The 70,650-nt window shown below is 49.9% G+C and overlaps 2 protein-coding genes across 2 annotated transcripts; one reads left to right on the top strand and one right to left on the bottom strand.

The window, feature by feature from the left end:
* Positions 1 to 21,511: 21,511 nt before the first annotated feature.
* OXTR (oxytocin receptor) lies at positions 21,512 to 38,381 on the top strand. Its single transcript, XM_004442201.3, has 2 exons — positions 21,512 to 22,433; positions 38,002 to 38,381. The coding sequence occupies exons 1-2, from the start codon at positions 21,512 to 21,514 to the stop codon at positions 38,247 to 38,249; spliced, it is 1,170 nt and encodes a 389-aa protein (XP_004442258.1). The 3' UTR covers positions 38,250 to 38,381.
* A 7,140-nt stretch (positions 38,382 to 45,521) lies between these two features.
* On the bottom strand, positions 45,522 to 55,731 carry CAV3 (caveolin 3). The gene is made up of 2 exons (XM_004442202.3): positions 55,618 to 55,731; positions 45,522 to 45,863 (listed from the first exon to the last, which is right to left on the bottom strand). Exons 1-2 carry the CDS (start codon positions 55,729 to 55,731, stop codon positions 45,522 to 45,524), a joined length of 456 nt encoding a protein of 151 aa, XP_004442259.1.
* Positions 55,732 to 70,650: the final 14,919 nt, after the last annotated feature.

Below are 70,650 nucleotides of genomic sequence, written 5' to 3'. Positions count from 1 at the left end.
ATCCGTGCTTCACCTTCCCTGAGGTTATTACGAGGAGCGAATGAAGGGTTGATAGGACACAACTCAACAGTCCTACTTGTTGGAATTTATTATGTGAAGATAAAAGAAGGGGAACCTCCATAAGCTGGTAAATTTGGTTTTCCACGCACTGGGAGCTTTTTCATTTCACTTTCTATCTATTGCTCTCACCTCAAATCTCCCGAACACATCCCCCTCCACCCTGGCCGCTGGCCAGCAGATGACCTCACCCTGTATTTCACTGAGAGAAGAGAGAGAACCAGACAGAAACGGCCCCATTTCCCCCTGCAGATGGACCTGCATCTGCACCTGTTCTCTGCCCTCCCGCCTGCGCCTCTGGAAGGCGTGCCTCTGCTCCCATCAGAGGCCAGCCCTCTCTTGAGTTCTGGATCCTGTCCCTGATTCTTCTCGAGGCCTTCACTATTGCCATCACCCCTCTCTGCCGGAGCATCCCGAGAATATTCAAGCATGCTCTAGGATCTTTCATCCTGGGAGGGAACCCCTAACAAGACCCTCCATCCACCACTCCGTCCTCACTGAAAACGCTCTCCTGCCGCCATCGTGCTGCCACACTCTCTTGGTTTTCTTCCCACCTCGCTGGCTGCTTCTGCGTGCTCCCTTTTTCTCTGCTTACCCTCTCTCCATGCTTTCAGTGTCATCTCTCTGCTCAGGTCCAGACCTTTCCCCTGAGTTCCAAACCACACACCTGACTGGCTGCATGAAATCTCCACTCGGGTGTTTAATAGGCCTCTTAGAAGGGACATGTCGAGAACAGAAACTTGTTTTCCACTCTCCCGCCTTGAGTCAAACCTGCTCTTCCTCATCCCAGTCAGTGGCATCGGGCATCCCCGTGTATGTGGCTACTCTAGCTGGAAACTTGGAAATAATCTCGGATTCTCCCCTCGCCCTCCCCAGCACATTTAACTCCTCAGCAAGTAGTGCTGGTTCAGCTTTGAAGCTGCCTCCAGGCAAGTTCCTGCCACGCCCTCCACCCATCCCATGGTCGCCACCAGCTCTCGTGGAGCCTCCTGGCTGGGCTCCCTGCTCCCAGCCTCGCTCTCTTTACCGCCCATTCTCCGCTCAGCAACCAGAGAGATCCGGTAAAACTGTAAACGGCTCGTGGCTGCCCCGTAAAGCAGCTTGGGTGAGAGCCCTGGGTGATGAGAGGTCATGGTGAGGGGCACCGAGGCCCCCCTGACCACTGACACTGAAACTCCAGACATGTGAGTGAGACCATCTTGGATCCTCACCCCCATCCAGCCTCCCCAGTTGCCCCACGGAGCAGAGATGAGCTGTCCCACTGAGACCTGCTTGAATTCCCAACCCACAGAATCATGAGTAACAAAATGTTGCTGTTTTAAGCCACTGAAAAAATCCTGACACTCCCCTAATTATCCCTCGTGGGTGACTTCCTGTTGCACTTGAAATAAAATCCAAATTTCTTGCCGTGGCTTATAGGCCTTCAGTGTCCAGTCCTGGCCAGCACCATGCTGTGGCCGTATGATTCCTTTCTCTTCCTCAGACTTGTCATGTGCATGCCTGCCTCAGGGTCTTTGCACTTGCTGTTCCCTCGGCCTTTCCTGCAGCTCTTGACATGGCTGGATTCTTTCTATTCCTCAAGACCCAACTCAGAGGCCATCTTTGCAGAGATGCTTTCTCTGACCACCCTCATCCCTCTGAAACATCATCACTTTGTCTATTTTCTTCTTAGCACTTACCACAGTCTGAAACTTTCTTACTCAGGGAATTTATTATCTGTCTCCCAGAACATCAGTTCTGTGAGAGCAGGATTTTGTCTCTTTTGTTCATAGCTGCATCTTTGGGGCTTGGCAGGCTGACATATCGCAGACCTTTAGTAAATGTTTGACAGATGAGTGTTCATTGGAAACAACTTCAATATTTAATAATAGGCAAGTGATTGTGTATATTAGGTCAATGCTTCTTACACGTCAATGTACATACAGGTCATCTGGGGATCTTGTTAAAATACAGATTCTGGGGCTGGCCCACCGGGCCGGCATAGTGGTTAAGTTCTCGGGCTCCGTGTTGGCGGCCTGGGGTTCACGGGTTTGGATCCCGGTCGCAGACCTATGCACCGCTCATCAAGCCACGCTGTGGCGGCATCCCACATACAAAATGGAGGAAGATTGGCAACAGACGTTAGCCCAGGGCCAATCTTCCTCACCAAAAAAAAACAGATTCTGATTCCATAATTCTGGGAATTCTGGGGTGAGGCCTGAGGTTCCGCATTGCTAACAAGCTCCCATTGATGCTGGTGCAGCTGGTCCATGGAACATACCTTGATCAGCAAGGTATTTAGACATTTCTACCTGCTGCCATATTTAACAATCATACAAACATATTTGTTTTGGCAGGAAGCAAAAATGAGCATTCATACTCCCGTCCTTTGTTCAAGTATCTTTCTAGGTACTTGCAATTGATAACTTTATCATGTCCAGGCCTGTCTTTTGTGTCTCTTGCTTTTCAAGTGGGTTGTGTCTCTGTGTTTAAAAGCTAAGGCTGCTTCTCAGAATTCAATGACCTATGCTTTCCGCACCTTCGTAACCACAGTGGTGTTCACCCAGCGGCCGCTGGCTTGCCGTGCCACGGGGAAGGGGCTGTGCCCGCCGGGCATCTGAAGATGTCCTGAGCACCACGTCGGCCTGGCATGGGAGATCCCAATCCCTGGTCGCCTGTAATCACTTTAGCGATTAGCTAATGTCTCTGAGACTTTGAGTCACCAGTTCCTGGTGATTCAGGGTCCATCTGCGTCCACTGAGTTTCCTCAAGCAGCTTTGCTGTCTGGCCTCTGGCCCTTGTGCCAACATTCGCCTGTCTCTTCCCTTGAAGCAAAAGATGTGATGCCCAGTGGACCCGGGGCATCACCCTTCCTTTGCCTCCCGGGTTGAGCACCGTGGCTTTGGCTGTGGTCACTCATCCCTCTCTCTCGCCCCTAGCTTTAGAGTTCAAGCACGCTCGTTGGAACTGGAGGGATCCCCTAAAACGACGCCTCAGAAACAGAGCTCAGGGGAAAGGAGGCAACGAGAAGACAGTCTTTGTTAGGGCATGTTCTAGGGTGTTGTCCCCATGCCCCTCTCTGAGCATTCACTGTCACCCAGGCAGGTGCCCATCTGTTTTTTCCCCAGCTCTTCCCAACAGTGCTGGGAGGAAGGTGTCTGTGACTCAGGAAGAAGCTGCCAAGAGAGGAGCTGGCCCAGGGTCCCATGGAGATGCAGAGAGACAGGCCTGCAGAGCCAGGGAAGATGCTGCTCTTTGGGGGAGGCACAGGATGCAGACGGCTCTGTTGTGGGAGCTGTTTCCTCCCCAGGTCAGCATGGTGGGGAATCAGGCTTCTTGGAGCTCCTGACCCAGAGTGGATTTTCCTGGAGGACTCCGTGGCCAGCTGTGCTGGAGTTTCTCCTGTGGGGCAGCATCATGCAGAGGCTATGCTCACTCTAGGAAACCCTGCTGTTCTGTAGGCGGTGCCCCCAAATCCACCCTGAGTGCTCCTTTCTGTAGGGTAAGCAGTTTCTGCGCCTGTGGGTCTTGCTCACTTTAAATTATGCAGAGATATTAGGTCGGTAGCATCTCCCTGTGAAGGAGTCGATCAGACCATTTCTGAGACGAGAGGCCTTGGTGGCTGTGGAAGGTGGAAGTTGGAGAAGGTGGGGGCTTCTTCCTGAGTTATCAGTTCCCTGAGGGTGAGGCATGTCGGGAAGGTGAGAAGGGCAGTGTTCAGAGAAAGAAGGTAAAGATTGGCACCCGGACAGGGGACCAAGCCATGCTTCAACTGAATGAGGAGCTGATGAAAGCTAACACTTTTTGAGTTCTTACCATGTGCCCAGTGCCACGTTGAGCACTTAGAATTCATTACCTTCCTTCCTTCCACACTTTCATTTAACTAACATGTTTAACCTTAACCTACGTTTACCAGTTTAGACAGTGCTGAAATGTATAAAGCAAACAGCTGTAGCTCCCCCACCTAACACCAACCCAGCTCTCAGAGGTAACCAAGCACGGTTAACAATTTGATATATTTTCTATGATCACATGAATGAATTTAATTCATAAAATATATATATATATATATTTTTTTTTTTTGCAAAAAAGACATAGCACGCTCTCCATGTCATTCTTCAATGTCCTTTTTCCGCCTTACTGCAGAGCATGGATGGTTTCCCTGGGCAGCCATGTTGCTCTCTGAGGGGTGGGTAGACTCAGAAGGGGATGGGCAGAGCTGGATTGTTGGGGGCTCCTGGGAAAAGATAGGAAAGTGTTAAAGAAGCAAGATGGGGGTACAGAGCCTGGTTTCTGTCTGCCTGGGAGAGCGCTGGGCCATCCTGAATTGCAGCGGTCCTGCTTGGTAGGTGCCAGTGGAGTGGGTCACCTTGGGGTCCTCTTCTTGGTTGCCACACCCAATTCTCTTCCTCTCAGGAGTCAGTGCAGCGACACAACCAGGGTACCCTGAGCCTCTCAGGGTGCGCCATTGAGCTAGATGCCAAGTGCTCTGAATGTGGGATGGTGGAGTTGAGGGAGGTGTTGCTTAGCAACTGCATCTGCAGAGGGCCGAGAGTTTCAGTCGATGGTAAGCGGCATGTGAGTCAACATGATGGGAACTTCTGAAGAAGACAGTTTGTTCTCCAGCCACGTGAACGGAAGTATGGCATTTAGGACGAAGGAGAGGACTGTCTCACCAGCCTCTGGGCTGGCAGACATCATCTAGAGTAATGGACTCATCTTTAGTCTATGCTTTGTGAGGAGCAGGGCAGAATGACGTGGCAAGAGAAACATCTTCAAACTCCGTCCTGAGGGTGGATCGAGGACACTGAAGATATGTCTCCTGAATGAGGGAGCTTTGTTGCAGAGTCTATAAAGGCATTGTAGTTAAGTCCGCAGGCTTTGGGGCCAGGTAGAATGCACTGCCACTAACAGTGTGACCTTGGGGAAGTTACGCACCTTCTCTGAGCCACAATTTCCTCAGCTTTACAGGAAAGGACTTTGAAATGTGATTTCTAAGGCCAACCCTTGTTTGAGCCTTGCAGATCTAACTTAAGGTCTGTTCTTTATTATCTCCTAGTGATAGCCCCAGAAGCATGTGAACATGGCCAGGCTGAATGCTCTGGGGGAGGGGAGGGAAATGCCTGGCCTGGGTTTTAGCAAGTTGCAAGACTTGGCTCTCTTCTTGAGTACCTGCGGTCTTCCAATCAGGAAAGAACAATCAGAGAGGAGATAGAAATTCTGTATCTTGCTCTAGAGATAGGAGCAGAGCCTTGCTTTCCTCAAGACATTTAGACCTTGATTTTCCCGAGCAATAAGATTAAGTCTCAGACTGACTTTGTGAAATTGTGCCCAACTTTTCTGGGCAATAACATTGAGTTTTTATTAAATAATAATAGCAATAATATGAAAGACTTATGTAGCACTAACTGTGCCAGTCCCCGCTCTAAGTGCATATTTTGTATATTAACTCAATTAGTCCTCAAAGGAAGTATTATTATTATTATTATTATCATCCCCATTTTACAGATGAAGAAGCTGAGGTAGAGAGAGGTTAAGAACTTGCCTGAGATCATCTGGCTAGATTATCATCTCTTCCTGCAGAATGAATGCTACGGGAAAATCAAACAAAGGAAATCCCCATGAAACAGTATCTAAACTGAATTAATCTAGAAACAGCCCCTCTTCCCCCACCAACTCCAGCCAATCTCCTCCCTCCAAACCCAGCCAAACAGTAGCAGAACAAGAACGAGCATTTCTCTGGGAAGTGTGGTTAGCTCCATCAGAATGATCAAAACACCATCTGTATTGAGCAAAATGATTAAAATCCTTTTCTTTAAGTGGCTTCATCAGTTCAAGGACTAAGTCAAAGAGATAAGCCCTTTCTCTCATTCTTTAACCCTACTTTTAATAGTGTTACTATAACTGGGTCTTTGACTGTAAATCTCCTCAAATCCTTTTAGGAAGCTGACAGAATGTAAGTAATGAACAATTGCAGCATATTTTATGTGCCAGCCTCTGCTCCTGGTGCTTTGGTTCTGACTAGAAGTCTATGAGGTTTGTTAATCATCCTCACTTTAGAGATAATAGCAATAGACTCCATAGATCAAATGCCTACTAGGGCTAAACTTTACATACATTATCTCGTTTAATTGTCATAATAACATCACTTTACAGTTGAGGAAATGAAGTTTTGGAGGGAAGAACTGATTTGCCCAGATCCAACTGCTTTTGGCCTCTCTCTCCACTATTACCCTAGTCTGAGGCCTCATCCTCTCTCTCCAGCTGCTGCAGTAGCTCTCAGCTGGTCACTCTACGCTCATTCTTGACGTGTATGTAGATTGCACTGTTGGCCCCAATTCTTTACCGTTCCCTGTATCCTTGCCCGTTGCACGGATTTTGCAGTTCTTCTCACTAAGGGGGTGGAATATATTTTCTTCTCCCTTGATTTTGAGTTTGATCATGTGACTTGCTTTGATAAATGCAATAAGGCAGATCCTTAAAATATCTGTTTCCACTTGACCTTTTGAGCTTCTCTGTCACCAAGAGAAGGAAATGTCTACGCTAGCCTGCTGGTCCCAGGAGAAGGATCCAGCCAGGCTCAGCTTGGATCAATCTATGCCCAGCTAATTCACAGAGGCATGAGCTAAATAAATGCTTATTATTGCAGTGGTTCTCAGAGAATGGACTACAGACCCCTTTCATGGGGTCTACAAGGTCAAAATTATTTTTATAATGATATGAAGACATTATGTCTTTTTCACATTGTTGACATACGATACACTGATGTCTGAAAAGTAATGGTGGACTGGATATAAAAAGCCAACTATATGCTGTTTACACACTTTAGAGACACACTTAGGTTCAAAGATAAAATGGTTTGAAAGAAAAATGATGTAAAAAATATATCATGCAGACAGCAACCCTAAAAAAGCTGGAGTGACTATATTAGACAAATAGATTTTAAAACAAAAAAAGTTACTAGAGGTAAAGAGGGACATTCTATAATGATGAAGGCGTAAACCCATCAGGAAAATGTAACAATTATAAACATATATATAAACCTAATAACAGAGCCTCCAAACCCATGAAGCAACAACTTATGGAATTGAAGGGAGAAACAGACATTTCAGTAATAATAGTTGGTGACTTCAATACCCTAGTTTCGATAATGGATAGAAAACTAGGCAGATCAACAAGGAAATAGAAGACTTGAACAACATTATAATCAAGCTAGACCTAACAGGTATGTATAGGACATTCTACCCAACAACAGCAGAATACACATTCTTTCCAAGTGCACATGGAATATTATCCACCACAGACCATATGCTAGGCCATAAAACAAGTCTTAATAAATATAAAATGATGAAAATAATATAAAGTGTGTTCTCTGTGCACAATAGAGTAAATGGGAAATCAATAACAGAAGGGATTTTGGAAAATTCACAAATATGTGGAAATTAAACACCACACTCTCAAATGGCCAGTGAGTCAAAGAAGAAATCACAAGAACTAACAGAAAATACTTTGAAATGAATTAAAATGAAGATGCAACACACCAAAAGTTAGAGGATGCAGATAAAGCAGTACTTAGAGGGAAATTTATAACTGTAAGTGCCTATATTAAAAAAGAAGAAAGATCTTGAATCAATAACATGACTTCCACCTTAAGAATCTGGAAAAAGAAGGGCAAATTAAACCCAAGGCAAACAGAATGAAGGGAATAATGAAGATTAGAGTAGGAATTAATGAAATACAGGATAGAAAAACAATAGAGAAAATTAACAGAATCAAAAGTTAGTTACTTGAAAAGATCAATAAAATTGATAAGACTTTAGTTAGATCGACCAACTGAAAAACAGAGAAGACTCCAATTACTAGAATCAGGAATGAAAGATCTTACAGACCTTCTGACCTTACAGTAGCTAAAAGGATTATGAAAGAATATGATGAACAGCTATATGAGAACAAATTAGATAACTTAGATGAACTGGACAAATTCCTAGAAAGACAAAATTTACTGAAACTGACTGACTGAAAAAGAATCAGAATATCTGAATGTACCTATAACAAGTAAAGAGATTGAATTAGTGATTAAAAATAAACAAACAAAACTACCCACAAAGAGACAAGACCCAAAAGTCTTCATTTATGAATTCTGCCAAATATTTAAAGAATAATTAATGCCAGTTCTTCACAAATTTTCCAAAAATAGAAGAAGTGAGAACACTTCCAAACTCATTCTATGGGGCCATCATTACTCTGATACCAAAACCAGACAAAGATATCACCCTCTCTTGATACCCTGGGCAGCTGTTGGTGGGGACCTTTTTTTCTTGTGGTATATAGAAATAATTTTATTTTTGTATTGCAGCACAGTAGACATACAATCAATATTATTTCCTAGAGTGTGCAATATAGAAATTATTCACATTAAAAAATTAGGAACAGAAAGCCTCATATGCAGGAAACACAATGCCCAGCTGCCTCCAGGCCAGACAGGACCCCCAGGCGCTGCCAGCCCCGCCTGGAGGGCAAACCAAAGGGCAGACTGGATGGGAAAATCAGCAGCGGCCCTCACACTCCTCCTGTTCCTGATGGGTGGCCTGGCAGGGAGTGACGGCCCCCTTCTGTTTGAGAGGACCAGGCCACTTAATAATCTTTTCATGGAGTCAGAACTTCAGGAAGCTTTTCAGGAGCAAGAAAGCTGGGGCAAGCCTGCGGCAGCTCTGTGCATGTGGGTAGAGTGGGCGTCCACCCTGCTTTTCTGGATACTGAGAGTTAGTTACTTCAGATTAGAATTAGGGTTTAGGCTAAACCAAATTTAGGCTAGAGTGAATTAATTTAGGTAAAACATTCTCCCCCGAAGGCGACCTACTGTAGAAGAGCGTGACCTGGATGTGGAACTAGCCCCAGGTGGTCTGAACCACCCCCTGCGCCACCACATACTCTGCCCGGCTGAGGAGGGTAGTTTGCAGCCCAAGTTAGAAGCAGAAGTCCCTCTTTAAATGCATGTCCCTCAGGAAGGGGGAATGTATTACATCTCTAATCCATCATGGAAATAAGCGAATCTAGGAGTTTCTTTCTCGAATCGCAGATGCCCGGGGGGAAGGGATGTGAAAGAGAGGAGGGCTTACCCCCGGCCTTACAGCATCCCTCCACAAACGTTTAATAGACATTGAACATCTCTCTTGTGCCAGGTGCTTTGTATACACAGTCTCATCCTTCCATCATCCGTTCTAGGAAGATATCCGTGTACCTTCAACTCTTGGTACAGTTGAGGAGACTTCCCTGTTTCCCCTTAAGGCCAGCCTGGAACATTGGCAGTCCCAGGATTTCTGTGTATGAGGTTCATTGGTTCAAAAGTCGACTCATTCATCACACGACTTGTGCACATGCATTGCACTAGGCACGGGGATACCATGGTGAAAGCAACCCGACCTAGCTTCTGCTCTTGGGAGCAGGCATTCGCCAAAAACCCGCCCAGACATCTGTGGAATCACCCCTGTGGAAAGTGCTAGGAAGGACAGGTCTGTGAGGTCCTGACAGAGCTAGCAGGATGTGGTGGGCTTGCTGGGATCTGAGGCACGAGCAGGAGGTAACTTGGCCGGGGATGTGGGGCAGTGACTGAATCTCAGAGAACTGGGAAGAGGGTGTGCGAGACAAGGTGGCCCGGACTGCAGGGACTGGACCACTCGGGCACCTCGGGCCATGTTAAAGCATTTGGTCTTCACCCTGGGGCAGGGAGAAGACATTGAACTGTTTGCAACAGAGGGTGACATCATCACAAGTGTCATTTTAAAAGACAATTCTGGGGGCCGGCCTGGTTGTGTAGTGGTTAAGTTTGTGTGCTCCGCTTCAGCGGCCTGGGGTTCGTGGGTTTGGATCCTGGGCGCAGACCTACGCACCGCTTATCAAGCCATGCTGTGGCAGGAGTCCCACATATAAAGTAGAGGAAGATGGGCATGGATGTTAGCCCAGGGCCAATCTTCCTCAGCAAAAAGGGGAGGATTGGCAACGGATATTAAGTCAGGGCTAATCTTCCTCACCAAAAATAAAAAAAGGTAATTCTGGCTGTTGTATGGAGAGCAAGTGGGAGGAGACAGAGGGGTCATAGCTGTCCAGGGAGTGTGTGTGGGCGGCAGGTTGGAGTGGAGCAGTGGCCTGGACCTGGGGGAGGGGGAGACATCTTCAGGAGACATTCAGGAGGCAAAGCAGGCAGTTCTTGGGGCGGAGTAGACAGTGTGAACAAAGCTCCAGTCAGGCTGGCTCCATGGGAGTGCACCTGTGCATTAGCACAGGGCCCCACGCTCAGAGGCCCCGCACCTGGTCTGACACTCTTCTGTCACTGTCTTGAAATTCTTTTGTTTTGGTGAGGAGATCAGCCCTGTGCTAACATCTGCCAATCCTCCTCTTTTTTCGCTTAGGAAGACTGGCCCTGGGCTAACATCTGTGCCCATCTTCCTCCACTTTATATGGGACACCACCACAGCATGGCTTGCCAAGCAGTGCGTCGGTGCATGCCCCGGATCCGAACCGGCGAACTCTGGGCCACCACAGCGGAGCGCACGCACTTAACCGCTTGTGCCACCGGGCCAGCCCCTTGAAATTCTTAATAACGTTTGAATGAGGGACTCTGCATTTTCACTTTGCACTTGGCCCTGCAAATTAGGTAGCTGGACCCACCACGTTGTGCAGCAGCCTAGGACCCCATGCACAGGCGTTCTGACCCACAGCCCCAGCTAAGGGCCCAGCTAGAATCGACTGCTGTCTATGTGAGCCATCGAGCCTTCACCACCCATGAGATTATTCCAACCCCAGCCTTCATGTTGCTCCACTGATGTTGAATGGAGCAGAGATGAGCTGTCCCTGCCAAGCCCTGCCCAAATCATCATTTCGTGAGCAAAACAAATGTTGTTGTTTTAAAACACCACCTTTTGGGGCAATTTGTTATGCAGCCATAGTAACTGAAGCATGGGGGTGTTATCACCATCCTCGCTCGTTAGTTGAGTTAACTGAGGCACAGAGAGGCTGGCGATGTCTCTCAGGGTAACACCGTTAGTATGTGGCAGCATTAAGATTTAAATCCAGGCTTGCCTGGCTCCTCCGTGCAACGCTGACTCCAGGGGCTGTGCGTCTACCGAAGACGAGCCTGCATGAGCCAATTCATGGAATCCTCCTCTGCCGTCTTGAACTTTAAGGGGTCCCCAAAGGTAGGAATAAGGACACCTCAGGAGAGCTAGGGCTTCAGAATCATCCATTTTGGAAGGAACAAAGGGGATGTCCACTCTCCAGCACCCTAGTCCAAAGTTCCAGAAGGCACAGTTCTCAGAAAAATGGCAACAGACGCTGAAGGAGTCGGAGATCTGGTCTGATGCCAATCAGCAAGGCAATCTTGAGGCAAATCACTCCATGATGTGAGCCTCAGTTTCTCCATCTGTGAAGTGGGCAAGGTATGGGATTTGATAGCTAGAGGGGCGAGCAGGGAGGGCACTCCCAGTGGGGAGTGGGCTGAGCAGGGGCGTGGAGGTGGGATGCACAGGGGTGTTGGGAGCCCTGCCTGGGAGGCACGCCTGGTGCAGGGAGCAGAGCAGCATAGGTGGAGAGGAGGCAGACCGGAGGGGCCAGGGGCTGGGAGGGGCTTCGGGTGGAATTAAGAAGAGTCTGCTAAGGACTTGGGAGTTTGGTGTTTGTGCCATATTGGAGGGACGGGTCGGCCAGTGGGGAGCTTAGTTAGCACTCTGAGCCCAGTGTCCTGGTCTCAGGTCAGCCTCGGTCTCACTGGGTGACATCGAACAAGCCTTTCCTCCTTTCCACACCTCGGATTCGATTCATCCTGTGAAATGAACATAGACGTGTGTCTGTGTTCCTCCTCATCCTAATGCTCTAGAATCCTGGGGTCAGGTCTCCTGGGTCAGCTCTGGGGTGTTGCTCGTTCAGGCAAGAGCTCCTGCACGTGGACTGCCCCAAAACACAGGCGGCGGGGACCATGCCGTCCCGCCCTGGTTTGCTGCATCTTTCTTCTGAGGACGTGTTGCTGGAGCGTGGCTCTTTAGGACACTGTTGATGAAGTGTCACAAACACCTTACAAGTGGGGAGAAGGTGCTGAGTGCTTAACAACCCCTGGAAGAGCTGGGGGGGTAAGAAAGCAGCTCTTCTGTTCTCTTGGTGGTCTTCTGAGGGGGGTCCTGCTCCAGGACCAGGACCTCTGAAGAGCTACGCCTCCCAACAGGCTGCCCGGCCCCCCTCAAGCCGTTGCTGGCTGAGGACGCTCAAGAATACTTGCAGGGGGCCGGCTCCGTGGCTTAGCGGTTAAGAGCTCGAGCTCCGCTACTGGCGGCCCGGGTTCGGATCCGGGCGCCCACCGACGCACCGCTTCTCTGGCCATGCTGAGGCCGCGTCCCACATACAGCAACTAGAAGGATGTACAACTATGACATAGAACTATCTACTGGGGCTTTGGGGGGGGGGGAAGGTGGAGGATTGGTAATAGATGTTAGCTGAGAGCCGGTCTTCCTCAGCAAAAAGAGGAGGATTAGCACGGATGTTAGCTCAGGGCTGATCTTCCTCTCAAAAAAAACCAAACCAAAACAAAGAATACTTGCAGGAATGCTCTGACTTCCCAGTGTGCTGGGGAGAACACTTCCCACGGTGAAGGCAGAGAGCAACAGAAGGCTGGAGGTGCTCATGCTGGTCTGTGATGAGGCTTTTAGGAAATAGATTCTCTCTTTTCACATGGCAAAAATAATCACATGCACTATGAAACACCAGAAGATACGGATAATAAAGATACTTAAACTGCCCATAACCTTACCACCCCGAGATAACTGCTGTTAATTTGTTTGCAATATCCTTCATGGATAATTCTCCTCCTCCCATCCCCCTTCCTCCTCCTCCTCCTCTGCCGCCTTCCCCCCCTCCTCTGCCGCCTCCTCCTCCCCCTCCTCCTCCTCCTCTCTCCCTCTCTTTCACACACACACACAACCATTCCATGTCAATTAACACAGATCCACCCTGTCATTTTTAACCTCTATGTAGTTTTTCACCAGATGTACATAACAATAGTCTGAGTCCTTTTTCGCTGTCATCAACAATGCTTGATGAACATATGTATACATCTCTCTTTGCCTTTTTCCCCAATTGTTTCCTTAAGTCAAGTCACTAGAAGGGTTAATTGCTGTGTCAAAAGGTATCCACGTTTGTAAGGCTTTTGATATGTATTGTCCAATTTCCTTCTAAGGAGGCCCTTCCAGAATACACTCCCCTCAGCAATGTTGGAGAGCCTCAGATCCCCTGAAGGTATTTTTCTTTTAGGTTTTTACCAGCCTGATGGGTGGAAAATGGGATTTCAGTTGTTGAAGCCTTACTCTCCTGGCAGAGCGCTTCAGCCTTCCCACACAGTCCCTACTCAGACTTTCTGCTAGTGTTAATATACTGAGTACCTACTGTGTGCCTGACGCCGTTGTTTGTACTGAGGATGCTTGATGGTCTGTTGTGTGGTGGCTGCTTAGCTGTGTGTGTTTTGCTGCCCAGTCTTAGAGAATGACAGACAGTGAGAGCTGTAACGGACCTTAGAGAGTATCTAATACCCTCATTTTAAGGAGAGGAAACTGAGGCCAGGGAGGCATGGCGCCTTGCCCATGGTCATGCAGGGCGGTGTGTTCCTGGTGGACCCGTTACTGAATACAGCAGGGATTCCAGTTCCTCTGCGTGTCTTGGTTTTCTCACCTGCCCAGGAGCGCTGGTTGGCCAAGTTCAACTCTGGACTCACAGCACTGCCTCTGGGTGCTGCGATTCAGGGTCCCCTCAATGGGCACATAGCAGGTGTTTAGAGAATATTTACTGAGTGAGGGTTGTGCATAAGAGAGCACAGAAAATGGTCCATTCTGTCAAGATGTGCTCAACATCCCAGGAAGAACGGCAGACTTCTGTTGGGGGCCCCTCTGCGAAGAAATGCCTTTTTTTTTTTTACGTAAAAAAGAAAAATGAGTGGGCTGTTGGAATTGGCGGAGGAGGAGGGACAGGGCTGCCTGGGGCTTGGGACAATGTTTGTGTCTGGAGCTCTCGGGTCATTGGAATTTCCCTTAGGTTCCTTTGTCCTTCCAGAGATGGCCTGATAGAAATGGGCGGGGGTGGCAGACGGGGGAAGAGAGCTTTGTTTTGCGCGCGTGTCCGGTGTGAGTCCAGACTGACCTCTCGGATGAGGCCAGGGGACTGTCTAAGCCGTCTCTCTTGTCGCCTTTCCCTCTCCTTCACCAGAAAGTCTTTCCAGTTCCTATCTCCAGAACCTCTTCAATGCTGCTCGGGCCTTTCATGACCAGGACGTGGCTGGGTCCGAGGAAAGACTGGAGTTTTGGTCTGGCTTCATTTGTGATGGCATTGGGACCTTGGGCAAGTGCCTTGCTCTTGCCGTGTTGACCTGGACACCACCGTACTCAGGCTAACTTCACTCACAACAGCCTCTTATCCAATTTGCCTGCTGCCACTTGCCCCCTTCAATCCTTGCCACCCGCTGATGCAGATGGGTTGTCACTTATCACATCTCTCCTTCAGTTAACCCCTCAAAGCTTCCCGGCCCTCTGAGAGAGCAAAGTCCCTGATCTTGGCTACCAGGCTGGGGGCTCTGCTTCCGGTGACCTCTCTGGGTTTGTCTCGTGCTTCACTCCAGCCACGCTGGCCCTCTTTAACCAGCTGCGTGGCCTTGGGCAAGCCCCTTCGCCTCTCGGAACCTCAGTTTTCTCCTCTGTAAAACAGGCATCATGAGAATCCCAATCATTCTGCTTGTTACGAGTGAGGATAACAACCACTTTTACGTGACTCTCTACTCCTGTAGGCCCTGCTTCTCCAAAAGAAGGCACAAATTCCAAAGATTCTGATTCTCAATAAACCTTTTCTTCTGCAAAAGAACACTTTTTTTTAATTCTAAGCTCTGTTATTCCCAGAGAACGCTTTTTCTCTCTAGTTACGTCTTAACCTAGGCCAACAGTGTCTGCAAACAGAGAAGGCATTTATTTAAGCCAATTCCTTAATAGGGGTTGTGTTGTTATGTCCTTTGTCAATGGACATGTCTGTGGAATTAGAAGCAGCGTGCTTTGTCTCTGCCATCGCTTCCTCTGGGGAAGAATGGCACACATGTATGCAGAACATGATTTCTCACAAAGAGGCCTCCTTCAGCCTGACTTCCACAGAAATACTGTTCTGGGAAGAAAGGGTCTGGCCCTGGTGATTAATTTGCTGAGTGATGTTCTTGAGTAACCCATCAACCGTTTTCTCAACACATCTTTATTTTTTATTTATTTTTTTTGTGAGGGAGATCAGCCCTGAGCTAACATCCGTGCTAATCCTCCTCCTTTTGCTGAGGAAGACCGGCCCTGAGCTAACATCCATTGCCAATCCTCCTCCTTTTTTTTTCCCCAAAGCCCCAGGAGATAGTTGTATGTCATAGTTGCACATCCTTCTAGTTGCTGTATGTGGGACGCGGCCTCAGCATGGCTGGAGAAGCAGTGCATCGGTGCATACCTGGGATCCGAACCTGGGCCGCCAGCAGCGGAGTGCGTGCACCTAACTGCTAAGCCACGGGGCTGGTCCCCAACACATCTTTATTGACAGCTATGCATGATAGGGAGGATGATGGGCAACTATATAAAGGACTGTGCTCTACAAGACTCATTCGGGGCGCTCACAGCTGAACTGGGGAGACGGAGCACGTCCACCCTAGAAGCGAGGTCTGAGGTCACGCAGCAGAGCTTCAGAAAATGCGGAATTCTCCATGGCCAGGAGGGTCAGAGAAGGCTTCCCTGAAGAGGCAAAGATTTAGAGCTCTCATCATGCCAGTTGGGGTTCCAAGGAGATACTTTCCTTGCCTGGCACAGTGACACACACACACACACACACACACACACACACGGTTTGTCTATCTGAATTGAGAAGACACGTGAGCTTGACCTGGAAAGATTAACAAGATGGAGGTTGAGTGGATGAGAAAATATTTTCACAGGATGGTCCTGGGGCGAGGATTGCCAACACGAGAAAACAGATGCAGGTGGACAGTACTTAACTGTTTGCAAAGCATCCCTCCTGTGAATTGTCTTACTCACACAGCCCCATGAGGTCAGCACCTGGGGAAACTGAGTCTCAGAGAGACACACAGGCCACACAGGTCGTAAGTAGTAAAACCCAGACGCTAGCTCTAACTGCTTTCCAATAGGAGAACTTGTTTTTTTCTCTCCCTCCACCCTCCGTGGAACACAGGCATGAATGAAGCATAGGCCGAGAAGAGGCCCCAAATGATGCAGGCTAGAAGAAGTACGCGAGAGCTAAACGCTTCGTCCTGACACAACAGCCTGCTACAGCCTCGTGAACTTCCCAGGTCGTCCCATGTGCCCTGATGTTCCTACACCTGGACAGCGTTGTTAAGTGTAAGAAAGCCGAGGATCAAGTTTGCCGGCAGAAAATTGTTGCTAAAATGTGTTCTCAGTCTTCAAGCCTGAGAGTGTCTCTGACGCCTGCCTGAGCTGGAGGCCCAAGGAGAGACTGAGAAATCATTTGGGGTTGGGGGACAGTACTGGGGGGCTGGTGGTGGTAGGGAGGGAGTGGACTGGATGTGTTTATGGCTCGTTTCCATCCTGACTGAAGAGTGAGGTGACCTGGGCTTGGATCCACATCTAGATAAATGCACCAGAGCTGGAAAATTCCCAGGATGCTGAAATTTCGGACCCAGTTCCCAGAGGTGGGAGTGGGTACTGGAGAGGTCGTTCCCTGGGCAGGAAACCTTCCTCGGTGGGCTTGGCCTGCTCTCAAGAGAGAGAAACTACCATGAGGATGTCTATTTCTCACCACCCCCCCCGCTTCTATCCTTCTGTATTTAATAAAAGCCTGTGGAGCGCCTACTGTGCAGTGACCTAGGCCTTCTGAAGTACATGTATATATGATACTGGCCCTTCCTTCAAAACTCTTCCTTGCTTGGGGACACTGGGAAATTTGTAAAACAGTGATTGCCGAAACTCACTCTGTGATGGTTAATTTTTGTGTCAACTTGGGTGGGCCAAGGTGCCTAGGTATGTAGTCAAACATTATTCTAGATGTTTCTGTGAGGGTGTTTTTGGATGAGTAACATTTAAATCAATGGACTTTGGGTAAAGCAGATTGCTCTCTCTAATGTGGGTGGGCCTCATCCAATCAGTTGAAGGTCTGAATCAAAGCAAAAATTGACTTCCCCTGAGGAAGAAGGAATTCTGAAGCAGACAGCCTTCAGATTTAAACTGCAGCATCTGCTCTTCTCTATGTTTCCAGCCTGCAGGCCCACCCTGCAGATTTTGGACTTGCCAGCCTCCATAATCATATGAGCCAATTCCTTAAAATAAATCTATCTCTATACCTATACCTATACCCATACCTATACCTATACCTATATATTTTCTGGGGAACCCTGACTAATACACCCTCGAATCAACCTCCCTACCCCTGTCCATGACTACAGCATCTCTTGCCTGGACATCCCAAGGGTCTGCTAATGCCAGTATCTCCCTTCCCATCTTCCCTGTGGCCACCAGGGGTCTCTCCCTAAAGCACGCGACTGAGTATGTCGTGCTTACAGTCCTTCTGTGTGCCTCACCTTCCCCACCACTGTCTCCTAAACCTTAGGCATCCTCCACCACCTTCGTGACCGTTGGTATGTCAGACTTTCTCCTTGCTGAAATCAAAAGGAAAGAAGGAGAACTGAAAAAGAACTAATTTCCTCACCATATTATTCAGTACCTCTCCACACTAAATCCACATCTTAAGTACCATCAGAGAAAGCATTCCATCCCACATTTTGGGGAACCTGGGTTTCTAGAATAAAATCCATTCTTCTTGGCATGGCTCTGTAGCTACTATCGCAGCTACATGGAATAGTTAGGCACCCCAAATGCCAGGTACACCCTGGAACACCTCTGAGAAGAAGGCCTTTTCTCTTTGCTTCCTGGAGAACTCGTTCTTGGGCCTCAAAATCCAGCTGCCTTCTCTGCGGCAGCTGTCCACCAAGTGCTCCCCCGCGCTTTGCCAGCCCTGCGTTAGCATTTACCATCATCACACTGCAAATACGTGAGTGCTTGTCTCCTCAGAGGTTAGAGGTCAAGGGGGTGGGAGCACGTGTTATTCATTGTGAGGAGTCTTCAAGGGGACCCCCCGGTAAATAGCACCTCTCTCCCCTGCCTGACTTCTGCACATGTTGAGAAATAAAACAAAAGAGAGGAAATGGGGATCAAACTATTCACATTTTTTTGTTTTTTCAGATGAAGGCTAAGTGAGAACTTAGCTTTTGCATGAGACCACATGGTCCTGCTAAGTGAATCCAGAATTCGGCAGTCTGACCCGCCATGCACAGACCACACAGGACTGGGCAGGCCTTCCCACGTGACTGGAAGGGCCCAGCCCCAGAGAATGGCCCAGAAAACCTGCTCCCTGAAGGCAGCTCTGTTCCAGTAGCGAGACGGGCAGGCTAGGCTCTGCAGGCCAGGGTTTTCCTTCCCAAATTTACCCATCAGGGGTGCTCAGGGAAAACCCCTCCTCATCCCCCCATGGAGTGGGGCAGATGTGTTTTACCGCCTAGAATTAAGCTCTCGGATGGCATAGACCATCAAATTCCAGAAAACCAGAGGAATGAGATCTCAGAAATTAGCTATCCTGACCAGCCCTCTCATTTTACATAGGGGGAAACTGAGGCCCAAGGAGAAGGTCAAGGTCACTTAATCCACCTGAGTGGTCTGTCACTTTAATCTGTATTTGGTGTGACAGATACTATTAATTAATATTATTAAAAACAAGGTGACAGGTCCAAAATGGAGTCGCTTATGCTAAGCCCCGCATCACCAAACTGAGGCTTAACTTAATTACAGTTTTGGCTCTCTCAGAAATGGAATGTTAAACCAGTCAATCAGTTATCGCCTGATCAGCACTAGTTAGGTAATTTGCCTGACAGACCCCTGCCCTCCCCTAAAGGGAAGTAACCGAGCAATAACCAACCTGCTTTTTTGCCTAGTATGACTTCCTTCTTCCTGCTCCCTTCTGCCTATAAAAGTCTTTCATTTTGTACAGCTCCTTGGAGCTCCTTTCTTTCTGCTAGATTGGATGGTGCCCGATTCATGAGTTGTTGAATAAAGCCAATGAGGTCTTCAAAATTTATTCAGTTGAATTTTGTTTTTTAACAATATTATGCCACAACTCCCAAAGGCAAGAAGAAGACAACTCTTGCCTCTCACCCTTTCCTGGTGTTGCCGGAATTCCCAGGCCCATCCTGGAATGCTCACTCAACGAGAACCTGGGGACCAGGGCGGAGGCAATGGTCTGCTTCTGGGATGCCCTGGCACAGGGCTGTAATTGTGGATCCAGGAAACCTGGTCCTTGGCTAAACTCAATTCTCTCCACATAATTAAAAGAGGGAGAAGTGAAATGGCAGCAGGAAATGGGCACTTAATAAAATCTAAAGAGCCCTGTTCATTTTTGAATCCTCACTGTTTTTTCTGCCTTAATTCTTGGCCACTGTAAATTACTTCAAATACACGATTTTAGAACAGAGAAGGAGCTAGGAGTCCAAGAAGCTATCTTTATCATTTCATCTTCCTTTGGTATCATTTAGGATTTTAATTTTCAAACACGGCAAAGAGGCAGAAATGGCTTCCGGCCAGAGACGAGCAGCATCACTTTAAAATGAAGATAGAATATTTTTTTTCTTGAGATGTGCCCCTAAAACTGCCTAAAGAATGAAGACCTCTCCCAGTGCTGATTAGAAAAGGGGGCATTTCTAATTCCTCATGAATGGAAATAGGAACAAAAGTATTCCAAAGCAAGGACTTACTGATTCACCGCTAAATCCACTGCTTCAAGCTCCTGGGAGAAAAAAACAAGCGCTGAAATTAACCTGATCTTTGGGAAATATCAGTTAAATGCTTTTGTAACTTCATCACCATCTACTCAGGGGAAAATGCTGCTCTTCAAGCCTGCCTTTCGCCTGAGAGTCAGGAGCTTCTAAACCAAGAAAGGAAGAAACCAAGCCGGTTATTTATGAGCTCCTTCCCCCTGCAGTTTTAAGCCACTGTGAAATAAGCCTGTTTGTTACCGCTCTGGGGGAAACGCCGCGAGGGCGAGGTAACCCGGCTCTGCGGGGGGCGCGCGGCCGGCCTTCTGCGCCTCCTAGCGGACGCGTGTGCTGGAGCCCCGGCCACCCGCGGCAGAAAAGCGGGCCACCAGCAGACAGCGCCGCATCCCGAGGCTGCCCGCGCGCACAGACTCGGCGGCACCCCTTGTTCGCCTTCTGTCCCTATCCAGCGACCAGTCGGGCTGTGGGCGGGCGAGGGGATTCCAGCCGCCGAGGCTCCAGAGTTCGAGACCTCAGCATAGTATCAGACTGGGTGCCGCCTGTGGTCACCCCAAACCGGGCCGGGAGCGCACGCGTTTTTGGAGCCGTCCGCGTCGGTGCAACTTCCCAGGGAGCCAACTTTAGGTCAGCCTGCGGATTCGGTGGAGAGAGCTGGCTCCTGCGCACGGGTGGACGTCACGGCTGGGGCTGGTGGAGCCAGTGGGACGCGAGCGGAGGTGATGGGGTGCCTCGCGGTCCTGGTTCCTGAAGGCGCGACTGGTGCTCTGAGAGATTGGAGAGCGGCTGCTCAGGATCAAGATGCAGAGTCCTTGACTGTCGGGGTTCCTGAACCTCCCCACCTGCTGGGCTGGGGAGGATTCCCGCGGGAGGTGTCTAGACCTGGGAGGATCCCCGAGGGAGGGGTACTGGGAACAGCGGTTGGGCGTCCTGGGGATAGGTATTGAGTGAGGCAGGAGTTCCCCCAGGAGGGACCGCTGGACTGGGGTTCCACGACAGCAGCTGTTGTGGAAGTTGCGGGGTTGGGGTAAGGGGAGTCTAAGGGTTTTACAAACAGGAGGTTGGAGAGGGATGGTCCTGAGCTGGGGTTTCCCAGGCAAGTTGCTGTTTGGGGCTCTCCGGAGAACTGGAGTAAGGTTTATTAGAAGACGTGGCTGGTTTGGGGGTCTCCCGGGAGGTGGCTGTGCTGAGGGTCCGGGGTGATAGCTACTTTGGGGATCCCTGGGGGAGGTGACTGGTTTAGGAGTCCCAGTCCCGGAGGAAAGTGGCTGATTATGCCCCTCCCCTCTCCTTCAGTGGAAGCGACTGAATATTCAAGGCACCGGCGGTCCGGGAGATTCCCGCTCATCTCCAGTGGCCCTGAAGGAGGTATCTCAAACGGGAATTTCTGGGGTGGTGGCTGTGCTCCTAGTCCTAAAGGATTTGGGGTTCCTGGGAAGGGGACAACCGAGCCGCACGTGCGTCGGGAGAGAAACGCGAGGTCTTCTCCGGACCCTCGGGGTTTGTTTCAGGGCCCAACCCCGCTGGTCCGTCCGCGGAGTCGCAGGGAGTGTAACCCGAGGCGCGCGTCCGCCCCGCCCCGCCGCACCACGCCTTAAAGGGCTCGAAGGCCAGGGGCGCAGAGCGGCGGCCACGGTCATGGAGGGCTCGCTTGCGGCCAACTGGAGCGCCGAGGCGGTCAACGGGAGTGCGGCGCCGCCGGGGGCTGAGGGCAACCGCACCGCCGGGCCACCGCAGCGCAACGAGGCCCTGGCGCGCGTGGAGGTGGCCGTGCTGTGCCTCATCCTCTTCCTGGCGCTGAGCGGCAACGCGTGTGTGCTGCTGGCGCTGCGCACCACGCGCCACAAGCACTCGCGCCTCTTTTTCTTCATGAAGCACCTGAGCATCGCCGACTTGGTGGTGGCCGTGTTCCAGGTGCTGCCGCAGCTGCTGTGGGACATCACCTTCCGCTTCTACGGGCCCGACCTGCTGTGCCGCCTGGTCAAGTACCTGCAGGTGGTGGGCATGTTCGCCTCCACCTACCTGCTGCTGCTCATGTCCCTCGACCGCTGCCTGGCCATCTGCCAGCCGCTGCGCGTGCTGAGCCGCCGCGCCGACCGCCTGGCGGTGCTCGCCACGTGGCTGGGCTGCCTGCTGGCCAGCGCGCCGCAGGTGCACATCTTCTCGCTGCGCGAGGTGGCTGACGGCGTCTTTGACTGCTGGGCGGTCTTCATCCAGCCCTGGGGGCCCAAGGCCTACGTCACGTGGATCACGCTCGCCGTCTACATCGTGCCGGTCATCGTGCTCGCCGCCTGTTACGGCCTCATCAGCTTCAAGATCTGGCAGAACTTGCGGCTCAAGACGGCGGCGGCGGCGGCGGCCGAGGGACCCGAGGGCGCGTTGGCGGGCAGCGGGGGGCTCGCGGCGCTGGCACGCGTCAGCAGCGTCAAGCTCATTTCCAAGGCCAAGATCCGCACGGTCAAGATGACGTTCGTCGTCGTGCTGGCCTTCATCGTGTGCTGGACGCCATTCTTCTTTGTGCAGATGTGGAGCGTGTGGGACGCCAATGCGCCCAAGGAAGGTAGTGCGGGCGGGAAATCCCGAGGAGGGAGCGCGGCGGCGGGGGCGGGGAGAGGGGCCTCCGCACGTCCAGGGTCTGGGGGCCTTCTGCGGGAGAAGTGGGTTTTGGAATCCTGCAGGGCTGGGTTTGAGTCGTGGCTCCATCATCCACTGGCTAAGTGGTTTGGGGCGTAACCTCCCTGAGCCTCCAATTCCTCTTTTGTAAAGTGGCAATAATGATAAAAGTACCAGTTCTCACCAGGCAGTAGGGGAATGAAATGAGAAAATGCACGGGAACCCTTTAGCGCAGTCCTTGGGCTACAGGGGGTGTGGTTCCTTATTATGGATAAGGAAACTGAAGTTTAAGTGACTTGAGCTTCCCACGTGGTTAGCGAGTAGTGGAGGTAACTTTCGAACCGGGCCCAAGCCCAGCTCCTTCCGCTCTTAAGTTCACTCTACGTTGAACTTTCATTTTAAGTTCAAATCAGCCTGAACCCACGGGTCCCGGTTTGGATAGGGGCAGCGGGAGGTGGCGGATTCCATTCGTCAAAGCAACAGCTGAGGTGCTGGGCGGGGCGCCAAGAGAGTCCCTGAACCCCTCGCCTGGTGGAGGCGATGAGCCGCCGAGGTAGAGCGGTGAGTACCACAGGGGCGGCGGGCAGGCGCGGGGGCTGGGGACACCCAGGACCCGAGACGTCGCTTCTGCTGCGGCGGGTGGTGGGGGCGGGTAACGGAAGGGAGCCGAGACGCAAACTTTCCGATTTGACCCGGGAGGCTGGGTGATTTCTGTAGGCAGGGAACGAGTGCTCCAGACTGGAGGACTGCGGAGGTCAGGATGGCCATTGTCCGAGTCCGGAGACCAGAAGTGGGTAGAATAGGGTGATCTGTGGGGAGGGAGCTTGCGGGAGCAGAGAGCGCCTTGGGCTCTGGGCACGTGGCCAGCTGGGCGCTGGGAGCTCGAAGCTTCGCCTTCATCGCCCACAATTCCAGCAGCTCGTTCGCAAAGAGCACTAGGGATGCTCCGCGGCGGTGAGTGAGTTACACCTCTTGTTTGCCGGCAAGCCCATGCCCACTGGGACGCGGGTAACTCTATGCTTATAAGAAAAGACCGGGGGGGCCGGCCCCGTGGCTTGGCGGTTGAGTGCGTGCGCTCCGCTGCTGGCGGCCCGGGTTCGGATCCCGGGTGCGCGCCGACGCGCCGCTTCTCCGGCCATGCTGAGGCCGCGTCCCACATACAGCAACTAGAAGGATGTGCAACTATGACATACAACTATCTACTGGGGCTTTGGGGGGAAAATAAATAAATAAAATCTAAAAAAAAAAAAAGAAAAGACCGGGGGTTTGTTTTCCCCTTTCTGCCCTGAGACAGCACAAATCTCCCATTTCTGGATAGAATCGCTGCTGCTCCCAACAGCCTCAAATACTACCATCCTGTGGAGGCTGACATCTCCCTTCATTCAGCTGGATAACTTGGCTTTGCTCTCTTCCTGAAACCACAGACTTGTGGCCTTACCCAGCTCTCCCAATTAGCCTAGTGTTTGCCTTAGTGCCCAGGGCAATTATCATTCAACATTTATTGAGCACCTGTGGTGTGCCAGGCCAGGTGGTGGGGTGAGGATCGATTGCTGTGAAGATTCAGCAAAGCCAGCCTGGCTTCATGGTGCAGCCCCTGGTCACACCTTGCAGAGGGGGTTCAGAGAGGGGAAGGCGCTTGCTCCAGGTCACACAGCAAATCAGAGGCTGACTATAGCTAGAATTTCCTGCCCTTCCTACTTTCCCTCACAGCTATTTTTTCCTGCTCCATCAGGCCACACCCGTTTCCTAGGCAGGATCCATACAGATACTAGACCAGGTATTGAGGCTCCAACACCAGCCCTTGAGGAAGTGAGACCCACACCCCCTTAGAGCAGGTATTGGGGAGACCTGGGATGTAGTCCTCCCTCTGGCCCTTACTAGCTGTGGGACTTTGGGTGAGGGGTCCTCTTCTCCCCCTTGACCCTTAGTGTGTTACTTCTAGAACGAGGACATTTCAGTGTTCAGTTCATTCGTTCAGCAGGTATTCTGACTCCTCTCTCTTTGCTGTCCGTACTCTCTCATTGATTTTTTCTCCCTGGTGATTTTTCTCCCTCTTCCTTTCCCCCACGCCTCTTCATGTGACTTTCTGTTGTCCATCCCCTCACCCGCTCTTCTCTTTCTCACTTTCCCCCTAAAGAACGAAGAACGAGAGCGTATGATCAACCCACATGTCATAATCGCTGAGTAAAGTTTTGATCTTTTCCACACTTTAAAAGTACATCAAACATTCAGTTTTCTGTCTTAAAAACAAGACACAGGAAGAGAGAGAGAGAGAGGGAGCTCCCAGCTAAAGTGGGCCAGAGGCCTTTGGGTACATGTGGATTTCCTGGGGTAAGAGGATTTCCCTGGTGAGACTTCATGGAGAGAGGCTCCTGCTCAGGCTCCGGGAGCGGGGAAAGGACCTCAGGTCCTACATTCCCTTTGCTCCTTTGCTTCTTCCCTCTGGACTCAGAGGAAAGGGTGGGTGTGACCTGAAAACCCAGGTCCTCGCAGTCCCCCTGGGCATTCTGTCCTGAGTGCTCTGAGAAGAGGCAAACGCAGACAGCAGGGGATTTGTGACCCCGCTGCTGCCAGCAGCCCCCACCCCAATGTGTTGCCAGGAGCGGGTGCCCGGTCCATGTGAGAGGCCCATCGAGCACAGAGGACTTGGGCTCTGGCTGCCAGCCTGGCCAAGTCATGCCTCGGCCTCAGGGCTGCAGGGGTCTGAGCGGATGTGGGCGCAGCCAGAACGCACAGCCTGTGCCCACTTGGCATGAATTTGGATAATTGCAAGAAGCAGACTGGGCCATCAGAAACGACAGTGTTTACAGTCACTCTGGAGACATGACTCAGTCTGGAGGCTATGGCAAGTGTTAAGGAAGGAATAAAAGAGAGACACGCTCCAGCTGCTGGAGAGATTTTGATCAGCGAAGTGGAATTAATGCATAGCCCTCACTTTCCTCTCCAAGAGGAAGGGAATTTACACGAGATGCAAAATTGCTAGATCAGGCCCCTTGCTCTGCTCATCTCCTGGGGAGTGGAGCCTGGAAGTTCAGGGAGCCCTTTGGGAACAGCGTGACATTCTTCAGGGAAGCCCAGGGGCAGACAGGCTCAGATGGGGACAGGAGTCGGGCAACCGTGGGGTCTGTTCCTGCCAGTAGCTTCCTCATGGAACCTCGGGGAGAACGAGAAGCTCCTTACCCATGGGCTACAGATCAGGGCTAATGGAAAGGATGGAGAAATCATGCTTGCCTTGGCTGCTGGCCTCGTGGCCCCACTGGACTCCGAGTCCCTGCCTCCCTTAGGGTTCCCTCTCGCTGACGTCCTCTCAAAAGCCAGGTGCTCCTTTTCCATCTCTCTCCTTGACTGACTGCTTTCCCCCACACACCTTCCCTCACACCCAGCGCTGCCTTTATGGGCTTAGAGCTCGCCTTGTTCCAAAATAATTTGAGGTGGGGCACAAAGATTCAGGTCCTGCAGCACGATAAAGTAGATGTAAGGAAACTTGGATGAAGGGGAAAAAAGGATAGGAAAATTACAATATTATAATAACAGTAATAATAATAAGAAAGGCTCTGTGTGCAGAGGTGAGCTGCACATGGGGCTTCCTTTTCAAAAGAGCCAAAGCAAAGAGAAGAACTCTCAATTTCAATATTTCCATTGTTGAGAAGGAAAAACAATGAGTGGAGAAAAAAGGAAGAGGCGCATCATGGTAACTTAATGAGCTGCCCCTTCAAAGCGGCCCTGTGCTGTTGGAGCCTGGTTTGGTGGGATGACTGCAGAAGCAGGGCTGAGACCAGACTCCCATGGCAGGTTGTGAGAAGCCCCGTGCGTATCCTTCAGAATCAAGTTCCACAGCCAGAGACTTGGCACCAACCTTCCCCTGGAACTCAGTGGAATTTGCTAACATCCGTGCTAATCCTGCTCTTTTTGCTGAGGAAGACCAGCTCTGAGCTAACATCTATTGCCGATCCTCCTCCTTTTTTTTCCCCAAAGCCCCAGTAGATAGTTGTGTGTCATAGCTGCACATCCTTCTAGTTGCTGTATGTGGGACGCCGCCTCAGCATGGCCGGAGAAGCAGTGCGTCGGTGCGCGCCCAGGATCTGAACCTGGGCTGCCAGTAGCGGAGCGCGCGCACTTAACCGCTAAGCCACAGGGCCGGCCCAAGGAGAAGCTTTTGAATTAAAAAAAAAAAAATCTCACACTTCCTAGATGAGCCATATTCATCTCCAGAATAGTCTCCTTTTCTCTCAAACTTGCTGATTTCCACGGGAGCAAGAAAATGCCCAGAGAACAGGGCCGGGACCCCCGCTGCAGGGGGACTGCAGAAGGACCAAGGGATCTATCTGGTTGGCCAGCACAGCGGGCAGACACTGTAGAGTCCAAGACGGCGTGCGCACGGCAAGAGCCACACGGCTGGCCTTGTTTGGAGTGGTCTCTGCCCTTTTCTCCTGTGTGTCCTTGAGCAAGCTGTTTCCCTCTCTGCGCCTCACCTGCCTCCTGCGTGTAATGAAGATAGCAAAGCCAACTGGTGGAGTTGTTGTGAGGATGACATGGTGTGACCTGTGGCACCTGGGGGCCACATGACTAATGTCACTCTCCTCCTCCCCTCCCCCCATGCTACTTGTTAAAAGTTCTGTTTGCATTCTTGGGACTGACTTTGAGAATGTTGGCAGTTGTTCCTGAGGGAGGAGATGGATGCTTTTCTCTTGAGGGCTGGGTGGCGGGGGAATAGGGTGGGAGCAGAGCCTGCTGGACAATAGGTGGTGTGTCCAGGGAGGTGGGTGTGTGGAGGGAACCTTGTTCAGGCCAGAGAGGTGGACTGTGAGCCTTGTCACAACAGGGACGCCGCCTGTCCCCTTCACTGTGTGCCCAGGGCCAGGCACCCAACAGGAGCTCAACCAATGCTTGTTGAACAAATATGTGGCTCTAGTGAAGAAATGGGCCCCCCATCACTGGAGGCAAACAAACATCTGTAGGGGGGTTGTACCAGGAGGAAGGTTGAAATACACGAGAGGCCTGGTTTTAAGTGTTTCCTCGTCTGAAAATGAGCTTCCCAGCCCCTCTCTGTTTCTGTGGAGCCACGGCCCCTCCAGTATGGTCTGCCCATCTTGCCTTTACAAGGACGCCATGCCCAAGGTTTGGGCAGGCCAGGCAGCTTGGAGGGGCCTGCTCTTCAGATGCCCCATTGATACGGAGAGCAGTGGGGGCGCGTGGGCAGCAGGAGATTGGACAGACCGTTCTTGGCTATGAAAAGCTCTCAGGCTTGGCCCTTCTGGGTATAAATTGCATTTAGACAGTTAACTACCATACTCTTGTCTGATTAAGCAGTTGGGAGTTCTTTTATGTTCTTGGCTCATGCCGATGTTTTCCCTTTGGGTTTCTGCCCCAAAATGACGTCACTTTTTTTTTCCCTTCCAAAGGTTTAATTAATAACAGCATAAAAAATCTGTTGGATGAGGCTTTGCTACATGCTTTTTCCCATCTGATGGATGTCTGAGTGGGGAGGTGGAGCAGGGAGTGTGGGAGGGCCTTGGGTCTGGAGGAGAACAGGTGGTGGAGCAGGCCTGCCCCTGCACATCCTGCTCCCTGGGGAATCTGGGCTGGGCCTGGGGCCAGGGGCTGGCCTGTCTGTCAGCTGCCCAAGGGGCTGGCCCACCTGATGACCCCACCACCTTGTGCTGGTGACTGTCGGAAGCAAGGGAACCCCACAAGGTCTCTCCCAGGGGCTGGGTCTGGGTGGGGCTGAACTGTGCTCTGCCAGGTCCTGATGTCGGGCCCCCTGCCTGCCAGAGCCCCCGGGAGACACACTGGGAAGTGGTGAGAGTCCCCTTCAGAGACCTGGTCTCCTTGCCATTTGTGTGATTTGGGACATGTCTCTGGGTGGTCTCTGGGCCTCTGTCATTCCCATCTGAGCAGTGGGATAGCACCTCCTGATGGAACATGGCACCCTCTCTGGGCCTCAATTTCCACGAGGTGATGGCTTGGATTGGTTGATAACAGTAGCTACTGCTTGTTGAGGTGCCAGCCGTCTCTCATCCTCACCCAGCACAGCCAGCAAAGGGAGCATTCTCTGAGGCTCAGAGAGGCATGACCTGCTCAAGAGCACCATTGAGTGAGTGATGGAGCTGGGATTCGAAGCCAGGTCATCTCCCACCAGAGACTGCCAGACTGCACTTCCCCCTCCCCAGGTAACCTGCCACTCTCAACATCAGGGATCTCCTGGGCGCTTGTTAAAAAGCTGATTCCTGGCCTCGCCCCAGAGCCCTGCACCTTCTCTGTGGCCCAGACATCCCGACTCCCGGGCTCTCTTTCTCGCAACACCCAGCACGCTCCCAGCTACACGTCGGCTAATGGCACTGCGCCTCAGCACTCTGGGGTCCGTGTCCCTTGACTCTCCCCTGCCCCCACTATCCACTGCTCCACCATCTCAGCTGTCCCACACCTCTCATTGTCAGTACTTCCCCTTTTCATTACCCCCTTCCTGGTTTAGAGCAGAGTTTCTCAACTTCGGCACTGTTCACATTTTGGGCCAGGAAATCTTTGTTTTGAGTGTGGTGTGGGGAGGGGCGGCCGTCCTGTGCACTGTATGATGTTTAGCAGCATGCCTGGCCCCTACCCACTAGATGCCACTAGCAACTCCCCCTTAGCTGTGACCACCAAAAATGTCTCCAGACACTGCCAAATGACCTCTACAGGGCAACGTCGCACCTGGTTGAAAAACACTGGTTTAGACCTGTGGTGTAGACCTGGCCCACATACAACATACAACAAATGAGTGCACCCTCGTCACCTCTGCCCCTGGGCTCAGGCCACTCTGCCTGGTGTACCCCGCCCAGGCCTGAGGACTTGCCACTTCCCATGAGGTCCTTTGGCTTTGCAGCCATGCTGATACTGTTCCCACTGCAGGAGTGCCCACCCAGTCTCTTCTGGGGGACCCATCCTTCAAAGGCCAAGTCCAGTGTATGGGCTTCTCTGTGCACAACCCCAGGGGGTGCCATTCACCTTGTGGTCTGTGAGAATGACGCTGCTGGGAGCTGTGCAGGGTGCAACCTGAACAGCTGGACATGGCAGCCCCATCCAGTGCCCACTTGCCTGAAGCCTTCCCTGTCCCCCCAGCTGGGGCCCTCCTTTCTTCTCTGAACACCAATGCATTCATTCTACAAACAGTTATCTAGTGCCTCCAGAGGATCCTGTCCACACAACCTCTGCTTTGATCTATCAGTCCTCCAGTGAGGAGCGTTTGCAAGGAGCCCGCCTAGTCCCTCGCCCACCTGCCCGCCCTCCTGTGGCAGACAGGTGGCATATGCACAAATGTGGGACAGTCAGGCCGAGGTTGGTCACAGAGTTCTGGGTACACCCACAGACCTCAGGGAGGACACCCCCAGTTTCTGCCAGGTTGGTGTCAGCGTCTTATGTCCCAAGGTGTAGCCAGGTGGAGTGGCCTGGGCAGTTGACTAAACCTGTCTGGCGCTCTGTTTTCTGGGGTTAAGAATGGGGTTTAGGTTGGGGGGGGGAGTGGAGTGTGCCAGGGGCACAGTGCCTACTGTAGAGTAAGTGCTCAATAAATGTTGGCTTTAAAAAGAGAGAGAGGAATGTCAAGACGTGCCAGGGTCCTGGGGTAAGTCGGTGCAGCTGAGGGGTGAGAGCTGTTTTGAGCCAAGGAACAGCATTTTAGGAGGGGGCGCAGTTTCAGGTGAGGAGTGGTGGCAAGCCCGGTGATGGTGGGGACAAGAAAGTTAAGAGGTACAGAGGAATTAGGGCCTCGCCTGGAGGAAGCAGTGGGAGTTGAGGTGGGAGGTCCTAGCTCTGGGTTTTGGAAACCCCAAGGGGACCCTTGCAGGAGGGGTGGGCAGGAGCGGGGTGTAACCAGGCGGTCTCCAGTGTCCCAGCCCTGATTCCTGTGATCCTGATTCCTGGCCACTGAGGGGCAGCCTCTGCCAGGTCTCCGTTGGTGCTCTGCCTGGAGCTGACACTTCCTCCGCATTTGCCAGAAGCTCCAGGACCATGGGCCTCTGCCCTCCATGGCCCACGCCTCACACTGTAATGGTCACCCTTGCTCATTCTGTTTCTCTCTCTGTCTCCACCTGACCTTGATATCTGAGTATGATCTTAATTTTCCTAGAGGGAGTTGCATTTGAGTCCAGTCATCTTGTTAGGAGCCCGTCTCCTGTTGTTAAGCAGGGTAATTATCTCTTTGCCTTATCAATGTGCTAGTGGTGATGGCTGATTTATCAGGACTTCCTGTCCGCTAATTTCATTCATTTCAATTCATTCCCTTACTGAACTCTTCCTATTTTCCAGTCGGTGCTATCAGCCAGGGACAGAGCCACAAATGAGACATAGCCCCCAGCCACAGATTGTCAACATAAATAATGACAAAAGGAAGGGATGATGCTGTGAGATATTTATTTAGTAAGTACTGTGAGTGCCCCAGGAGGTGTTAGTTGATTCTGTCTCCCTGGGGAAAAAATCAGGAGTGTTTCAGAGAGGAAGCAACATTTGAAAAGGGTTTTGAAGGAGGAGGAGGAGCTGGCTATGCAAAGAAGCAGATGCACATTCCATGCGGAGATCTTTGGACAGTTACTTTATTATCTTTCCCCCTATTGGAGGGATACTTCTCAGACTTCAGTGTGCACACAAATAATGTGGGAGGATCTTGTTAAAATGCGGATTCTGATTCAGTAGGTCTGGGTGGGGACCCAAGAGTCTGCATTTTCAACAAGGATCCGAGTGATGCCCATGTGGCTGGCCCATTGACTACACGTTGAGTAGTAAGTCTTTAATATCTTATCTCTTTTACCAAAATGTGCAGTTTGCCTTTGCGCGTATGGCCCAGATTGGCTGCAGAGCCCTGCTGTTCCTCACAGCGTGGAGAAGGGCTGGTCGTTTGCAAAAAGGCCCCAGCTCTTATGCTTCCAGAATGTGGTTATTCCATAGGAGCCCCAAATGGCCCCTGGATTTGAGCAGTGACATGATAGAAGCCCGTTTAAAGCTCTGTAGCCCACAAATTTGGCTCTTAATCCTGACCTTATGATATGTGGGTGATCACATGTCTGATTTTTAGAACAATTCCAACGTTGTAGATTGTGGTCTTTTCAAAGGAAGTGCTCTGTAATACATATTAGTATTCAATCTTTATATAAGTGTACATTCAAAACTCATTAAAAAGAAAAGGCCTTCTGTAGACCGTGACTCCCAAATTCCTACACACCCCTTATAGGAATAAGGGACTTAGGCCCAAATTCCTGATCCCCTGGGGGGAGGCCTCATTGGGGAGGGTTGAGGGTGGGGTGGGGGCTTGAATGATGCGATGTTTTCCAGCGTGAGGGCCTTGTATAACAGTTGATTTGGTTCAGATTCGAGACGTCAGAGGGGCCGTGTGTCTTTGAATTGTGTGTGGAACGCGTTAGTTGTCTCAGGAGCAACGCCGCCCAGGGAGGCCGTGGCCAGCTGCCTGTCAGCTGTTCTGGGCTAATTTGGGCCTGGGGTGACGTTGACAGTGATGGGCGGAGGGAGTGCCGGGAAATCCGAACAGGGGAGTTCTTGGGGCTTGAGTAAAGCAGGCTGGTGGGCGGATGGCACTTGGAGCATACCGTCCTCGTCCTGGAGTGGCCCTTGGCCGCCCACCCCTCCATGAATCACCATGCCGAGTGGAATTGCAGAGTTGTTTCTGTCACATGGGGGTAAAATTGCCCAGCGGGGGACGTTTCCTTTTGGCTTGTGGCCATTTCTGCTCAAGACCCTGCTTAGCATGTAGGAGCCCCCACTGGAAGATCACCCCCAGTCCCCAGCCTTGGGCCCAGCAGCCCCTCCCCCAAATGCTGCAACTCCCCGTTTAACAGAGCATCTGTCTTGTACTTCTCTCTCCCATCCGAGTTCGTAAATCCCTTGGGGACAGGTCCCCAGGGCTGGCTCAGTGGCTGGCACCAAGTAGAGGTGGCATGAAAGGATGCATGAACATCTGATCATCATCTCATCCTCCTCCTCCCCTTCCTCCTCCTCCTCTTCCGAGAAGTGCCCTAAGCTCCAGGCAGGCAGATGCGAGGACCAGTCCCTGGACCAGTGCCCCTGCTTGCCCTCCCTCCTTGGCAAGGACCAGAGAGAGCACTCTGCATGCACTCAGGGCTCCGTCCCAGGGGAAAGGTGATATTTTTATGGGAGGCGAGCGGAAGAGACATGACTAGAAGTAGCTCTCCCAGTGGAGACCCTGAAATCCTGCTCTCTCCCAGGGTTGCGGCCACCTTCCCTTTTGGGTTTTTTACATCACTAGCAGGGTAAGTTTTTCCAAAATGGACTATCTAGGGTTCCTTTGGTGTCACGTAATCCAATCCCAGGGCCCTGGGTTTGATTTTGTTTTTTTAATTTTTGAAGTCATGGAAAAAAGGACAAAGGACAATTTCTTTAATCGACCTGGGATCAGGAGTCCCCAGACCTTGGGCTTTAAACAATTATGCAGTTGATCATATCTCATATCCATTAATAATAATAATACTAATCACTTGAATAAGCACTTTCTCATTCACAAAGACCTTTTACACTATTTTTTTTTTCCAATTTTCTCCAAGTCCTTGTGAGTGTCACCTCCGTTTTACAAGAAAGGATATTAAGGCTCAGACAGTAGCTGTGGCTTAGAGAATGATTAGGTGGGAGGGTGACTCAGACTCCAGAGTTTGGGTCTGAATCCTGTGTTTCTGGCTCCTCCCTCGCACCTCTGAGCCAGGGCCCCCCTGGGTCACATCTGTGGGTGGCTCCTTCGCCTGCCCGCCTGGCCCCAGAGGAGGTGCTGGCTGCAGACCGCCCCTTTCTCTGAGGATGCTGACCTCTGGTCCTCCTTTTCTCCGCACAGACTTCATCATCGCTCTGCTTGGTGGAAAGTGTGGCAGGGGGCCAGTCTCACAGGGAGCTTGGGAGCTGGGATGGGCCTTCAGAGAAGCCTGAATTAAGGCAAGTGAGTGGATCTTTGCACGTTAGCATGGAGCAATCATGGGATGGGGGGCTACCCTGGGACAGGGTGTTACTCTCTGGCCAAAGGCAATGCCCTCAGAGGAACGCAGCTGTGAACCTTCGCAGCCAGCTCTCTGGCCGCTGGGGGACAAGAACCTGGGTCCTGGGCCTGGGCGTGGGCCCCACAGCATCCACTGCAAACCTGCTGGACCCAGCTTGAGGCAGCGCCACCCTAATTCACCTTTTCATCCAGTGCCTGATGGGTGGCTACCCAGTGGGTGGCTGTGTTTTGAAAGCAGACCATCGATGGACAGGGTAAGGATTTCAGTGTAGAGAGCACAGGAGGGTGGCATGGCCCTAGAACTTTGAGCCAGAATGCAGGGGAGCAGAGAGGAGAGAGGATGGTTTACAGCGTAGAGACAGCAGCTTCTCCCACGTGGCATGTCCAGGCTCGGGTGTGAGCTAAAATGAGATCTCAGCCCTGAAATCCGCAGGGCAAGATCAGATATCCCCAGCACCCAAGGAAGATGGAATAAGACGAGAACCTTCCTATCCAATGCTAGTTCCTTGTTTCAGCACACCTTGACTTTGTGGAACCCAGGCATCCCCCTTGCCCCAAAGATGGGCCATCCTTTCAGTGTCTTTAAATCCATCAGAAAACGACAAGCTAGCAGAGAAGGCAGCTCAGTTCTGAAGGCTACCCTGGTGGTGGGGCCTTTTGAGCCAGCATGAGAATCTACGTAGAAGCTAGTCCTCTTGGCCATGCAGTCTGGCCCAAGAGCCATACTGGACAGACACCACCATATGGTGGCGCAGCTTCCAGAAGCTCGGCCAGTGGGTCCTGTGTCCTGTGCCCCCACTCTGGGCTGCATCAGATTCCAAGACACAGCCCAGCCCAGGGAGCAGCCTCTCTCCATTGTTTCACACGTGTTGATGCTAACTCTGTTATTGATGAGACGAATAACATTTATTGAGCATGTACACATCATTGTAGTAAAAACAATTCAGCTACGCTTGATTAAACATTTACTGTAATTGAGTGCCGGGAATCGTGGTGAGCACTTGGCGTCAGGAAGTTCCTCTCTGACTCTGTCCCTCGTGGTGTGATTGCCCAGCTGGTCTGTGTCTTTGCTTTGGGACTGAGACGATTCGCTAACTGGAACCAACCTGACACATATGAAGGCTGACCTAGTTTTAAATGGAATCAGACTTTACAACTTTCAGGTAGGAACACAGGGTGACTTGCTGGGTGTCCTTGGGGAAGTCTCTTCCCTTCTCTGATCTTCACTTTCTTCATCTATAAAATGGAGAAGAGGCTGCTTTGAAAACTGTACTGTTCTGTGTAAGCTTGAGTGGTGATTCCTGTGGTCGACATTGCTACATTGTCATGTGCTCCCTTGGAAGCATCTGCTACATTGTCATGTGTTCCCTTGGAAGCATCATCGTGAAATGCAGGGACAATGTTTTCCATGCTTTATTCTGTTCCCGTTCTTCTGCAATCCTACGAAGCTTTTCTAGCCACCAGAAAGGGCGATGTGGTGGCCTGAGCAAGAGCCACTTAGCGCAAGGAGCAGGTGAGCTGCAGTCACTCGTCTGCTCAGAAACCATCAATGGCTCCCCATGGCCTACAGATTAAAGTTAGACTCAGCCTGGATTCAAGCTCCCCCTCAGGCCAGCTCTTTCCAGTCTCTTCTCCCATGAAACTGGCCTCCCGCAACTCTGGAAGGCCCTGGATGCTCTTGTGCATTCTCACTTATGTGCCTCTATTCCTGCTGCTTCTTTCCTTTGAAACGCCCTCCATAGCCCATTTTTTATTCCCAAATAGCTCTCCTCCCTGCTGATGGCTTGAAATTCCACCACCGGGGACTCATGTCTTTGAATGATTAGGATATTTCCTATTTTAAAAACGTCCAAGTCTGCCCTTAGCATTTGGCAACTTGACAGGAGCAGGTTCAGCTTAGAGAGAGTCATCCATCCCCTAGGAGCCAGGATGGTCATTTGTGTCTGCAGCCACCAGGCGGGGTAGGGGTGCTGGCCGAGGTCCAAACTCCTCTCACCCAGGCTGGCCACTTGGAGGTAGAAAAACTCGTGTGGCTGCTCGGGAATTTGTTAATGGTTTACTTTTTGTTGTTGATGTTGTAGGGTTTTTTTTTTGTTTTTTTTAAAAAATAGGATAATAAGTTAAAAGACCCAAGTGTAAAGAGTGAGGCAAGTAGCATAACTGACCAGCTAAGATTATGCCATATAACTCTGTACAGCCGGGTGAAATGTGGTGTCTTTCCGTCTGAGCGTGAACTGCATTCCTGATTCTTCCTTCTTCCCCAGTTCATAGGTTTATACACCTACAGTTTTCCCTTTGTGTCTGCTAGTTTACTTCTCGATGCCTTTTTTTATTTTGACTTTTATATGATTTTGCCTCTTTCATTTTATATGTTTAATTATGATGTTGAAGATGTTCTATTTTTAATCTTTGTATTTCACCCGAGTTTCTAAACTTAAATTCATCTTCTTCTTACCCAGCCAAATCAAAGCAAGTATTTATTTTCATTCTCTTTTATAGAAAGTGAGGAATTCAGTGGCATTGGCTTTTGTTCCCTTCACTTTTCCTCTTTTCTATTCTTCACTATTTTAGTCTAAGAATTAGATTCCCCTCCTTTGCTTTCTAAACATTCTCTTTTGCAAGATTTTTGTTTTTTTGTCTGTTGTAGCGTGCTTCAGTTCCAACAGGTGCACCGAGTAATTAGAGCAGTGGTTTGCAGACTTGGGTGTGCGTCAGAATCCCCTGGAGGGCTTGTTACAACAAATTGCTGAGCCTCACCCCCAGGAGTCTGATTCAGTAGTTCTGGGGTGGGGCCTAAGAACTGGCAAGTTCCCAGGTGTTCCAGGGACCCCACTTTGAGAACCACTGAATCATCTCGCAAACAACCTCTCTCCTCCCTTTGGTGTGTGGAGACTTCGTTGACAAACGTCTCTGTGCTCTGACCTGGTGGCGTCTGGATCTTGCAGCTCCGGTGGCCCCATGAGAAATCCTGTCCTGAATTTAGCTCTTGAGTTCTGGAGTTGTTTTTTGAAAACTTTTCACTGAAAAGACCGAAAACTAGTGGATTTTCCAAGGCTTCTTGCAGTTGCCTTCACTCAGAAGGATATGGCTGGGACCAGAATTCTTGGGTGCAGTGTTTGCCTTGCGGGTATCTCGAGGGGCAGCCTGTCCTGCTCTATGGGTGGGAGATGTGTACGGTTTATCAGATTTAAGTCCATGGAAAGAAACCTAGATTTTCCCTCCCCTCTACTTGGAAGTACTTAGGAATTTTTCTTCCTCCTTGAAGCTTAAATTTGTGACAAGCAATGTCTTAAATTTGATTTCTGATCATTAATTCTGCTTGAAACTCAATGAATCCTCAGTATAATAGCTTCTACACAGTGCTCATATAACTTCGGTGTCACCATTTTTCCTGTAGGTCTTTTTTTTTTTTTTTGAGGAAGATTAGCCCTTAGCTAACATTTGTTGCCAGTCCTCCTCTTTTTTTTTCTTGCTGAGGAATATTGGCCCTGGGCTAACATCCATGCCCATCTTCCTCTACTTTATATGTGGGACGCCTGCCACAGCATGGCTTGATAAGCGGTGTGAGGGTCCTTGCCTGGGATCCAAACCTGTGAACCCTGGGCCACCAAAGCAGAGCGCATGAACTTAACCGCTACGCCACTGGGCCGGCCCCTCCTGTAGGTCTTATTGTTGAGCTGAAGCCATGCTCTCAGGGCATCTTCACACGTTCTCACCTGGGAAGACAGCAGACACTCTCTTGCCACCAAGACTTTGCCTGGGCCATTCCTTCTGCCTGCACATCCTTCTTCCCTCTCTGCCTGGAAAACTCATAAGCATCCTTCAGGTATCAGCTCCAATGCTGGTTTCCATAGGGCTGGCCACGATTTGCTCTCAGAGCTGCGCCCGCCTCGGTGTGCCCACCTGACCCACATCATGCCCACCTCGTTTTATCTTTGTGTCCCAATGCCTCGCCTGGTGCCTGGCACATGGTTGTGACAGCAGCCACCATGTACAGGGCACTTCCTGTGTACCAGGCACTCTTTAGTCCTTGAGGCATTCCGGCGAGGTTTGGGTGCTCTTGTCATCCCCGTTAAAGATTAGGAAACAGCAGTTTCTTGGGGAGTTCAAGTCATTTGTCGCTGGTGGGGTTGGAATACAGACTAGTCTGGCAGCTTTTGGACTCTGCACTCTTCTACACTCTGAGTAGTAGGCACTGGATACTTGCTGGGTGAGTGATGAATGAACAGGTGGCCGTGACGAGTACAGGTCCTGCTGATGGAGGCACGCAGTGGGTGAGCTTGTGATGAGAGAAAGGACAGGGAGCACTCCAGGGCCGGGCTGAGCCTAGGAAGGCTCGGGGGGCAGGCTGAGCACATGGCCAGAGCTAGGCTGTGGAAGGAAGACTGACTTTGTGTCTTTAGTACTACGTCCTGTGGCCCTGTGCCTGGTGCCCAGAGAAGGCTGGTCTCAGGAAGGGCTGGTTAATGCTCCAGTAGTGATGCCGTCTCCGTCTCCTCCTTTCTCCCCGCCCCCGCCCTGCCTTCAGCCTCGCCGTTCATCATAGCCATGCTCCTGGCCAGCCTCAACAGCTGCTGCAACCCCTGGATCTACATGCTCTTCACGGGCCACCTCTTCAACGAACTCATGCAGCGCTTCCTCTGCTGCTCCTCGGGCTACCTGAGGGGCAGCCGGCCGGTGGAGACAAGCGTCAGCAAAAAGAGCAACTCGTCCACGTTTGTCCTGAGCCAGCACGGCTCCAGCCAGAGGAGCTGCTCGCAGCCATCCACCGTGTGACCGGGCTGGGTCAGGACTGCCTCCCTTGGCTTGGATCGTGCTGACATAGAAAGTCCACCCTTGGTGGCCATGTACGTATGTGTGTAAGGTACCTTTGAGTTTGTACCCCTGCACACCTGGGGGTAGCTTGAGTGGGGTGGGGGATTCTGATCTGGGGTGGGGCAGTGGTCTCCATGGTGGGAGATGATAGGATGACTCAGCCATCAGACCACCCCTGGATCTCCCCTGGGCTCCCACAGGCACTTCTGCTACCCTGACCCCACTGCTGCCCCGGGTGGGTGGATGGGTGGTCTTTTTTTTCTTTCCTGGTCTTGTAATTTCACTCCAGTACCTTTTTACTCCTTTACGCTGGGATCTTGTGAAAGGTGGTAAGTGTAGGATTGGTGACCAGTTGGGTGCAGAAGCCTAGTGCATTGAGCTCCGAGTAAGGAGTGGGAATGGGACCTCAGATGCGGAGGGTGGTGCTAATATCCTCCTGACCTCAGAGTGCTTTTGTCTTTGAGTGGACCGACCCTGGGTGACAGCTTGTCAGAAGGTGGTCCAAGGAGCAGAGGACTCCCTATTAGACCCTTTGGCACAAGCAGCCGATTAAAACTTGGGTTAAAAATGTTTAAGAAGCTAATATTTAAGAAGCAACTGGGGGAAAAAATAAAAGGCATCCAAAGTGGAAAAGAAGAAGTAAAACTCTTTGCAAATGACATGATTTTGTATATAGAAAATTCTAGGGAATTCATGCACACACACAAACCCATTAGAACTAATAAATGAATTCAGCAAGGTTGCAGAGTACAAGCTCAATATACAAAAATCAATTATATTTCTTTATACTATCATGAACAATATGAAAATGAAATTAGGAAATAGTTCCATTTAGAATAGTTTCAGAAAGAATAAAATAGGGGGCCGGCCCAGTGGCGCAAGTGGTTAAGTGCACGCTGCAGTGGCCCGGGGTTCGCCGGTTCAGATCCCGGCGCGCACTGACACACTGCTTGTCAGGCCATGCTGTGGCTGCGTCCCATATAAAGTAGAGGAAGGTGGGCATGGATGTTAGCCCAGGGCCAGTCTTCCTCAGCAAAAAAAAAAAGAGGAGCATTGGCAGATGTTAGCTCAGGACCGATCTTCCTCACAAAAAAAAAAGAATAAAATAGGAACAAATTTACTGAAAGAAGTGCAAGACTTACACCCTGAAAACTACAAAATATCATTGAAAGAAATTGAAGAAGACTTAAACAAATGGAAAGACATCCTGTGCTTACGGATCAGAGACTTAAATGTTTTTAAGATGACAGTACTATCCAAATTGGTCTATAGATTCAATGCAATCCTATCAAAATCCTAGCTGGCTTCTTTGCACAAATTGATAAGCTGATCCTAAAATTCATATGGAAATGCCAGGGACCCAGAATAGCCCCATAAACCTTGAAAAAGGAGAACAAAGTTGGTGGATTCACACTTCCCAATTTCGAAACTTACTACAAAGCTACAGTAATCAAGAGTGTGGTACTGGCATAAGGATAGACATACAGACCAATGGAATAGAATAGAGAGTACAGATATACACCCTTACATTTATGGCCAGTTGCTTTTTGACAAGTGTGACAAGATAATTCAGTAGAGGAGAATACTCTTTTCAACTTGTGGTGCTGGGACAACTGAATTTCCACTTGCAAAAGAATGAAGTTGGAGCCCTACCTCACACTATATACAAAAATTAACTCAAAATGCATCAAAGACCTAAACATAAGCACTATAAAACTCTTAGAAGAAAACATAGGCGTAAATCTTCATGACCTTGGATTAGGCAAAGGTTTCTTAGGTATGACACCCAAAAGCATAAGCAAAGGAAAAATAGATAAATTAGACCCCGTCAAAACTGAAAACTTTTGTCCTTCAAAGGATACTATCAAGAGAGTGAAAAGACCAACTCACAGAATGGAAGAAAATATTTGTAAATCATATACTTGTATCCAGAATATATCAAGAACTCTTACAACTTAACAATAAAAAGACAAGCCAATTTTAAAAATGGGCAAAATATTCCTTTGAATATCAAGACAATTTTATGTCTTCTCCAAAGAAGGTATACAAATGGCCAATAAGCCCGTGAAAAGATGCTCAACATTATTATTCATTAGGGAAATGCAAATCAAAACCACAGTGAAATACAACGTCACACCCACTAAGATGGCTATAATCAAAAAGATGGGCAATAACAGGTGTTGGCACAGATGTAGAGAAATTGGAACTCTCATACATTGCTTGTGGGAATATAAAATGGTGCAGCCACTTTGGAAAATAGTTTGGCAGTTCCTCAAAAAGTTAAACATAGAATTACCATATGAGCCAGAAATGCCACTCTTAAGTATTTACACAAGAGACATGAAAGTGTACATACACACAAAAACTCGTACATAAATGTTCATAGCACCGTAATTTACAATAGCCAAAAAATGTAAATAACCCAAATATCTGTCAACTGAGGCCTGAATAAACAAAATGTGGTATATCTATACAGTGGCACGTTATCCAGCTATGAAAAGAATTGAAGAACTGATTCATGCTACAACATGGATGAAACTTGAAAACATCACACTAAGGGAAAGAAGCCCTTGCAAAAAGCCACGTAGTGTGTGATTCTATTCATACAAAATGTCCAGAGTAGGCAGATCTATAGAGACACATTATAGAATAGTGGTTTCCAGGGGCAGGAGGCTGGAGTGAATGTGGAGTGACTGCTAATAGATGCAGTGTTGCTTTTTCTTTGGGGTGATGAAAATTTTTCTGGAATAAGTGATGATGGTGCATGATTTTGAGAATATGCTAAACACCACTGAATTGAACACTTTAAAAAATAAAAAATAAACAAAAAATGTTTACCAGCTGAATTCAGAGGCAGCCAGCTTGAAGGATGAATTCCTCGGAACCTCTTACCTCCCAGAGCTTTGTCTCTCTGTGTGACTCACCATTTTGGAGGAATCCCGTGGTTTTCTTACTCAGTTTTTCTGCAAGAGATGGTGTTTCCAGTTTGGCCAGAAATACCAGCAGTGCTCATACACCCATCCTGCTCTAGTAAAGGTGCAGTGATGCCTTGTGGCTGCAGACTGTTGTGTTTTATTTAGAAGAGCAATTCACCAAGGCTCTCAGAGGTTGTGCTTACCTGGTAAACATGTTCTCAGATGTCCTCTCAACCTGGAGGTAGGATGTGACCATGTCCAAGAAATACCTTTAGTCGTTAAATATGGGACATTATGCATCGGAGGTTTTCTGACTGGGACTGGCCAGCTCATGGGCACTCTGGGGCTCTTTTTTATTTCCACACATATTTTTGAACTCACTGTGATGCAGCAAGAGCACTTCCCAAAAGCCACAGATCCACTGTCTCTATACACACTTTCCTCTTCTCCCTGCATTATACATACACGCACGCGCGCACACACACACACACGCACGCACACACACAGTAGAATGAGCTAGCAGGGTGTAGATGTTCAGGGAGATGAGAGACTGAAATGCCAGTGTTCAAAGTCTGCATTTCGTATGAGACCTTCAGTACTGACTGGAGACTGAGGATGTTGTCACCTTTGGACCCAGAGGCGTTGCAGTGTGCTTGTGACGTGCCTTAGACTGCCAACACTAGCCAGCCCTGCTCTGTGGGAAGTAATGGGATGCTGGTGTGGGGTCCCAGTGCCCACGTACAGGACCCTGGGGCACTCTGGCTGCAAACAGTGATGGTGGGGCTGCTGGCATTTGAGCCTCTCTGCTCACCAGTCAGAGATGCCCCCGTCTCTGCTGTTCCCAGGGAAGCTGCCATCTTAGCAGCCAGCAGAGGCCACTGGGGATCAAGGAGACAGCGACTCTCAGTAGCTTTTTCTGACCAAGGGCACAACCTTCCTAAGAACCTTGGAGTTGCAACGTTCTTGGGCACCAGAACCAACTGGACATTTGATTTCAGTAGCACCTCTGGCTATACGCCCCTCCCCTCCCAGTCTTGTCCTGCAGAATATTTTCACCGTCTCTTAGTCTTTCCCCAACCAAAGCCTGGAAGAATGAGTGAGGGGTCCAGAACGCTACCTCGAGCTCAGTTGTTTCTGTTCTCCTTCCCTTGTCCCCATGCCTGAGGTCTGCAAACCATCTGTTTCCATAGTTTCACACCGGTTTACAAACCTGACACATGTCTGGAGGTTCCAATAAATTGCAATATGCAGATTTTCTTCTGGAATGTTTCATTGTTCTGGTGGTCAAAAGTGAAATATGAGCATTTGAAGACTCAGAGCCTTATTTTTCAGGCCCTGAAAAACATTCTGTCACACAGTTTGGTCTCCTTTTGGGATGGGTCTATGGGCTGTGACTGCAGGAGGCTACCTTTTACAAAGATCCTGGTTTCAGAGTGCTTAACCTTTTGTATTTAATTGCAATGAAATACCACTAAATGCAGAATGTGAATTACTCGATTTTGTTCTGTTGTGACTTCTGTGGTACCCTCGGGTTCTGTGCCATTTGGTGAATGATGTGGCCAATAATGAGATGTCTGCTTCATTAGCTGCTTTATAGAAGGTGCACCTAATAAACATTTTTTTCATACATTGCTTTGCCCTCTTTCTCCTTCTCAAGAACAGTGACCATGTCTGGTGGCTTGCAGACTTGAATTTCCTTGTGGGGCTGTGGAGTTATCTGCCTGATTATGACAGAGGGGCACCTGGGCTGTTGGGGGTGGTGGGGGGAGGAGGGGCCCTGGTCCCATTGTCTTCTGTCACAGGGACTCTCATTTGTCAGAGTTCTGCCAGAAGATGCTCTAAGTCCCAGGAACAAACCTCTTGTGTGATGTAGCCACACCCACTGCGTGCTACAGTCTAACTCTGGAGAAAATAGGATTCTAGATTGTCACCTTGAAGGGGCCCTAACACATATTTCTTCAAGTGGGATACGGGGCCACCTGCAGAATCACAGGTGGGTTTGTCTTCGTTCCTGGGCTCCACTGCTGAATCACAGTCTGCAGCCGGGGCCCCACACCTGCATTTTGAACAAGAGTCCCTGATGATCTGGATGTAGTGTATGAGATCTCCACCTCCCTCCTCTGGCCCATTCTCATTACGCCCCCAGCGTGCTGTCCTGCACGCTGCTGCTCAAGGGGTGTCCTGGGAGGAACGGAACTCCTCAGACACACATGCCTCTAAACGTGGATCCTGTCTCCAGTTCTATGAACTTCACGGTAACTGAGTACCTGCCAAGGTCTGCCCTAGAGAAAGACAGCGAGCTTGAAAAATTGGAATCCTAGTCAAATCAGGGTCTAGCAAATGCCAGGATGGTGAAAAATCTCTGCATAAGCCAAGATTCCAAGTCTGAAACTGATGGCCTAATGATTTCAAGAGACGTTTGAAAGGGCAGGCCCTTCGAGGAGGGTGTAAGTAATATTGGCTTTAAACCTTTTCAGCAGGAGGAGCCTGGGCTCGCTGGGTCCACTTGAGAATGCAGAGCCCCAGGGTAGAGCAAAGAGCAGTGGGCTGGAACCACAGCACGAACCTGGCTAGCTGCGCACCTTTTGGCAAGTCTGCTGACCTCTCTGGGCTGTAACTTCCTCATCTGGAAAAAATTAAGGGATGGATGATGAAGTGTTTAGGAGTAAAAGATACTGATATCTGCAGCTTATTTAAAAATGTTTAAAGAAAGATGAAATTGGTGGACGGATAGAGACGTGACAAAGCAGGAACACTGAAATGTTAATTCTAGAGCCTGGATGGATGGTGGGTATATAGTGCTCACGGCAAACCCTTTCAACTTTCCTTTGTGTTTAAAAATTTCATAATGCTAAAAAAAAAAAAGTGGGTAAAATTTTAGAGCTGAAGTGGGCATTAGAAATCATTTTATGGATGATAAAATTGAGGCCAGATAAGGCAGCTAGGAGGAGAGGCAGCACTAGAACCGAGGCTGCCTGTGCCCTGTCTCCCAGTCCATGTGTGGTCACCCTACCACATTGTCCCCCAAGACCCCTTGGGCTCATGGCCAGGCACCAGTGAAGTGATACTTCTGAAAACCTGAAAAGTGCTGTGGAACCTTAATTTTATGAGACTTAAATGGGTGTTGCATGAAAAAAAAAAAAAAAAGGTCAAATAGGATTGGGAGATACTGGCCTAAACAGGTTTTTTTTACTGCAGGACTTGTCAGAGCCTTTAATGTACTAATATCTATTGAAAATCTCTGAGAGCAATGTATAGCATTTGCCAAACAAATTTAACCACAAGAGCCACCCCCACCTTTTTTATGAAGACTAAGTTCTGGATAACACACTTGGGAAAAGCATCCCTAAAGAATGTGAGATTGCTGGGTTAGTTGTTATTTTTTTGGTGGGGGTAGGTGGGGAGGAGGTGGGACTTTCCCTTTCTATTGCTTCCTATTTCCATAGTGAGTCCACTCATGCACACATTGGACCTTATGCTCCCATCACATCTGTTAGGGCTGAAGGTGTACATGTGCCAAGTGGCAATGCCAGGGGCTTGGGTCTGGTGAGCCCGAGGAGAGGTTCAGAGAGGTGTGAACCCAGGCCCTGCCCTCAGTGGTCCCCAGGCAGGGTCCCCACCCCTTCCAGCCCAAGGGCCATTTTCTTCTGTTGGTGACCACTGGCTGGCCCAGGGGCAACAGAAGTCAGTGAGAAATAATCTCCCAAAGAATATGGGGCAGCAGATACCCAGCAAACAAGAAAAATCTTAAGAGAAACCAAACTCTGTTCTGGTTCTTGGATTTGGCGGGGAGAAGGGTTGACCAACTTGCCTCTTTGTTTCTCAGGGCAGCGAAATATATTTCTGGAGCTGATCAGGACACGCACGCACCTTATGGACACACACAAAACGTAGCATTCCCCAAATGCCGCCGAAATCCTTTATTGGAGCCACCCTCCGAACGCCAACAGTCACTGATGGCTCTCCCGGGCGGCGTGCGTGGACAGGTTGACCCCGGGGGGAACCGAGTGCTGGTCGATGCTGTTACAGTACAGGTGAACGCAAGGACTTGAAGTAGCTGCCTCTTAGCAAACGATCTTCCCTCACGCCCCGGCACGGGGGCATCGTGGGGGGACGGGGCAGAGTGAAGGGCCACTGTGCTTCCGTCTGGGGGCTGTCTTTTCTTTCTGGCTTCCCTAAACTGTGCGCTCCTATCTTGGGGGGGAAATAGCAGTCCCTAAGGAGAAAGAGCTCGCGGAAGCACCCCGTGGAGCAGTACTGTGGGGCCAGCCTGGCCTGACTCCCCCCGTCCGGCCACCCCCCGTCGCCCCACCGGGCGTTACACTTCCTTCCGCAGCATCACCTTGATGCTGCTGCACATCTGGCCCAGGGCGGCGAAGAGCGGGTTGCAGAAGGTGCGGATGCAGAGGGAGTAGATGTGGCTGATGCACTGGATCTCGATCAGGTAGCTCTTAATGCACGGCACCACCGCCCAGATGTGGCAGAAGGAGATGCAGGCGAACAGGAAGCCCCAGAGCAGGGCCAGCGGGACGCCGAGCAGCGTGGACAGCAGGCGGTAGCACCAGTACTTGGAGACGGTGAAGGTGGTGTAGCTCACCTTCCACACGCCGTCGAAGCTGTAGGTGCCCACGGGCTCCGCGATCACGTCTTCGAAATCCACCTGCGGGGGCGGGAGGGGAATCCTCAAGTCACAGATCCACTCGCTTCTCAGGCGTTTGGGAGTGAGCATCAGATCCCCCCTGGAGGGCTTCTTAAACTGATGGCGGGACCCCACGCCGGGGATCCTGACCCGCCACATTGGGGGTGGGGCCTGAGACTCTGCATTTCTGACAAGCTCCCAGGTGATGCTGATGCGGCCCTAGAGCAGTGAGGCACAAGAGCTGGTCCACCCCCCCATCTGTGGGTGGATAAGCAGGCCCCGAGGAGTTGAGTGACTCGCTTAAAGTCAGCAGTAAGTCAGAGGCAGGCCTAGAGGCACGGCTCTCAAATTCTATTATTTTGTGATCCCAGGGAGTTGGACAGTCATAGTCATCCCCAAAAGATGTACCGCGTGCTGCTGATGCAATGGTGAACGGGCACAGGTTCCTGCCCTCCCAGAGCTTATGGCGGGACTTGTACCAATGGGATAAATGTTCGAGAAGGGAAGGACAGGGGGCTGTGTGCATTTCACTCAGCCTGGGGATAAGGGAAGCCTTCCTGGAGGAAGAGACATCTGGCTAAGCTGATACCTGCAGTAGCCAGGTGGAGGGAGGAGTCGTGGGCTGGAAAAGAACGTGTGGGGCAGTAACTGCTGGGGCCTAGTGGGACAGACAGTGTGTGCTCTCAGGGCAATGCAGGTGCTTCTGGAGGGCTGAGTGCAGGCCCGGCGGCCAGAGTGGCTGTAGAGGCGGGACAGACATGGGGTGATGAGCAGCCTCTGAAGGTTTTTGCGCAGGGAGCGGCTCGCCCGGATCTGAGTTGTTTTTTTCTTTCTGAGGTGTAGTTGACATATAGCATTATATTAGTCTCAGGTGTACAGCATAATGATTCGCTATCTGTATAGATTGGGAAATGATCAGCACACTAAGTGAAGTTAACATCCATCACCACACATAGTTACAAATTTGTGTCTGTGGTGAGAACTTTTAAGATTTACTCTCTTAGCAACTTTCAAATATGCAATAGAGTATTATTAACTATAGTCACCATGCTGTCCGTCACATGCCCAGGACTTATTTATTTTATAACTGGTAGTTTGTACTTTTTGACCCCCTTCACCCATTTCGCCCACCCCTCACCTTTGACAACCACCAGTCTGTTCTCTGTGTCTCGATCTGAGTTTTGAGCAGCTCATTCTGGCTGCCGTGGTTGGGGCGCTGGCAAGGATGCATGTGGGGGACAAGTTGGGTGCCGTTGCAGTATTCCAGGCAGGACTTGACGGCGGCCTGGTTTGGGGTGATGGTGGTGAGCTAGAGTGCGCAGGTCTGAGCTATTTTAGGATCCGGCACATGGCAGAGTGAGGGCCTCGCCATCCTGGCTAGCAAAGGGTCTGGTGTCTGTGTGGCCCAGCTGGCCTGAAGCGCCTCGTGGGGTGATGGGAGTCATCTTCCTGGTCCTGCAGCGACCTCAGACTTTCCTCTCCCTGCTGCCCACCCCGTCCCTCCTTTGCGGCTGGAAGGAACATGGGCAATCAGAGAACCCGGTTCCCACATCCCACTGAAATGGGGACTGAGGTCCCATTTGGGAAGTGGGAAAAAATAATCAGTGGACTTAAAAAAAAAAGATTACTTTCAGCCAGGTCACTCACCCAACCTTGCTGGAGTGCCTGCTGTGCATTAAGCACTGTCATGGCTGCTTTCTATAAGTGATGTCATTCAGCGTCACTAAGTCTTGGCTGTCTTCTCTGTAAAATGGGGTCAGTGACCATCTTACAGTGTTCCTGGGCCAGTTTAATAAAAGTTGGTTGAATGAATGCACAAACTAATCAGACTAACGGGAGGGGTCCCCTGTCGGGGCCGGTGGGGCCAGAGCTCACACATCAACCAGCCAGGACGGGCCCCTTTCCCAGTTTTGTTGGGGGGCAGGGAGGTGGTCCTCTCCATGCACAAAGTTATTATTAAAATTGCTTTTCATTATAAAATTACATAGCCACATTGCAGAAAATTAAAGGAACAGCAAGAAGAAAACAAAAGCATCTCCAATTTGTGTTTCTCTAGCACTAAAAATACCATTGCTTGGGTACTTCTCTTTCCAGTGTGAAGTTTTTTGGTGGGGAAGTGGGCATAACTGTGTTGTACGTATACCACCTCTTGGGCAGTGCTTAGCACAATACCTGGCACGTGGTAGGTGCTCAGTGAGAGTAATTATTTGTTCCATTGCTCTGGCGTTCCCATGAAAAGATATCTCAGAAAATCTGTTGAGACCCCAGATCACAAGCTCGTATGATTCCGGCCTACCTCGTCATAAATGCGGGTGTGCTGAGGCCTGCGCTGGTTGGATGGATGGAATCCTCTTTTCGCTCGTTTTCTGCTGATGGTAATAATCCTACCCCCCGGGATGTCTCTGTTGTGTCTTTTAATTATCATTATTTTTGCAGAAGCCATTGGCGCTGACATTCGAATTATTTCCAGTGATTGCCTTCGGGCACTGTGCGTGGTCAACTGCTCCGTTTTCTGTCAGAAAATGTGCTCTCAGAGGACGGGCTGTGCTGGGAGGAGGTGGCTGTCTGCGCCTCGGGTTGACCGTGGAGACAGCTTTGGTCAGAGTGCTGGTTCGGGGAGATATTTATAAGACCCGGCTCACGCAGCTCTAGGCAGTGGTGCCAGTGTATCAGAAGCACACAGTGACTTCATTTCTTAGTTTGTTCCCAGAAGCGGAGGGGAGATGGCTTTTTCTGGGAGGGTGGTGGGGTGGGGGCTGGATCCATCGGTGGAGCCCCAGGGCTCCGTGTGCAGCTGGAGGGAGGGGTTGCGGCGGGAGGGGGAGAAGGTGGCTGGTGGTTCAGCTGGTGCCCCCTCCTCTGGCATATTTATTTTCAGAACAGCAAGAGAGCCAGTTGATGAATCGGAACCAGCCAGCGCAGCCCCCGCCGTCTCCAAAGGGCGGGGAAGGTGCAGGATAGCGGAGGATTCGGGGGAGGCCAGCAGCCACCCCCTGTCAAAAATACCTCCCCAGATTCCTGCGTGACTCAGTCCTTGGGCATCCAGGGCCCTGGACAACTCCAACAGGGTATCTGTGGGTGGGGAAACAGTGCTAGGCAGGGGGATAGACATCTGGTTCCAGCCCCTACTTGGCCATGGAGTTACTGTGTGACTTTGGGCACGGTGCTTTCCCTCTCTGGGCCTCTGGGGTTTTGTTTGTTTGTTTGTTTTTTTGTGTTTTAACTCTCCACCAAGATGATTGGGCCAAGATCCCTGATGAAACAGTTAGTTTTGGAGTCAGATGGTCCAAAGGGGTGGCTTAGCTTGGCTGGGTCTTACTTTGCTCCCCTGTTACCTTGCTGTTTAAAAGGTGGTCCACATTCAGTGCCTCCCTCGCCAACAAGGTAAGTACAGAAGTTGAGAGGAAGCATTTAGAAATATTCACAGAATTTTGACACAGTAATTTTGTGTCCATTGAATCTAATAATAATAAAAACTGGAGCTTATATTGTGGATGCCTGTTTTTCATTTCATTTCTCTAGTAATTCATTTTTATGCTGTAAGTTTTGGTGTACAGCAGATTGGAATCATACTAGTAAAACTGGCCCTTCACCCCGATTGTTGGAGAAGCACTGGCCTATAAAGCAGAAGCAGCTGCAAAACAGCTGAAAAATGGCAGAGCTTCGCTTCTTGTGTTATAATTGGTGATAACAAAAATAGAATCCTATACAATCTGGGATCACCGTAGTAACGCCCACAATTTGGCCCTTGTAGGTGTCAGCTTCGGTGGTGTGTCTTATATCTGGTATTTCACCCGGCCTGTAAGGGACGAGCAGGGGTGGAGCCCACGCTGGCCGGACATCAAAGCCTGCGCCTGAATTTCCTCTGCCGTCTCCCTGACCACAGCACGCAGCAAAGGCCCATGCTGAGGGCGGGAGGAGGGGGCCAGGGGTTAGCTGGAGCTTGGGGTCCAGGGCACCTTATGGGGGGACCTGAGGTACAGGGCTGGGGCTTAAAGGGACTTGGATTCCTGGAAAGGATTTGGAAAGAGACGGAGATAACAGAGGGCTTCAAGGTGAGAGAAAGGACCCTGCCAGAAGAACCCCGTCAGACCTCAGTGATGGGGTCCTTTCCCTCCTGCCCATCTTCCCCTCCTCTCTCCTGCGCTCTCAGTCTCTGCCTTCAGGAAAGCTGGTGCAGGCGGGATGAGAGCAGGAGGAATAGCCCTGGGTTGAGATCCAGGCTTGGCTGTGTACCAGCTTGTGGTGGGTGGTTAGCTAGTCTTCAGAGATGGCCCCCAATTAGTCATGCCTCTCAGTGTCTATGTCCTTGCACAGTCTCATCCCATGTCAAGTCTGGGCTTGCCCTGTGACTCGCTTTAACCACCAGAAGGTGGTGGAAGGGATGCTGTGCCAGTTCCGGTCCTAAGCCTCAAGAAGGCCTGGCTCAAGCTTGAGCTTCTGGGAGCCCTGAGCCCCATGTTGGAAGCCCACTGTTATACCCTGATCTAGAGACCAGTGCAGTTAGAAGTCCGTTGTTAGACCCTGCTCTAGAGACGGGTGGAGAGGCCATGTAAAGGGAGAGGCCCAACAGCACACGAAGATAGAGGCCCAGCCATCTCAGCATCCCAGCTGAGCCCAGCCTTCCATCCATCCCCACCAAGGCACCAGGCATGTGAGTGAGCCATCTTGGATGCTCCAGCTCAGTGGAGGCCCCAGCTGCATGCGAGGCTGCCAGTGGGACAAGCAGAACTGCCCAGCTGAGTCTAGTCAACCCACAGAACTGTGAGAGATCATCGAATGGTTGTTGCTTTAAGCCATCGAGTTTAGGGATGATTTGTTACACAGCAATAGATAACTGATACAGTGTGTCTTTAGGGATAACTGGAGATAAGTCTGGACTCCAGTTTATCTTCTATAGGACAAGGGGAACTTGTTTGCACTTGAAAGTGCAAAACATTCACCAGCCCTGCCCAATAAGAATTTCTGGTGGCAGGGCCCAGAAATCTGCATTTTATCAGGCTCCCCAAGAAAGTGGACCACATTTTGAAAAACTCTAGACTAGTTGATGCCCAGCGGTCCCCATAACACAAGTTACAAATACCTCAGTGAGAGTTAGCCCAAGGTGGCCCCCTTCTTAGAGGTACTTGACAGAGAGCAAGACATTTCCAAAAGGAAGGAATTCCCAGTGTGGAATAATTGGCAGTTTGCATGACCTTCCATAATCCAGCCTCAACCTGACCCTTCTGCCTCCTCTCCCACAAATTCCCTTTCAGATGCTCTGTCTTAGTTCCGTTGTTCTCTGGAACAGAGTAGTAAAGAGGTTTCATCTATGTGCCAGCTCTGCCTCACTGATGGTCCATGGCTTCCTGGAAAAGTGCTGGGATCAATTGGTAATGTCTGCCATGGACATAGGCAGGGGGAATGGCAATACCCATCCCTCATGTTTGCCAGCTCTGCCCAACATTCTTCTCGATGTTGTGGCCCTTGCTTTTTTTGTTCTTTTCTTGGAAAGCCTTATTCCCCCTTTCCACATTTAAACTTTTTCCCATTGTTTTATGCACCTTGGATACCACCTCCCCATGAAGCTGGATCCTGATTTTCCCAGGTGAAAGTAATGTCTTCCTCCCTTAACCTCCCGTGACACTTCGTCTGGTGCTAATTTATGGCATTTAGCACCTTCGCCCGTGGATTCTCATTATTTTAGCCTCATCTTCTCTTTTGGGCTGGATTCTTCTCAAGAGGAAGTACCAGGTCAGTTTCATCTTTCTGCAGCAGGGTGTCCAGATGGGCCCAAACTGGGAGCAGGGTTTGTAGAACTGGTGGGCTACTGGGTCCTCTGGGTGTTGATTAGCCTGAGCCGACAGGCAGAGGGTGTTTGTGTGTTTTACTGAAGGAGGAGGGCGTTTAGTGGCAGATGTGGGTTGGAGGTGGCTGGGAGCCAGTATGGTGGGCTGGGATCATGTCTGTCCCCCCGCCCTGTTTGAAGGGCCGACTTTAAGTGCCTGAGGAGAGAGCGATTGAAGCCAGGAGCTGAAGGAGCTGCATGACACTCTGGGCTCAGGCATCCCTGCTTTAGGGCCCGGTGCCTAAGTGTGTTAGGGAGAGGAAGCCTGTTGATGACACAGCCCTGGGCCCTCTCAGAAATAATGCAGGGGGACTTTGGAGTGGGGCCGGGGTCCTGCCTGGGGAAGAGGGCTGGAGCCTTCACAGCGGGGGTCTGAAGGGAAAGGGGTCCTCACTGGTAAGCTGGAGAGCCCTGGGGACCCTTGGCAAACATTCACACCCCTCCAGAGCCTGGCCTGGGGGCTTACACACAGTGGGTCTCATCACCATCTCCTCTGAGACAGCAAGTGCCTGGCACACAGTAGGCACCCAGCAATGATCTGAGGAATCAATGTCCCCGAATGGTGGTGATGGTGGGGGTGAAGGGACTGGAGTGTGCTCTCCCCAGCTGCTCAGCTCTGATCCCCCATGAGCCTCCCCTCTGCCCTGGGCCCTGCCCTGGACCTTGGAGACCACAGTGTAAGGCTGCTGGGCTGTACAGGGCTCTCCCTCTGCCTTGGGTGCTCATTTTCCAGCCTGGGTTCAAGGGCAGCACCAGGCCTGGCTTGGGGGAAGTCTGGGGAAGTTTTGACTCTGGAAAGTCAAAAGGGAGCGCCTCCCCTCTGCTGGGGGTCAAATCCACGGATGCTGTGGGTCTATCTCTTACTCTTCATCCTTGGCTTTTCTGTGTGAAACCTCAGCAGCTGGTGGCAGAGGGGACGGGTCTCCCTCCTCTCCACCCAGCCTCTGCCTACCAGGGACTTGGGCCCAGAGAGGGAAAGGGATTTGCCTAGAGTCACGCAGCAAGTTAGTGTCAGGGCTAGGACCAGAACTTGGGTCTCTGTAGCCTGGCCTTATTCCAGCATCTTCCTTTGTCACTCATCCTAGCCCATGAGGAGCCTGTTGCCACGTGTGAAGCCAGCCCTGATGGGTGTCTTCCGAGTCATCTCGGCCTCTGCCTTGTTTCTCTGTCTCCCTCACCCCTCACTCCCTTTTCCTTCCCCCACCTTCTGTCTTGTCTTTCCCCTGGTTGATGACAGAAGCCCGGGTGACCTGAAAGCTGACCTTCAGACAGACTGCCCCCCTTTCCCAGCCACGCTGCCTTCTCTCCTTTCCTTATTCTTTCTCAGACCGTTACACCAACCCGAAGTCGACTGGAACCTGTTTGTGGTATTTATCTGACTCTGTTTTATGATCCCCGTTCTAAATTTCAAAACTTTTTCATTTCTCACTCATTAAAAACAAAAGTCAAGTAACTCCCCAAACCAGAGAATGTCCAATAAATAATAATCTCCCCTTGACAAGATTATTTGTCGGCCTTTTGCTTAGCCTTTGAGTGATGTTTCTCTGGGGCTCAGGGCCTCCGGGGGGGACAGCTCTCAGCCTCAGGGGAGGCTGCATAAGCAGCTACGTCTGTGTGGCGACCCCCATCCCTCCCCTGGATTACAATCTGGGCCTGGAGCCGGCCCGAGCCGGCTCACTCCTGGCTCAGCGGGACCCGAGAGCCTCTCTCTACTTGTCACCTATTGTGGGTCTCCCTCAGAAACACATTCTCCCTTGGGGTCCTCTTCTCCATCCATCCCCAGCAGCTGGCTAGGGACCACCCAGGGGAACGTGGGTGTAAAAGCTTGCCCGTATAGTTCTCTTGTCCTGCAGGCTCCTCCAGGCTCACATTTCAGCCCCTAATCAGCTCACACTTGTCACACCCTTGCTGTGTGCCAGAAACTGTATTAGGCACTCTCAAACCCTTATCTCACTTAATCCTCACGTTATATTTCTATGGCACAGCGCTGCTCTGAGATGCATTTACCTGGTGGAGGTAAATGATATTATGCTCACTTTACAGGGGGGAACTGAGGCTTGCAAACCTAGGCGACTTGTCCACTGTCATTGTTTTTAGGTAGAAGAGTCTGGATTTGAAACCAGGTCTGTTAGTGTCAAGTTGGGGACTATTCCCTCTAGACCACGCTGCACAAACCATGACAAACACTATTTTACGTGCTTTTTAGTTTACAAAATTCGCTCCCTAGTTTTCGCCTTTGCAGCACTGTTCACCTGTGCTGTAATTACCCTACGCCACCACTAATGGTATTTATAAATACAATAATAGCACAATATGCGCTGCTATGAGAAATACCCTGAAGTGGGGGCACAGAGAAGGGAGCTACTGACTGCCTGGAGGAGTTGGGGAAGGCTTCCTGGAGGAGGTGGTGTGAGTTGGGTGTTGAAGGCTGAGTGGAGGAGAGGAGGCAGGGGCTCCTGGCAAAGCTACGGAGTGTGTTCTGGTTGGTGTGGCCGACTCCTAGCGCAGGGGCTGGAAGGTGGGAGCAAATGTGGCAGAAGAGGCAGGTTGGGGCTGGATTGTGTTGGGTTTTGAAAGCCATGGGGAGAAGTTAGGCTTTATCCAGCATGGGAGGTGTCCCACTGAACGGTGACAGTGCAGGGGCTGTGCTTCAGAGCAAGCCCTTAGCCACGCCATCTAATTCAGTGGTCGCCAGCTTTGAGTACTTGACCTGTGGCCATCGGACCTGAAGAATTCTAAATCTTGTTTAATTCTCATTAAAATGTAGAAACTCATTTTCAATTCTGTGATTGGAAAATGTTTAAGAATATTTGGAACGATGTGAGTGTGTGAATCGATTTTCAACCGTACATTTTATGAAATCTAAATACAGAACAAGGACTTCTGATGAAAATACGGAGTCTGAACTGAGATGCACCCTTAGTCTAAGACACACACTGGATTTGGAAGATGAAGACAGATTGTACAGTAGTTCATTAGTAAGCGTTTTATATTGATTACATGATGAAATGATACTGTTTTGGAGATATTGGGTTAAAGATCATGAAAATTAATTTCACCTGTTTGTTTTTCCTTTTTAAAATTGTGGCTGCTAGAAAATGTACAGTTCCATAGGGTGGTTGTGTAACGGGTCTCACTGTATTTTTATCGGGCAGCGCTGGTGTGAGGGTCTGATGCATTCAGGAGGCTGTGGAAGGCCCCAGGCACCGGCCCTGTCAACAACCTTTCTAGTGGCTCTGATGCAGGTGGCCGGGCAGCCTGCTCCCAGGACTTCTGCTGTAGAAAGATCCCTGTGGCTGCGGAGTGGAGGTTGGAGTGAGGGTGTGGGCCTGGAGGCAGCCAGGAGAGGAGAGAGGCCTGACAGGCAGCAGCCGTGGGGTGACAGCTCCCATCCGAGCATTCCCTTGCAGGGGCCTGGGCGCCCTCTGCGAGGCCTCTGCCCTGGCCTGGCCGCCCGACCTGGGGTCAGGCGGGAGCTGGTGTGAGCTCAGGGCAAGGCGCCGTCGTGGGGGGGCAATGCTCTTGGGGAGCGAGTGCCCCTGCAAGGGACCACCAGCCCCGCTGGAAGCCATCCTCTGGGGATTAACCCTGCGCCCACTGTGGAGCCCGCAGAAATGCCCGCTGGCACGGAAAAGAGCCCAGCTTGGCCACCTCGGCCCGTCCCTGGATGAGGGCCAGGAGCGAAGGGGAAGAGCTTGGGAGGAGTAGGGAGGCACTTTGCTCTGGGACTTGCCTCCCCCGGCCCAGGCAGTACCCGGGCCATGTCTGTGGCTCAGTTTTTGCTCTGGTTTATGCTAAAGGTTCTCTGGGGAGTGTACAAGCTGGGTTTTGAGCGAGGACTTGGAGGAGACAGAGGAACAGGTCTCTTCTCAGGGAAGCTATGGTATGGGAGCAGAGCCCTCCCCGGGAGCCCCTCGGGTGGCGGCGCCCAGCAGGCCCCCGGCCTACCTTCACTATGTCCTCATTAATGTTCTTGGGGTCTCGGTTCACCAGGTCGATCTCCTTACAGTGAATGTCCTTGACGATCTGGGCCTCCAGGTCTGTGCGCTCCTCGGCCATCATCGCGGAGCTGGGGGGACCCGCGGAGGGGATCTGAGCCGCGTGGCCGGCGGCGCTGAGAAGACTTGGGGCAGGGACACCAGTTCAGTGTCCCCAGACTTGTGCCCCCGCCGGCTAAATAGGCCCCACCCGGTGTGCCGGCTGACAGCTGTCCTGCATAACTTCGGCCTGCTTCTCGCTCAAGCCTCCCGTGGCAGGCCTCCAAGCTAAAATTAAGACAGAGCTCTGCTGCAAGGCCTGGCACTCCTTAAAGGGGGCTGTGCGGGCACTGGGCCTCCCGCGGGACAGCGGAGGGGCTGGCACCCCCCTGTGCCACCCAGGGCCTCGGCTGTTGGGGGGGCTGGAATTTGCCCCACCGCGGACAGCGTTCGGGCTCCTCCCGGAGGGGCAGTGGGGTTGGTCCCCAGCCCTGGCTCTTGCTGGCTGTGTGAGCTCGGGCACGCCTCCCCTCTCTGGGCCACCATGTCCCCAGCTGTAACGCGGGGCCATAATGATAACAACTGGGGCTCTGCCTACCCTCGCACTGAGGAGGAGCCGAGCTCCAGTGGAAAAGGGCTCTGGGAACTGAAATGCTGTCTGGTAGGGTTCTCGCTGGAGTCGTTAGTACCTGGCCCTGCTGTTTGGTGGCCCCGAGCAGGACTGAGGTTTCCCTGTTTCTGAGGTTTTCCCGTGGATGGGGAGTTGATGGACTGTGGGGTGATAGGGCGGGGAGTGAGACAGGGAAGGAGACGCCTGATGGGGTTGCCCACTCTCCTCTGCCTTCTTCTTCTTTTTTTTTTCTTTTTGTGAGGAAGATCAGCCCTGAGCTAGCATCCATGCCAATCCTCCTTTTTTTTTTTTTTTTGCTGGGGAAGACTGGCCCTGAGCTAACATCTGTGCCCATCTTCCTCCACTTTATATGGGAGTTGCCACAGCATGGCCTGACAAGCGGTGTGTTGGTGCACCCCTGGGATCCGAGCCCGAGTCACCGGCAGCAGAGTCCGTGCACTTAACTGCTGCGCCACAGGGCCGGCCCCTCCTCTGCCTTCTTGATGCCACGTGGAGGGGATGTGAAATCCACGTGTCCACTGCCCTTCGCCCTGCCCCTGGTGACAGCTTACAGGGTATCCACGGGCCCCAGACACAGTCCAGGCATCAGCAGGGAGCACCTCTCTTAGGTGCCTGCTCAGTTTTGTGTCCTCTTCCAACTCAGTCACCACTTGAGGCCCCCACAGCATGAAGGATGAAGACTCTGAGTCCCCCGGTGCCAGGATCTGTGCATACATTTTCCTTCCACCCGTGCATTCATTCAGGATTTGCTGACACCTTGGGGTAAACGGACAAATCAGGCTCTGTCCCTGCCTTGAGGATAGTCTAGGGGGACAGACTGATCAAAAAATAAGTAATTATAGTACAGTGTGGCAAGTGCTACAGATCAGAGATATTTTACAAAGAACTTGCCTTAGAAGTTCATAGGAGGCAATGGCTTACTCTGAGGGCATCCGGGAAGGCTTCCTGGAGGAGGTGGCTTTAGCGTTAGGTGTTGAAGGACAAGCAGGAGTTCACCACATAGAACATTTCAGGTAGCAATAGATATCAGAGGACTGGTGTGAATTAGAATGCTAAGAAGTGTGCAGTGGCTGTAGCAGGGGCTGTCTGGGGGGGAGAGGCAGGAGATATGGCTCGGCTCAGGCCTGGGTGCGAAGGATCTCAAATGTCATACTAAACAGCATGGATTTTATCTAGAGGTGCTGGGAAACCACTGACAACTTCAAAGCAGCAGAGGATCTTTATCAGATTTGCCTGTGAGGAAGATCACTGGGGATTGGATCTGGGTGAGGTTTGAGGCAGGAAGACTAATTGAAAAGCTGGAAGCGATAAGAGCTCTATCAGTAATTGCACTTGGCTACTAATAATAAAGATGCAAAATAATATTGGCTTGTACAAAGTAGGGACTTTTCTTCTCTCTTTCACATAACACAAATAGGTAGTTCAGAACTACTATGGTGGCTCCATGATGTCATCAGGCACCCAGACCTCCATCTTTCTGTTCTGCTATTCTCAGAGGCACCATATAGGCACAATATGGCTGCTGCTGTTCCAGCCATCATATCTCAGTCTAGACGAGAAGAAAGAGGAAAGGGCAGGGGCAGGAAAAGACATCTGCCAGGTGAGTTACCTCCATTAGAAAGCTTTCCCAGAAGTCCCACTTGACTACTTCTGTTTGTTCTCATTGGCCACCCCTCTTGGCAAAGGAGGCTAGGAAATGTAGATTTTTAGCTGAGCACACTGTTAGCCCTCACAGTGTCACTAGGGATAAATGGTAGGCAACTAGAAAACTCTGTCACTAAGTCTCTTAGGAATTATCTGTTTTGTTTTTTTTTCATCTCTTTGTCTGGGCCCCGAGGTCCTGGGGATCTGTACCTCCTCCTGCAAAGAGATTGGGACAAAGAAAGATCGTTGCTGCCTGTGTTCATGTGGCATCTGAGCCTGAGCTTTGTCCATTGCAGGACCAGATATGTCTGGTGAAAAGCTGGGGCAGCAGTATTGTCACAGGGATGGAGAGGCCACTGGAAGAGACCCGTCCTCAAGCAGAAGTGATGGTAACAGAGGGTAGTAACGATTATGGAAGATGCGTTTTCCAAAGATGGCCGCATCTGCACTCTTGCAGTGGGACTGACACTCCTTCCACCAAGAGATGGGTCTGTGTTCCTCCCCTTTAATCTGGGCAGGGGTTTGGATTATTCTGACTCATAGAGGACAACAGAACCGAGGCTGGGTGACTTTGGGGCCAGGCCATCAGAAGGGTGCAAATTCCTGGCTCTTTCCTCTTGGGAGGGATTCTTGCCCTTGGGACTCAGCTGCTGTGCTGCGAGGAAGCCCCAACCAGCCCATGTGGAGGGACACGTGCAAAGGACCCGAGGTCCCCTGCCATCAGCCAACATCAGCCATCAGACGGTGAGTGAACAAGGCTTCGGATGACTCCAGCCCCCAGTCTTCAAGTCCCCCCTAAACCTTTGCACCTTCCAGCTGAAGCCCAGCCATCATGGAAGAGGGACAATTTTTTTTCTCTGTGCCCTGTTTGAATATTGAAACCACTGAGTCCATGAGCAGAATACTTTTTTTTTGTGTCACTAAATTTTGGGGTAGCTTGTTTCACAGTCGTGGGAACTGGAACAAGCTGTGACAATAGTAGTAACAGCCATTACTGTTTGTGGAGGTTCACTCTGTGCTGGGGCCTGCTGAGGCACCCTCGGTGTGCATAAACTGGCTCGTTTGTCACGTGAAAGGGTCGCTGCCTTGAGCCAGCCATCAATGCTGACGGTCGAGCTTGTGGGGCACATTGTGGATTTTAGAGGAAGGAACTGCTGTGGCCCGAGGTGACCAGACAGTGCTTTCTGAAGGTGGCGGCACTTCAGCTGGACCAGAAGGGTGACTGGAATCAGAGAGGCAGGGTGGAAATTGCCAGATGCTGGAAGCAGAGAGCTGGCTCTCGTTTCATCATGACAATCCTATTTCCAAAGACAATGTCATGGAAAGAACATTTAACCCAGGAACCGTTAGTCCTGAGGTCCTTTCTTGGCCCCATCACTAACCAGCTTTGTGACCTCGGGCCAGCTAATTACCTTCTCTGTGCCTAGTGTCCTCACCTGTCAAACGTGGATGGGGAAACCCGCCACGTTCCTCACGCCCTGACTCTACCTCACCCCCAGGGGGATAACCTCGTGGGCCCCCGGGGGCCCGTGTACCCAGGAGAAAATGCGAGGAAGAACACACTGAAAGATGCAGCATTCACGTCAACCCTGGGGCGATGCTCCTGCCGTGAGAACGCAGTCAAGGAGGGAGAGGGACGTTCTGAAGCCCGTTGTGTGCCTGGGGTTTTATGGAGGACTCTGTGTTCTTATTTTATTTATTTATTTTTATTGTGAAATTTTTGTTGTACATTATTGTTTGTTTGTCAGTCACCATATAAGTGCATCCCTCCACCCCTTGTGCTCACCCCCACCCCCCTAGCCCCTGGTAACCACCAAACAGTTCTATCTGTGTGTGTGTTGGTTTATCTTCCACATATGAGTGAAATCATGCCCTGTTTTGTTTTTCTCTTTCTGGCTTATTTCACTTAACATAATACCCTCCAGGTCCATCGATGTTGTTGCAAATGGGACAATTTTGTCTTTTCTAATGGCTGAGTAGTATTCCATTGTATATATATGCCACATCTTCTTTATCCAGTCATCAGTCGAGGGACACTTGGGTTGCTTCCACTTCTTGGCTATAGTGAATAATGCTGCGTTGAACATAGGGGTGCAGAAGCCTCTTTGGATTGTTGATTTCAGGTTCGTTGGGTTTTAAAGGCGTTTTGTTGTTGTTTGGCTTGCTAAGAGAGAGAGAGAAAAAATCTTTGAAAATGAGAGGTGCAGGAAGACGTAAATTTGTGGGGTGTGAAAAGGGGAAGTAACAGGAAAGATGATGGAGACCGACTCGCCGAGAAAGTCGTGGCACTGCTATCTGGAGACTCAATCAACTGTCACATTTAGGGTTCCTGTTAACCAGTGAGATTTATCACTTATGCACAAGTTCCTGAGACAGGGGAGGCTGGGGTGAGTAGTAGAAAGGAAGGTTTTTGTTTTTCCCGGAGTTTACATCTAGGTGGAGGCTCCTATTACCTGTTCACGCCTTGGCTTTTGGAGTCACATTTGGAAGACAAAGCACAGCATTCCAAAGCTGGACGAGACCCAGTTTCTAGATTTTACAGACGAAGAAACTGAGGGCCCAGAGAGTCTTAGTTGGCGGAGGAGAGAGCTTGGGATTTGGAGACAAAAGAACCAAGAGTAATTACATGTGCCAGTCAGCAGGTCACTCCCCTCCAAGCTTCAGTTTACTCCTCTATATAAGGAGGATAAGAACACCATCTCTTCTTACCAGATTTTGGTACCTGATTCCTCCAGGAGATTTTGGGAGATTTTTGGAATGGTTTCCCAAAAAGAGCAATGTGATCTCAGGATGAATTAACAGAGATATACCATCTAGAATGATGGAGGTGACTGTTCTACTTAACTCTCCACTGGTCAGACTACACTTGGAGCCTTGTTTGGGTTCCATTCTTTAAGAGGGGTCTTGAGAAACTAGATCCTATCTATAGAGGGTGAGCAAGATGGTGCAGCTGTTTGAAACGTGAGAAACAGCAATATTGGGTTGGAGAAAAGGAGACTCAGTGGGGAGGGACAGAAGGACTTTACTGAAATCTCTGAAGGCTTAAGGGATGGGATTTGTTCTGGGTGGTCCCCAGGGCTGGCGAGTAAGTGGCAGATTTTGGCTTTGTTCCAGCCAGTGCCTGGCTCACAGGAGGCCCTCTTGATAATGACAGCTGATGGGATTTCTGTGAAGGGTACCAGGAAGAACCAACTCTCAGTTTTTCAGAAGTGTGACAGGCTGTTTCAGAAAGGGGAGAGCTTCCTGAGGCCAGAGTTGTTAAGGCAGAGAGTGAAAAGGAGTCAAAGATTGGAAGAGCAGAGGGAGAGGCAGACTTTGGGGTCAGAGAGTAAATATTTTAGGCAGGACTGGTTACATAATTTACAGGGCCCTGTGAAAAACAAAAATGCGGGGCTCCTTGTTAAGAAATGATTAAGAATTTCAAGACGGTGGCAGCAGAGCATTAAACCAAGCTTGTGGCGTCTTCTGAGCCCGGGGGCCTGTGGGTGGCTTGCCCATGAACTTGGCCCCGGGTTTAGGCTCTGTGGGCCACAGTGTCTGTCATAACAATTCAGCTCTGCGCTTGTCACACAAAAGCAGCACAGACAGTAGTAAAAGGGCTGTGGTTGTGTTCCCATAAAACTTTACTCGGAAAAATTTAAGTGGTGGCCAGATTTTGGCCCACAGGCAGTGGTTGGCCAACCCTGCTTTAATGACCTGAGATGGGTCATCAGAGCCACGCGGGATGGCGCTGCCCCAGCGCCGTGTCTGGCCAGCCCCTGTGCGTGTTTGACCCTCCACGCACAAAGAGCAAAGAGAGCGTGTTTGCTCTCTTACCTTCTCCTGCCCCGCCGGGGAAGAACAGCTCTGCCTGGAGTCCCACACGTCATTGGGATTCCTTGAATCCTTGCTTCTCTTTCCATCAGTGGGTGAGATCGAGTAAATGAACCCATGTGGCCATATCTCCTGCAAGGGTAGTTGCCCAAACAGCGGAGACTGGCCCCTGCCATTGCTCAGGGGGAGAGACAAGAGAGGGAAACTTTGCCAGCCTCAAGGACCAACAGGGACACACTGTCCAGAAACACACGGAGCAGGCTCTGGGGAAGGGGCCGTGTGCCTGTGGATGGGAACAGCGTTTGCCGTTTCCTTTCAGACCCAGGGCAGGCTCTGCTCTCTGAGAAGAGCAGGGGCGTCGGCATTCAGCCCGGCTTCGTTAGTTCATAGAGACCGGAGGCGTTCTGGGGGCTGGGATTTCTGCATCCCCCTGGGAGCAGCGTGGGGGCCGACCAAGAACCCCACTGATGTTGCAGAGACTGGGTGCCCTGAAGGTGGTGTTCTGGTCTAAAACCTCGTTCTGCTGGGCTCACGAGGGGCTGAGATGAGAGAGAGGTCGCTGCCGCTCCCTCTCTGTCTACTTAGTTCCCCATAGGATCTTGGTCTTTGCTTCAAAAAGAATTGGCTCCAATTTAATCCCGCCTGAGTTGTGGAAGTGACCTGCACAGAGCCCTGGTGAGTCCGAGAATACCCCCACGTCATGCACAACGCCTGTTTGAGAACAGATGGGGCTCGGCTCCTCTGTGCTGAGGGAAGCTTTCCTGGGGCCATTTTTTCATTCAACACACCTCGACTTAGTGCTGGCATTTTTGCTGGGCTCAGCAGAGGGAAACACAGATGAATAATGAATTATTTCAACAAACACTCGCTGGGTGTGTGGCACGTGGCAGGTGCTGGGGATACAATGGAGAAGATGACTCGGACCCCGACCTGGCAGATGGCACAGTTCTGCTGGGGAGGCAGACAAGAAAGAACGGTGACCGACAGACGGCCCAGCCTTGTGCCTGAACGTGGTAGGCAGGCGGCAAACGCTGGGAGGAAGCCGTAGGAGGAGGAACCAACATAGGGGAGGAGAGAGGCGCTAGAGCGCCCACAGACCCGCAGAGTGTGATGAAGTCCCCGTGAGCCGGTGGGTGGACACTGTCCCTGAGCTGTGGGCATTTCCTTCTTGGGCCGGTCGCGGTGAGCAAGGCCAGAACAGCTGGAGGAAGTTAGGATCGCTGGTTTTTGCAGGAAAGGAATTATTGCCTTCCTCCCCCCGGGTTTCACGAAGGAAGGCAATTTTGAGGAGTAATATGTATGGATTGACCTGTGTCCCCCCTAAAAGATGTTGAAGTCCTAACCCCCAGTTCCTGTGACTGTGACCCTTTTTTTTTTGTGTATGTGAGGAAGATCAGCCCTGAGCTAACATCTGCCAATCCTCCTCTTTTTGCTGAGGAAGACTGGCCTTGGGCTAACATCTGTGCCCATCTTCCTCTACTTTACATGGGACGCCGCCCCAGCATGGTCCGACAAGCGGTGCATCGGTGTGCGCCCGGGATCCGAACCCGGGCTACCAGCAGCAGAGCGCGCGCACTTAACCCCTACGCCACGGGGCTGGCCCCGAATGTGACCTTATTTAGAAATACAGTCTGCAGATGATCACGAAAGATGAAATCATTAGGGTAGGCTCTCATCCTGTGTGATGGTGTCCTTCTGAAAAGGGGTAATTTGGACACAGAGACAGACATGCACACAGGGAGAACGCCGTGGGAAGATTGGAGTGAATGGTACAAGCCAAGGAACCACCAGAAGCTAGGGGAGACGCCTGGAACAGAGCCTTCCCTACAGCCTTCAGAAGGAGTGTGGCCCTGCAGACCCTTTGATCTCAGACTCGTAGCCTCCAGAACTGTGAGACAATAAATCTCTGTTGTTTAAGCCACTCAGTTTGTGGTACTTTGTTACAGCAGCCATATCAAACTAACACACAATGGAAGGACCCAGACGTCTAACCGCATTAGTTTCCTTTTGCTGCTGTAACAAATGACCACAACTTATTTTAAAATAGGACAAAAATTTATTCTCTTACACTTCTGGAGGTCAGAAGTCCTAAAATCAAGGTGTTGAACGGCCAGCCTTCTGGAGGCTCTAGGGGAGAATTGGTCTCCTTGCGTTTTCTAGCTTCTAGAGGCCACGTGTATTCCTTGGTTGGTGGTCCCACCTCCATCTTCGAAGTCCATCTCTTCAACCCCTGCTCCAAATCAGGGGCTGGCTTCCAGGCTCTCGCCCCCGCCCCGCCCTCCCATACTCCCTCCAACCTCCAACCTAGATTCCTTTCGAGCCCTCGGCATCAGGTTCTCTGGGAATTCTGGGGCCCCATGTGCCAGAGCAGTCTTTCTAGACAGCGAAGACACTGCTGGCCCTCCGCTGAGCAGAACCTACTGGGCAGCCAAAATGCATCTGGCCCCCAGCCTCTCCTTCCCTCCTTCTCTTTTTATGTGAGTGTTATGTTGGCAGATGAAAAGCAGATTTGGGTCTCCATATAAGGAGAGACTGTCCAACAGCCGGAGCTCTCTGGGAATAGAGTAGGGTAGGGGTTTGGGTTGCTCACCTGGAGAATGCAGAATCCTGTGGATCTTGAGAACTTGGGCTTCTGAGTCAAACTGACTGAGAAAATCTACCAGTCATGGTTGTAAGACCTTGAGCCTTAGTTTTCTCCCCTGTAAAGTAGTAGTGATAATAATAGGATGAAATGAGGACAACGCCAGGGTCACAAACTTAAATGTCCTCGGGGGAAGTGAATGAGGCAGGCCAGGTGAAATAAATACGGGGCCTTGGTGGCCATCTCTCTTTTGATAGACCTGGGGACAAGAAACACACCCCTTTCCTCTTAGCTGTAGGAAAACAGACAGGGCAAACATTAATGATGTTAGCAAGGGATGCTCAGCCTCAGTGTGGGGAGACATTAAGGGGTGGTGGGGACTGTGGAAAGCTGGAGCTCGCATGCTCTACTGCCTTGGAGTGGAATGTGGTGTTCAAGCTTGGGGACGGAGCTGAATGGCTTAGCCTAAGTGAGGAGGGGCTGGGCGGGCATCGTCTGGGGCTATAGTCTTCATGGGCTGTGAAGAATCCCAATGCCCAGGCCACACCCCACACCAGTTATGGCAGTATCTCTAGGTTAGAACCCGGCATTGGTAATTTTTAAAGTTCCTCCTCTCAGTGATGCCCAGTTTTAGAACAACCAGCACACTGGCAGTGGCAAGGAGGTCAGGGCTGTGGGGTCCCCTGGCAATTGGGGCCAGGGAGAGAGACTGAGGGAGAGAAGGAATTCGTGGTAGGGATTTGGGGGTGAGTGCCATCTACTCTGCAGTGTGACTCCTCCCCATGATCCCTCACCGTCATCTTAAGGCTTCACATGTCCCAGTGTGCCTGTCGTCATGGGATTTGGAGGGAAGGCCCAAGTTTAGTATCAGAAGGACGTGGGCTAACACGGCGACTGTGCACAAGAAGAGCAACTGATTTACTGAGGCCGAAAGGGCCAATATTCTTGTGAAATTGTTAGAGGTGGTCGGTATTCTACGGAAACAGCACAACCCTTTTCAGAGCTTACATAAGAAGAGTTACCGATGTGTACTTACAATGAGAAAGGGGCTTGACAGACTGGAGATGAGGAGACAGCCTGTGGGAGCTGCAGAGGGACTGGCCAGTATCAGGATTAGAGCCGCCGGCTTAGCTGCTGAGGATTCAACATGAAATAACCTGTCCCAACAGCTACAAGCTCGGTAAACTCTAGCTTAGAATTTAATCCCAGCTCAAAGGAGAAAAAGACAATAGGATGTGCAGGAAATGACTGTCAAGAGGTTTAAGAGAGTGTTGTGAAAAAAGAGTCCTTGTCAGCCCAGGAAAAACATTTTGAGACATTCAGTAGGATCGTTCAACTGAGGCAGCAAAGGAGACTGAATCAGGTTGCGTTCGTCTGATGGACTGGGCACCTCTGCCTGTTAAATAAAAGTCATTCTTATTGAAATAGAATTTTTGGGTTTGCAAGTGGTGTTTATTTTGTTCAGATATATGAGGTCTTTGTTTTGCTCAGATATGTGAGGATGTCATGGTAACATTTCATTTTAATATGCTGCAGAGCTGGCATGGAGTTGTAGAGAAATTTTAATTTTTTAAAATTAAAGTATAATTGACATACAATATTATTTTTATATGACATACAATTTTATTATTTATTCAGGTGTACAACATAGCAATTCGATATTTATATAAATTACAGAATGCTCACCATTATAAGTCTAGTTACTTTCTGTCACCACATAAAGTTGTTATAATATTATTGACTATATTCCCTATGCTGTACATTATATCCCTGTGACTCATTTATTTTATAATTCGAAGTTTGTACCTCTTAATCCACTTCACGTATTTCACCCATCTCCCACCCCCATCCCCTCTGGCAACTCCAGTTTGTTCTCTGTATCTGTGAGTGTATTCCTGTTTTGTTCTGTTTGTACATTTGCTTTGTTTTTTAGATTCTACATATAAGTGAGATCATATGGTATTTGTCTTTCTCTATCTGACTTATTTCACTTAGTATAATACCCTACAGGTACATCCATGTTGTCACAAATGGCAAGATTTTATTCTTTTTTATGGCTGAGTAGTATTCCATTGTGTGTGTGTGTGTGTGTGTGTGTATGTACGTACCATATCTTCTTTATCCATTCATCTATCAATGGATGCTTAGGTTGTTTCCATATCTTGGCTATTGTATATAATGCTGCAATGAACATATGGGTGCATATGTCTTTTCAAATTAGTGTTTTTGTTTTCTTCAGATAAATACCCGGAAGTAGAGTTGCTGGATCATATAGTAGCTCTATTTTTAATTTTTTGAGGAACCTCCATACTGGTTTCCATAGTGGCTACACAAATTTATGTTCCCACCAACAGTGCACAAGGGTTCCCTTTTCTCTACATCCCTGCCAACACTTGTTATCTTGTCTTTTTGATAATAGCCATTCTGACAGATGTGAGCTGATCTCTCATTGTGGTTTTGATTTGCATTTCCCTGATGATTAGTGATGTTGAGCATCTTTTCATGTACCTGTTGGCCATCTGTATGTCTTTTTTGGAAAAATGTCTACTCAGGTCCTCTGCCCATTTTTTAATTGGATTGTTTGTTTTTTTGATATCAAGTTCTATGAGTTCTCTATATATTTTGGATATTAACCCCTTATCAGATATATGATTTGAAAATATCTTCTCCCATTCAGTAGGTTGTCTTTTCATTTTACTGATGGTTTCCTTTGCTGTGCAGAAGCTTTTTAGTTTGATGTAGTCCTGTTTATCTTTTATCTTGTCGCCCTTGCCTGAGGAGATAGATCCAAAAAAATATCACTAAGACTGATGTCAAGAAGCCTACTGCCTATGGTTTCTTCTAGGAGTTTTATAGTTTCAGGTCTTACATTCAAGTCTTTAATCTATTTGGAGTTAATTTTTATGTATGATTTAAGATAGCAGTCAAGTTTCCTTCTTTTGTATGTGAATGTCCAGTTTTCCCAACACCATTTATTAAAGAGACTGTTTTTCCCCATTGTATATTCTTGCCTCCTTTATCATAGATTACTTGACCATATAAGCGTGGGTTTGTTTCTGGGCTCTCTATTCTGTTCCCTTGATCTATGAGTCTGTTTTTGTGCTGATACCATACTGTTTTGATTACTTTGGCTTTGTAGTATAGTTTGAAATCAGAGATTGTGATACCTGCAGCTTTATTCTTCTTTTCAAAATTACTTTGACTATTGGGGGTCTTTTGTGCTTCTATATAAATTTTTGGATTCTTTGTTCTAGTTCTGTGAAAAATGCTATTGGTATTTTGATAGGGATTGCATTCAATCTGTAGATTGCTTTGGGGATTATGGACATTTTACCAACATTAATTCTTCCAATTCGTGAGCACAGTATATCTTTACATTTATTTGTGTCATCTTTAATTTCTTTCATCAATGTCATAGTTTTTGGAGTATAGGTTTTTCACCTCCTTGGTTAAATTTATTCCTAGGTATTTTATTCTTTTTGGTGCAATTGTAAATGAGATTATTTTCTTACTTTCTCTTTCTGATAGTTCATTCTTAGCGTATAGAAATGCAACAGATTTCTGTATATTAATTTCATATCCTGCAACTTTACTGAATTTATTTACTAGTTCTAGTAATTTTTTGTTAGAGTCTTCAGGGTTTTCTACATATTGTATCAGATCATCTGCAAAAGATGACACTTTTACTTCTTTCTTTTCAATTTGGATGCCTTTTATTTCTTTTTCTTGCCTAATTGCTGTGGTTAGGATTTCCAATACTGTGTTGAATAAAAGTGGTGATAGTGGGCATCCTTATCTTGTTCCTGATTTTAGAGGAAAACTCTTAGCTTTTCAGTGTGAATATGATGTTAGCTGTGGGCGTGTCATATATGCTTTTATTATGTTGAGGTATGTTCCCTTTATATCCACTTTTTTGAGAGTTTTCATCATAAGTGGATGTTGAATTTTGTCAAATGCTTTTACTGCATCTATTGAGATGATCATATGATTTTTAGTCTTCATTTTGTTGATGTGGTATATCACGTTGATTGACTTGTGGATAAATCATCCTTGCATCCCTGGAGTAAATCCCACTTAATCATGTTGTACAATCCTTTTAATGTATTGTTGAATTCAGTTTGGTAATATTTTGTTGAGGATTTTTGCATCTATGTTAATCTGGGACATTGGCCTGTAATTTTCTTTTGGTAACATCTTTGTCTAGTTTTGGTATCAGGGTAATGCTAGCCTTATAAAATGAGTTTGGAAGTGTTCCTTTCTCTTCAGTTTTTTGGAATAATTTGAGAAGGATAGGTATTAGCTCTTCTTTAAATGTTTGGCAGAATGCACCTTTGAAGCCATCTGGACCTGGACTTTTGTTTGTTGGGAGTTTTTTGATTACCGATTCAATTCCATTACTAGTAATTAGTCTATTCAGATTTTCTGTTTTTTCATGATTCAGTCTTGTAAGATTGTATGTTTCTAGGAATTTTTCCATTTCTTCTTTGTTGTCCAGTTTGTTGGGAGAAGTTTTAATTTTTGTCAACATGCATATGTACATCCACTGTTTATTTGTGTAGGAGGAATTAATCGTATTATGGGAAATAGGATGACATTTTGACAGACCTTAATTTTATCCCTATTTAGTGGACCGGGCAAAGAGTGGTTTGGTTGGTTGGTTCCCTGGAGACAAGGAAGTTGGGGCAGAAGGAAATGGCAGTGTGATATTGTGATTTATAACAACAAATATATATTTGGTCTTCTTCTGGTTCCTGGCACAGAGTTCCTAAAACCTTTGGAATTTCCCAAGTGAAGAGAGTGATAAAATTATCTCTTGTTATGTTAATGAGGTGACATTTGGAAATCCCCTAGGTCACCTAAGGATTGGGGCTGGTTTCCAGGGGAGCCAACCTTGTGATTAGAGGGTTGGAACTTTCAGCCCTGTTGTGTCTTCCCTCGTCTTGACCTCCTGAGAAGGGAGAGGGGCTAGACATTGAGTTCACTAATGGCCAATGATTTAATCAATCATGCCTATGTGATGAAGCCCCTATAAAAACTCAAAAGGAGGGGGTTTGGAGAGCTTCTAGGTTGGTGAACATGTGGAGATGTGGGGGGAGTGCCACTGAGAGAGAGCACAGAAGCTCCGTGCCCTTTCCCTGTACCTATGCATCACTTCTATCTGGCTGTTCCTGAATTTTGTCCTTTTATAATAAACTGGTGGTCTAGTAAGTGAAATGTTTCTCTGAGTTCTGTGAGCTGCTCTAGCAAAGTGATTGACCCTGAGGAGGGCGTCTCAGGAACCTCAGATCTGTAGCCTGTTGGCCAGAAGCACAGGTGACAACCTGGACTTGTGATTGGTGTCTGGGACGGGGGTGGGGGGTGCAGTCTTGTGGGACTGAGCTCTTAACCTGTGGGGTCTGGTGCTATCTCTGGGTAGGTAGTGTCAGAGTTGAGTTGAATTGTAGGACACCCAGCTGGTGTGACAGAATTGCTTGGTGGTGTGAAAAAAACCACACACTGGAGGCAGGTACTAGACATCTTGCCCTGGGGAGGTGCTGATGAGAAAGCAGCTTTGGAGTTGAGGCAAGGAGACCAAGGGAGATGATGGAAGAAAGCTTGCAAACTGAGAGAGGAGGATGGAACCAGGAAAGGAGAGGGCTCGTGGAGGGGAAAGCACTGGCCTCGAACGCTGCCCCAGGGCAGGCTTGGTGGAGTGGGGCGGACTTATTTAAGGGGTTGCAACAGGACAATCTTTCCTTTAATAAAGTTAGGTTACCTGGAGAGATATTGAGCCTACAGTACCTTCAAGGTTTCTGACCATATGTTCTGAGGAATTAGCTGTACTGGCCCCTTCAGAGAACTAACAGGACTTTTGGAAGAAATTGATTCATGGGAAATGGGTAAGAACTGGGAAGAAGTTGTTCCTTTGAATTTAGCTTTTTGGAGAATAATGCCTGGCACCCAGCAGGGGCTCTCTAGATGTTTATTGAGTGAATAGGTGGAGGTAATCCCATACTGATTCACATCTGGGAAGAGAATAAGAGCAGAAATGCTGAGCCATAAAATTCTGCGAATGGAGGATGAGAGGAAAAAATTGCTATGTTATATATGTTCATGTGAGCTGTACAGGTCTAGTGTCCTGGCATCCCTGGCCATGTTTCCTACGGAGAGAAGGCATGGATTGTGAATGTGGGTTCGGCTGTTGAATGTCTGCTCCACCAGGAGGGAAGCAGCTGACGGCAAATCAAGGCTTTGCATTTGCTCGCTCTTGGATCTCTGGAAGCTGTTAGGAGTGGCTATTGCTATGCACACAGCATAACTCGGTGGGGGAAGAGAGAGAATCCCCCTCCGCCCTT

This window comes from Ceratotherium simum, chromosome 5, assembly GCF_057802395.1.
Source record: "Ceratotherium simum simum isolate JZ-2026a chromosome 5, ASM5780239v1, whole genome shotgun sequence".
In the NCBI taxonomy this organism is placed as follows: domain Eukaryota; kingdom Metazoa; phylum Chordata; class Mammalia; order Perissodactyla; family Rhinocerotidae; genus Ceratotherium; species Ceratotherium simum.
Note: the sequence above shows the minus strand (reverse complement) of the source record. Positions and strands in the feature narration are given on the sequence as shown.

Excerpts from the sequence above, each read along its gene's own strand:
- OXTR (XM_004442201.3), top strand. The coding sequence starts at position 21,512 with ATGGAGGGCTCGCTTGCGGCCAACTGGAGCGCCGAGGCGGTCAACGGG. Across the intron at positions 22,434-38,001 it reads CGCCAATGCGCCCAAGGAAG|CCTCGCCGTTCATCATAGCC; the intron begins GTAGTGCGGGCG and ends CCCTGCCTTCAG.
- CAV3 (XM_004442202.3), bottom strand. The coding sequence starts at position 55,731 with ATGATGGCCGAGGAGCGCACAGACCTGGAGGCCCAGATCGTCAAGGAC. Across the intron at positions 45,864-55,617 it reads TTAATGAGGACATAGTGAAG|GTGGATTTCGAAGACGTGAT; the intron begins GTAGGCCGGGGG and ends CCGCCCCCGCAG.